Source organism: Symphalangus syndactylus, chromosome 7 (assembly GCF_028878055.3).
Source record: "Symphalangus syndactylus isolate Jambi chromosome 7, NHGRI_mSymSyn1-v2.1_pri, whole genome shotgun sequence".
Classification (NCBI taxonomy): domain Eukaryota; kingdom Metazoa; phylum Chordata; class Mammalia; order Primates; family Hylobatidae; genus Symphalangus; species Symphalangus syndactylus.
In genome coordinates, this window is record NC_072429.2 from 146894002 (window position 1) to 146966090 (window position 72089).

Genomic DNA, 72089 nt, shown 5'->3' on the forward strand with positions numbered 1-72089 from the left:
GTGGAAACTGCCAGTGGATATGCGGAACGCTAAGAGGGTAATAGTCGAAAAAGGAATATCTTCAACTAAATACTAAACAGAAGCATTCTGTGAAACTTCTTTCTGTTCTGTGCATTCAACTAAAAGAGTTGAACCTTACTTTTGATTGAGCCGTTCTGAAACACTCTTTCTGTAGAAAATGCAAGTGGTGATTCGGAGCGCTAAGAGGGTAATAGTGGAAAAAGGAGTATCTTCAAATATAAACTACACAGAAGCATTCTGTAAAACTTCTTTCTGTTCCTTGCATTCAACTAACAATATTGAACCTTACTTTTGATTGACCAGTTCTGAAACTCTCTTTCTGTAGATACTGCAATTGGAAATTCTGAGCGCTAAGAGTCCTATATTGGAAAAAGGAATATGTTCAAATAAAAACTACACAGAAGAATTCTGTGAAACTTCTTTCTGATTTGTGCATTCAACTAACAGAGTTAAACCATACTTTTGATTGAGCAGTTCTGAACACTCTTTCTGTAGAAAATGCAAGTGGACATTCGGAGCTCTAAGAGGGTAATAGTGGAAAAAGTAATATCGTCAAATAAGAACTACAGACAGGCATTCTGTGAAACTACTTTCTGTTCTGTGCATTCAACTAACAGAGTTGAACCTTACTTTTGATTGAGCCGTCCTGAAACACTCATTCTGTAGAAACTGCAATTGGACATTCTGAGAGCTAAGTGGCCTATATTGGGAAAAAGAATATCTCCAAATAAAAACTACTCAGAAGAATTCTGTGAAACTTATTTCTGATCTGTGCATTCAGCTAACAGAGTTAAACCACACTTTTGATTGAGCAGTTATTAAACACTGTTTCTGTAGGAAATGCAAGTGGACATTAGGAGCGCTAAGATTGTAATAGTGGAAAAAGGAATATCCCCAAATAAAAACTACACAGAAGCATTCTCTGAAACTCCTTTCTGTTCTCTGCATTAAACTAACAGAGTTGAGCCTTACTTTTGAAGGTGCTGTTCTGAAACACTCTTTGTGTAGAAACTGCCAGTGGATATGCGGAACGCTAAGAGGGTAATAGTCGAAAAAGGAATATCTTCAACTAAATACTAAACAGAAGCATTCTGTGAAACTTCTTTCTGTTCTGTGCATTCAACTAAAAGAGTTGAACATTACTTTTGATTGAGCTGTTCTGAAACACTCTTTCTGTAGAAAAGGCAAGTGGTGATTCGGAGCGCTAAGAGGGTAATAGTGGAAAGAGGAGTATCTTCAAATATAAACTACACAGAAGCATTCTGTAAAACTTCTTTCTGTTCCTTGCATTCAACTAACAATATTGAACCTTACTTTTGATTGACCAGTTCTGAAACTCTCTTTCTGTAGATACTGCAATTGGAAATTCTGAGCGCTAAGAGTCCTATATTGGAAAAAGGAATATGTTCAAATAAAAACTACACAGAAGAATTCTGTGAAACTTCTTTCTGATCTGTGCATTCAACTAACAGAGTTAAACCATACTTTTGATTGAGCAGTTCTGAACACTCTTTCTGTAGAAAATGCAAGTGGACATTCGGAGCTCTAAGAGGGTAAGAGTGGAAAAAGTAATATCGTCAAATAAGAACTACAGACAGGCATTCTGTGAAACTACTTTCTGTTCTGTGCATTCAAATAACAGAGTTGAACCTTACTTATGATAGAGCCATTCTGAAACACTCTTTCTGTAGAAAATTCAATTGGACAATCTGAGCGATAAGAGGCCTATATTGGGAAAAAGAATATCTTCAAATAAAAACTACACAGAAGCATTCTGTGAAACTTTTTCTGATCTGTGCATTCAGCTAACAGAGTTAAATCATACATTTGATTGATCAGTTCTGAACACTCTTTCTGTAGAAAATGCAACTGGACATTTGGAGCACTAAGAGGGTAGTAGTGCAAAAAGGAATATATTCCAATATAAACTACACAGAAGCATTCTGTGAAACTTCTTTCTGTTCTGTGCATTCAACTAACATAGTTGAACCTTACTTTTGATTGAGCCTTTCTGAAACACTCTTTCTGTAGAAACTGCAATTGGACATTCTGAGCGCTAAGAGGCCTATATTGGTAAAAAGAATATCTTCATATAAACACTACACAGCAGCATTCTGTGAAACTTCTTTCTGATCTGTGCATTCAGCTAACAGAGTTAAACCATACTTTTGATTGAGCAGTTCTGAAACACTCTTTCTGTAGAAAATGCAACTGGACATTCAGAGCGCTAAGTGGGTAATAGTGGAAAATGGAATATCTTCAAATATAAACTACACAGAAGAATTCTGTGAAACTTATTTCTGATCTGTGCATTCACCTAACAGAGTTAAACCATACTTTTGATAGAGCAGTTCTGAACACACTTTCTGTAGAAAATTCAAGTGGACATTCTGAGCTCTAAGAGGGTAACAGTGGAAAAAGGAATATTTTCAAATATAAACTACACAGAAGCAATCTGTGAAACTACATTCTGTTCTGTGCATTCAACTAACAGAGTTGAACCTTAATTTTGATTGAGCAGTTCTGAAACACTCTTTCTGTAGAAACTGTAATTGGATTTCTGAACGCTAAGAGGCCTATATTGAGAAAAATAATATCTTCAAATAAAAACTACAGAGATGCATTCTCTGAAACTTCTTTCTGTTCTGTGCATTCAGCTAACTGAATTAAACGATACATTTGATTTAGCAGTTCTGAAACACCCTTTCTGTAGAAAATGCAAGTGGTCATTCGGTGCGCTAAGATGGTAATTGTGGAAAAAGGAATATCTTCAAATAAAAACTACAAAGAGGCATTCTCTGAAACTTGTTTCTGTTCTCTGCTTTCAACTAACAGGGTTGAGCCTTATTTTTGAAGGAGCAGTCCTGAAACACTCTTTCTGTAGAAACTGCAAGTGGACATTCGGAGCGCTAAGAGGGTAATAGTGGAAAAAGGAATATCTTCAAATAAATACTACACAGAAGCATTCTGTGAAACTACTCTCTGTTCTGTGCATTCAACTAAATGAGTTGAACCCTACTTTTGATTGAGCCATTCTGAAACACTCTTTCTGTAGAAACTGCAATTGGATATTCGGAGCGATAAGAGGCCTATATTGGAAAAAGGACTATCTTCAAATAAAAACTACACAGAAGCATTCCGTGAAACTTCGTACTGATCTGTGCATTCAGCTAACAGAATTAAACCATACTTTTGATTGAGCAGTTCGGAAACACTCATTCTGTAGAAAATGCAAGTGGACATTCGGAGCGCTTAGAAGGTAATAGTGGAAAAAGGAACATCTTCAAATATAAACTACACAGAAGCATTCTATGAAACTTCTTTCTGTTCCGTTCACTCAACTAACAGAGTTGAACCTTACATTTGATTAAGCAGTTCAGAAACACTCTTTCTGTAGATACTGCAATTGGACATTCTGAGCGCTAAGACTCCTATATTGGAGAAAGGAATATCTTCCAATAAAAAGTACACAGAAGCATTCTGTGAAAATTCTTCCTGATCTGTGCATTCAAATAACAGAGTAAAACCATACTTTTGATTGAGCCGTTCAGAACACTCTTTCTGTAGAAAATGCAAGTGGACATTCGGAGCACTAAGAGGGTAATCCTGGAAAAAGGAATATATTCAAATATAAACTACACAGAAGCATTCTGTGAAACTTCTTGCTGTTCTGTGCATTCAAGTAACAGAGTTGAACCTTACTTTTGATTGAGCCTTTCTGAAACTCTCTTTCTGTAGAAAATGCAAGTGGACATTCGGAGCGCTAAGATGGTAATAGTGGAAAAAGGAATACATTCAAATATAAACTACACAGAAGCATTCTGTGAAACTTCTTTCTGTTCTGTGCATTCAACTAACAGGGTTGAACCTTACTTTTGATTGAGCCTTTCTGAAACACTCTTTCTGTAGAAACTGCAATTGGACATTCTGAGCGCTAAGACTCCTATATTGGAGAAAGGAATATCTTCAAATAAAAAGTACACAGAAGCATTCTGTGAAAATTCTTTCTGATCTGTGCATTCAGCTAACAGAGTTAAACCATACTTTGCTTTGAGCAGTTCTGAACACTCTTTCTGTAGAAAATGCAAGTGGACATTCGGAGCGCTAAGAAGGTAATACTGAAAAAGGGAATATATTCAAATATAAACTACACAGAGGCATTCTGTGAAACTCCTTTCTGTTCTCTGCATTCAACTAACAGAGTTGAGCCCTACTTTTGAAGGAGCAGTTCTGAAACACTCTTTGTTTAGAAACTGAAATTGGACATTCGGAGAGCTAAGAGGATAATAGTCGAAAAAGGAATATCTTCAAAAAAATACTACACGGAAGGATTCTGTGAAACTTATTTCTGATATGTGCATTCAAATAACAGAGTAAAACCATACTTTTGATTGTGCCATTCAGAACACTCTTTCTGTAGAAAATGCAAGTGGACATTCGGAGCACTAAGAGGGTAATACTGGAAAAAGGAATATATTCAAATATAAACTACACAGAAGCATTCTGTGAAACTTCTTGCTGTTCTGTGCATTCAAGTAACAGAGTTGAACCTTACTTTTGATTGAGCCTTTCTGAAACTCTCTTTCTGTAGAAAATGCAAGTGGACATTCGGAGCGCTAAGATGGTAATAGTGGAAAAAAGAATACATTCAAATATAAACTACACAGAAGCATTCTGTGAAACTTCTTTCTGTTCTGTGCATTCAACTAACAGAGTTGAACCTTACTTTTGATTGAGCCTTCTGAAACACTCATTCTGTAGAAACGGCAATTGGACATTCTGAGCGCTAAGTGGCCTATATTGGGAAAAAGAATATCTCCAAATAAAAACTACTCAGAAGCATTCTGTGAAACTTATTTCTGATCTGTGCATTCAGCTAACAGAGTTAAACCATACTTTTGATTGAGAAGTTATGAGACACTCTTTCTGTAGAAAACGCAAGTGGACATTCGGAGCGCTAAAATTGTATTAGTGGAAAAAGGAATATCCCCAAATTAAAACTACACAGAAGCATTCTCTGAAACTCCTTTCTGTTCTCTGCATTCAACTAACTGATTAGAGCCTTACTTTGAAGGAGCTGTTCTGAAACAATCTTTGTGTAGAAACTGCCAGTGGACATTCGGAATGCTAAGAGGGTAATAGTCGAAAAAGGAATATCTATAACTAAATACTACACAGAAGCATTCTGTGAAACTTCTTTCTGTTCTGTGCATTCAACTAAAAGAGTTCAACCTTACTTTTGATGGAGCCGTTCTGAAACACTCTTTCTGTAGAAAATGCAAGTGGTGATTCGGAGCGCTAAGAGGGTAATAGTGGAAAAAGGAATATCTTCAAATATAAACTACACAGAAGAATTCTCTGAAACTTCTTTCTGTTCCGTGCATTCAACTAACAGTATTGAACCTTACTTTTGATTGAGCAGTTCTGAAACTCTCTTTCTGTAGATACTGCAATTGGACATTCTGAGCGCTAAGAGACCTATATTGGAAAAAGGAATATCTTCAAATAAAAACTACACAGAAGAATTCTGTGAAACTTCTTTCTGATCTGTGCATTCAACTAACAGAGTTAAACCATACTTTTGATGGAGCAGTTCTGAACACACTTTCTGTAGAAAATGCAAGTGGACATTCCGAGCTCTAAGAGGGTAATAGTGGAAAAAGTAATACCGTCAAATATGAACTACAGAGAAGCATTCTGTGAAACTACTTTCTGTTCTGTGCATTGAAATAGCAGAGTTGAACCTTACTTTTGAAAGAGCCATTCTGAAACACTCTTTCTGTAGAAACTGCAATTGGACAATCTGAGCACTAAGAGGCCTATATTGGGAAAAAGTATATCTTCAAATAAAAACTACACAGAAGCATTCTGTGCAACTTCTTTCTAATCTGTGCATTCAGCTAAGAGAGTTAAATCATACATTTGAATGAGCAGTTCTGAACACTCTTTCTGTAGAAAATGCAACTGGACATTTGGAGCGCTAAGAGGGTAGTAGTGGAAAAAGTAATATATTCAAATATAAACTACACAGAAGCATTCTGTGAAACTACTTTCTGTTCTGTGCATTCAACTAACAGAGTTGAACCTTACTTTTGATTGAGCCTTTCTGAAACACTCTTTCTGTAGAAACTGCAATTGGACATTCTGAGCGCTAAGACTCCTATATTGGAGAAAGGAATATCTTCAAATAAAAAGTACACAGAAGCATTCTGTGAAAATTCTTTCTGATCTGTGCATTCAGCTAACAGAGTTAAACCATACTTTGGATTGAGCAGTTCTGAACACTCTTTCTGTAGAAAATGCAAGTGGACATTCGGAGCGCTAAGAGGGTAATACTGAAAAAGGGAATATATTCAAATATAAAGTACACAGGGGCATTCTGTGAAACTCCTTTCTGTTCTCTGCATTCAACTAACAGAGTTGAGCCCTACTTTTGAAGGAGCAGTTCTGAAACACTCTTTGTTTAGAAACTGAAATTGGACATTCGGAGAGCTAAGAGGATAATAGTCGAAAAAGGAATATCTTCAACAAAATACTACACGGAAGGATTCTGTGAAACTTATTTCTGATATGTGCATTCAAATAACAGAGTAAAACCATACTTTTGATTGAGCCGTTCAGAACACTCTTTCTGTAGAAAATGCAACTGGACATTCAGAGCGCTAAGTGGGTAATAGTGGAAAATGGAATATCTTCAAATATAAACTACGCAGAAAAATTCTGTGAAACTTATTTCTGATCTGTGCATTGACCTAAAGAGTTAAAACATACTTTTGATAGAGCAGTTCTGAACACACTTTCTGTAGAAAATGCAAGTGGACATTCTGAGCTCTAAAAAGGGTAACAGTGGAAAAAGGAATATCTTCAAATACAAACTACACAGAAGCAATCTGTGAAACTACATTCTGTTCTGTGCATTCAACTAACAGAGTTGAACCTTACTTTTGATTGAGCCGTTCTGAAACACTCTTTCTGTAGAAACTGCAATTGGACATTCTGAGTGCTAAGAGGCCTATATTGGGAAAAATAATATCTTCAAATAAAAACTACACAGAAGCATTGTGTGAAACTTATCTCTGATATGTGCATTCAGCTAAAAGAGTTAAACCATACTTTTGATTGCGCAGTTCCGAACACTCTTTCTGTAGAAAATGCAAGTGGACATTCGGAGCGCTAAGAGGGTAATAGTGGAAAAAGGAATATATTCAAATATAAACTACACAGTAGCATTCTGTGAAACTACTTTCTGTTCTGTGCATTCAGCTAACAGAGTTGAACCTTACTTTTGATTGAGCCGTTCTGAAACACTCTTTCTGTAGAAACTGCAATTGGACATTCTAAGCGCTAAGAGGCCTACATTGGGAAAAAGAATATCTTCAAATAAAAACTACACAGATGCATTCTGTGAAACTTATTTCTGATCTGTAAATTCAGTTAACAGAGCTAAACCATATTTTTGATTGAGCAGATATGAAACACTCTTTTTGTAGAAAATGCAAGTGGACATTCGGAGCGCTAAGATTGTAATAGAGGAAAAAGGAATATCTCCAATTAAAAACTACACAGAAGCATTCTCTGAAACCCATTTCTGTTCTCCGCATTCAACTAACAGAGTTGAGCCTTACTTTTGAAGGAGCAGTTCTGAAACACTCTTTGTGTAGAAACTGCCAGTGGATATTCGGAGCGCTAAGTGGGTAATAGTCCAAAAAGGAGTATCTTCAACTAAATACTACACAGAAGCATTCTGTGAAACTTCTGTCTGTTCTGTGCATTCAACTAACAGAGTTGAACCTTACATTTGATTGAGCCGTTCTGAAACAATCTTTCTGTAGAAACTGCAATTGGACATTCTGAGCCCTAAGAGGCCTATATTGGGAAAAATAATATCTTCAAATAAAAACTACACAGAAGCATTGTTTGAAACTTATTTCTGATATGTGCATTCAGCTAACAGAGTTAAACCATACTTTTGATTGCGCAGTTCAGAACACTCTTTCTGTAGAAAATGCAAGTGGACATTCGGAGCGCTAAGAGGGTAATAGTGAAAAAAGGAGTATATTCAAATATAAACTACACAGAAGCATTTAGTGAAAATTCTTTCTGTTTTGTGCATTCAACTACCAGGGTTGAACCTTACTTTTGATTGAGCCGTTCTGAAACACTCTTTCTGTAGAAACTGCAATTGGACATTCTGAGCGATAAGAGGCCTATATTGGGAAAAGAATATCTACAAATAAAAACTACACAGAAGCATTCTGTGAAACTTCTTTCTGTTCTGCTCATTCAACTAATAGAGTTGAACCTTAGTTTTGATTGAGCCGTTCTGAAACACTCTTTCTGTAGAAAATGTAAGTGGGATTCAGAGCGCTAAGAGGATAATAGTGGAAAAAGGAATGTCTTCAAATATAAACTACACAGAATCATTTTGTGAAACTTCTTTCTGATCTGTGCATTCAGCTAACAGAGTTAAACCATACTTTTGATTGAGCAGATCTGAACACTCTTTCTGTAGAAAATGCAACTGGACATTAGGAGTGCTAAGAGGGTAGTCGTGGAAAAAGGAATATATTCAAATATAAACTACACAGAAGCATTCTGTGAAACTTCTTTCTGATCTGAGCATTCAGCTAACAGAGTTAAACCATACTTTTGATTGAGCAGTTTTGAAACACTCTGTCTGTAGAAAATGCAACTGGACATTCGTAGCGCTAAGTGGGTAATAGTGGAAAAAAGAATATGTTCAAATATAAACTACACAGAAGCATTGTATGAAACTTCTTTCTGTTCTGTGCATTCAAATAACAGAGTTGAACCTTACTTTTGATTGAGCCGTTCTGAAACACTCTTTCTGTAGAAACTGCAATTGGACATTCTGAGCGCTAAGAGGCCTATATTGGGAAAAATAATATCTTCAAATAAAAACTACACAGAAGCATTGTGTGAAACTTATTTCTGATATGTGCATTCAGCTAACAGAGTTAATCCATACTTTTGATTGCACAGTTCCGAACACTCTTTCTGTAGAAAATGCAAGTGGACATTCGGAGCGCTAAGAGGGTAATAGTGGAAAAAGGAATATATTGAAATATAAACTACACAGTAGCATTCTGTGAAACTGCTTTCTGTGCTGTGCATTCAACTAACAGAGTTGAACCTTACTTTTGATTGAGCCGTTCTGAAACACTCTTTCTGTAGAAACTGCAATTGGACATTCTAAGCGCTAAGAGGCCTACATTGGGAAAAAGAATATCTTCAAATAAAAACTACACAGATTCATTCTGTGAAACTTATTTCTGATCTGTAAATTCAGTTAACAGAGCTAAATCATATTTTTGATTGAGCAGTTAAGAAACACACTTTTTGTAGAAAATGCAAGTGGACATTCATAGCGCTAAGATTGTAATATAGGAAAAAGTAATATCTCCAATTAAAAACTACACAGAAGCATTCTCTGAAACCACTTTCTGTTCTACGCATTCAACTAACAGAGTTCAGCCTTACTTTTGAAAGAGCAGTTCTGAAACACTCTTTGTGTAGAAACTGCCAGTGGATATTCGGAGCGCTAAGTGGGTAATAGTCCAAAAAGTAGTATCTTCCACTAAATACTACACAGAAGCATTCTGTGAAACTTCTGTCTGTTCTGTGCATTCAGCTAAGAGAGCTGAAACTTACATTTGATTGAGCCATTCTGAAACACTCTTTCTGTAGAAACTGCAATAGGACATTCTGAGCGCTAAGGGGCCTATATTGGGAAAAATAATATCTTCAAATAAAAACTACACAGAAGCATTGTTTGAAACTTATTTCTGATATGTGCATTCAGCTAACAGAGTTAAACCATACTTTTGATTGCGCAGTTCAGAACACTCTTTCTGTAGAAAATGCAAGTGGACTTTCGGAGAGCTAAGAGGGTAATAGTGGAAAAAGGAATATATTCAAATATAAACTACACAGAAGCATTCTGTGAAACTTCTTTCTGTTCTGGGCATACAACTACCAGTGTTGAACCGTAGTTTTGATTGAGCCGTTCTGAAACACTCTTTCTGTAGAAAATGCAAGTGGGATTCAGAGCGCTAAGAGGGTAATAGTGGAAAAAGGAATGTCTTCAAATATAAACTACACAGAATCATACTGTGAAACATATTTCTGATCTGTGCATTCAGCTAACAGAGTTAAACCATACTTTTGATTGAGCAGATCTGAACATTCTTTCTGTAGAAAATGCAACTGGACATTTGGAGCGCTAAGAGGGTAGTCGTGGAAAAAGGAATATATTCAAATATAAACTACACAGAAGCATTCTGTGAAACTTCTTTCTGATCTGAGCATTCAGCTAACAGAGTTAAACCATACTTTTGATTGAGCAGTTTTGAAACACTCTGTCTGTAGAAAATGCAACTGGACATTCGTAGCGCTAAGTGGGTAATAGTGGAAACAAGAATATGTTCAAATATAAACTACACAGAAGCATTCTGTGAAACTACTTTCTGTTCTGTGCATTCAACTAACAGAGTTGAACCTTACTTTTGATTGAGCCTTTCTGAAACACTCTTTCTGTAGAAACTGCAATTGGACATTCTGAGCGCTAAGACTCCTATATTGGAGAAAGGAATATCTTCAAATAAAAAGTACACAGAAGCATTCTGTGAAAATTCTTTCTGATCTGTGCATTCAGCTAACAGAGTTAAACCATACTTTGGATTGAGCAGTTCTGAACACTCTTTCTGTAGAAAATGCAAGTGGACATTCGGAGCGCTAAGAGGGTAATACTGAAAAAGGGAATATATTCAAATATAAAGTACACAGGGGCATTCTGTGAAACTCCTTTCTGTTCTCTGCATTCAACTAACAGAGTTGAGCCCTACTTTTGAAGGAGCAGTTCTGAAACACTCTTTGTTTAGAAACTGAAATTGGACATTCGGAGAGCTAAGAGGATAATAGTCGAAAAAGGAATATCTTCAACAAAATACTACACGGAAGGATTCTGTGAAACTTATTTCTGATATGTGCATTCAAATAACAGAGTAAAACCATACTTTTGATTGAGCCGTTCAGAACACTCTTTCTGTAGAAAATGCAACTGGACATTCAGAGCGCTAAGTGGGTAATAGTGGAAAATGGAATATCTTCAAATATAAACTACGCAGAAAAATTCTGTGAAACTTATTTCTGATCTGTGCATTGACCTAAAGAGTTAAAACATACTTTTGATAGAGCAGTTCTGAACACACTTTCTGTAGAAAATGCAAGTGGACATTCTGAGCTCTAAAAAGGGTAACAGTGGAAAAAGGAATATCTTCAAATACAAACTACACAGAAGCAATCTGTGAAACTACATTCTGTTCTGTGCATTCAACTAACAGAGTTGAACCTTACTTTTGATTGAGCCGTTCTGAAACACTCTTTCTGTAGAAACTGCAATTGGACATTCTGAGTGCTAAGAGGCCTATATTGGGAAAAATAATATCTTCAAATAAAAACTACACAGAAGCATTGTGTGAAACTTATCTCTGATATGTGCATTCAGCTAAAAGAGTTAAACCATACTTTTGATTGCGCAGTTCCGAACACTCTTTCTGTAGAAAATGCAAGTGGACATTCGGAGCGCTAAGAGGGTAATAGTGGAAAAAGGAATATATTCAAATATAAACTACACAGTAGCATTCTGTGAAACTTCTTTCTGTTCTGTGCATTCAGCTAACAGAGTTGAACCTTACTTTTGATTGAGCCGTTCTGAAACACTCTTTCTGTAGAAACTGCAATTGGACATTCTAAGCGCTAAGAGGCCTACATTGGGAAAAAGAATATCTTCAAATAAATACTACACAGATGCATTCTGTGAAACTTATTTCTGATCTGTAAATTCAGTTAACAGAGCTAAACCATATTTTTGATTGAGCAGATATGAAACACTCTTTTTGTAGAAAATGCAAGTGGACATTCGGAGCGCTAAGATTGTAATAGAGGAAAAAGGAATATCTCCAATTAAAAACTACACAGAAGCATTCTCTGAAACCCATTTCTGTTCTCCGCATTCAACTAACAGAGTTGAGCCTTACTTTTGAAGGAGCAGTTCTGAAACACTCTTTGTGTAGACACTGCCAGTGGATATTCGGAGCGCTAAGTGGGTAATAGTCCAAAAAGGAGTATCTTCAACTAAATACTACACAGAAGCATTCTGTGAAACTTCTGTCTGTTCTGTGCATTCAACTAACAGAGTTGAACCTTACATTTGATTGAGCCGTTCTGAAACAATCTTTCTGTAGAAACTGCAATTGGACATTCTGAGCCCTAAGAGGCCTATATTGGGAAAAATAATATCTTCAAATAAAAACTACACAGAAGCATTGTTTGAAACTTATTTCTGATATGTGCATTCAGCTAACAGAGTTAAACCATACTTTTGATTGCGCAGTTCAGAACACTCTTTCTGTAGAAAATGCAAGTGGACATTCGGAGCGCTAAGAGGGTAATAGTGAAAAAAGGAGTATATTCAAATATAAACTACACAGAAGCATTTAGTGAAAATTCTTTCTGTTTTGTGCATTCAACTACCAGGGTTGAACCTTACTTTTGATTGAGCCGTTCTGAAACACTCTTTCTGTAGAAACCGCAATTGGACATTCTGAGCGATAAGAGGCCTATATTGGGAAAAGAATATCTACAAATAAAAACTACACAGAAGCATTCTGTGAAACTTCTTTCTGTTCTGCTCATTCAACTAATAGAGTTGAACCTTAGTTTTGATTGAGCCGTTCTGAAACACTCTTTCTGTAGAAAATGTAAGTGGGATTCAGAGCGCTAAGAGGATAATAGTGGAAAAAGGAATGTCTTCAAATATAAACTACACAGAATCATTTTGTGAAACTTCTTTCTGATCTGTGCATTCAGCTAACAGAGTTAAACCATACTTTTGATTGAGCAGATCTGAACACTCTTTCTGTAGAAAATGCAACTGGACATTAGGAGTGCTAAGAGGGTAGTCGTGGAAAAAGGAATATATTCAAATATAAACTACACAGAAGCATTCTGTGAAACTTCTTTCTGATCTGAGCATTCAGCTAACAGAGTTAAACCATACTTTTGATTGAGCAGTTTTGAAACACTCTGTCTGTAGAAAATGCAACTGGACATTCGTAGCGCTAAGTGGGTAATAGTGGAAAAAAGAATATGTTCAAATATAAACTACACAGAAGCATTGTATGAAACTTCTTTCTGTTCTGTGCATTCAAATAACAGAGTTGAACCTTACTTTTTATTGAGCCGTTCTGAAACACTCTTTCTGTAGAAACTGCAATTGGACATTCTGAGCGCTAAGAGGCCTATATTGGGAAAAATAATATCTTCAAATAAAAACTACACAGAAGCATTGTGTGAAACTTATTTCTGATATGTGCATTCAGCTAACAGAGTTAATCCATACTTTTGATTGCGCAGTTCCGAACACTCTTTCTGTAGAAAATGCAAGTGGACATTCGGAGCGCTAAGAGGGTAATAGTGGAAAAAGGAATATATTGAAATATAAACTACACAGTAGCATTCTGTGAAACTGCTTTCTGTGCTGTGCATTCAACTAACAGAGTTGAACCTTACTTTTGATTGAGCCGTTCTGAAACACTCTTTCTGTAGAAACTGCAATTGGACATTCTAAGCGCTAAGAGGCCTACATTGGGAAAAAGAATATCTTCAAATAAAAACTACACAGATTCATTCTGTGAAACTTATTTCTGATCTGTAAATTCAGTTAACAGAGCTAAATCATATTTTTGATTGAGCAGTTAAGAAACACACTTTCTGTAGAAAATGCAAGTGGACATTCATAGCGCTAAGATTGTAATATAGGAAAAATAATATCTCCAATTAAAAACTACACAGAAGCATTCTCTGAAACCACTTTCTGTTCTACGCATTCAACTAACAGAGTTCAGCCTTACTTTTGAAAGAGCAGTTCTGAAACACTCTTTGTGTAGAAACTGCCAGTGGATATTCGGAGCTCTAAGTGGGTAATAGTCCAAAAAGTAGTATCTTCAACTAAATACTACACAGAAGCATTCTGTGAAACTTCTGTCTGTTCTGTGCATTCAGCTAAGAGAGCTGAAACTTACATTTGATTGAGCCATTCTGAAACACTCTTTCTGTAGAAACTGCAATAGGACATTCTGAGCGCTAAGGGGCCTATATTGGGAAAAATAATATCTTCAAATAAAAACTACACAGAAGCATTGTTTGAAACTTATTTCTGATATGTGCATTCAGCTAAAAGAGTTAAACCATACTTTTGATTGCGCAGTTCAGAACACTCTTTCTGTAGAAAATGCAAGTGGACTTTCGGAGAGCTAAGAGGGTAATAGTGGAAAAAGGAATATATTCAAATATAAACTACACAGAAGCATTCTGTGAAACTACTTTCTGTTCTGGGCATTCAACTACCAGTGTTGAACCTTAGTTATGATTGAGCCGTTCTGAAACACTCTTTCTGTAGAAAATGCAAGTGGGATTCAGAGCGCTAAGAGGGTAATAGTGGAAAAAGGAATGTCTTCAAATATAAACTACACAGAATCATACTGTGAAACATATTTCTGATCTGTGCATTCAGCTAACAGAGTTAAACCATACTTTTGATTGAGCAGATCTGAACATTCTTTCTGTAGAAAATGCAACGGGACATTTGGAGCGCTAAGAGGGTAGTCGTGGAAAAAGGAATATATTCAAATATAAACTACACAGAAGCATTCTGTGAAACTTCTTTCTGATCTGAGCATTCAGCTAACAGAGTTAAACCATACTTTTGATTGAGCAGTTTTGAAACACTCTGTCTGTAGAAAATGCAACTGGACATTCGTAGCGCTAAGTGGGTAATAGTGGAAACAAGAATATGTTCAAATATAAACTACACAGAAGCATTGTATGAAACTTCTTTCTGTTCTGTGCATTCAACTAACAGAGTTGAACCTTACTTTTGATTGAGCCGTTCTGAAACACTCTTTCTGTAGGAACTGCAATTGGACATTCTGAGCGCTAAGAGGCCTATATTGGGAAAAATAATATCTTCAAATAAAAACTACACAGAAGCATTGTGTGAAACTTCTTTCTGTTCTGTTCATACAACTAAAAGTGTTGAACCTTAGTTTTGATTGAGCCGTTCTGAAACACTCTTTCTGTAGAAAATGCAAGTGGGATTCTGAGCGCTAAGAGGGTAATAGTGGAAAAAGGAATGTCTTCAAATATAAACTACACAGAATCATTCTGTGAAACTTCTTTCTGATCTGTGCATTCAGCTAACAGAGTTAAACCATACGTTTGATTGAGCAGATCTGAACAGTCTTTCTGTAGAAAATGCAACTGGACATTTGGAGCCCTAAGAGTGTAGTCGTGGAAAAAGTAATATATTCAAATATAAACTACACAGAAGCATTCTGTGAAACTTCTTTCTGATCTGAGCATTCAGCTAACAGAGTTAAACCATACTTTTGATTAAGCAGTTGTGAAACACTCTGTCTGTAGGAAATGCAACTGGACCTTCGTAGCGCTAAGTGGGTAATAGTGGAAAAAAGAATATGTTCAAATATAAACTACACAGAAGCATTGTGTGAAACTTCTTTCTGTTCTGTGCATTCAACTAACAGAGTTGAAACTTACTTTTGATTGAGCCGTTCTGAAACACTCTTTCTGTAGAAACTGCAATTGGACATTCTGACCGCTAAGAGGCCTATATGGAGAAAAACAATATCTTCAAATAAAAACTACACAGAAGCATTGTGTGAAACTTATTTCTGATATGTGCATTCAGCTAACAGAGTTAAACCATACTTTTGATTGCGCAGTTCCGAACACTCTTTCTGTAGAAAATGCAAGTGGACATTCGGAGCGCTAAGAGGGTAATAGTGGAAAAAGGAATATATTCAAATATAAACTACACAGTAGAATTCTCTGAAACTTCTTTCTGTTCTGTGCATTCAACTAACAGAGTTGAACCTTACTTTTGATTGAGCCGTTCTGAAACACTCTTTCTGTAGAAACTGCAATTGGACATTCTAAGCGCTAAGAGGCCTACATTGCGAAAAAGAATATCTTCAAATAAAAACTACACAGATTCATTCTGTGAAACTTATTTCTGATCTGTAAATTCAGTTAACAGAGCTAAACCATATTTTTGATTGAGCAGTTATGAAACACTCTTTTTGTAGAAAATGCAAGTGGACATTCGTAGTGCTAAGATTGTAATAGAGGAAATAGGAATATCTCCAATTAAAAACTACACAGAATCATTCTCTGAAACCCCTTTCTGTTCTCCGCATTCAACTAACAGAGTTGAGCCTTACTTTTGAAGGAGCAGTTCTGAAACACTCTTTGTGTAGAAACTGCCAGTGGATATTCGGAGCGCGAAGTGGGAAATAGTCCAAAAAGGAGTATCTTCAACTAAATACTACACAGAAGCATTCTGTGAAACTTCTTTCTGTTCTGTGCATTCAACTAAGAGAGTTGAAACTTACCTTTGATTGAGCCTTTCTGAAACACTCTTTCTGTAGAAACTGCAATTGGACATTCTGAGCGCTAAGAGACCTATATTGGGAAAAATAATATCTTCAAATAAAAACTACACAGAAGCATTGTTTGAAACTTATTTCTGATATGTGCATTCAGCTAACAGAGATAAACCATACTTTTGATTGCGCAGTTCAGAACACTATTTCTGTAGAAAATGCAAGTGGACATTCGGAGCGCTAAGAGGGTAATAGTGGAAAAAGGAATATATTCAAATGTAAACTACACAGAAGCATTCTGTGAATCCTCTTTCTGTTCTGTTCATTCAACTAAAAGAGTTGAACATTAGTTTTGATTGAGCCGCTCAGAAACACTCTTTCTGTAGAAAATGCAAGTGGAGATTCGGAGCGCTAAGAGGGTAATAGTGGAAAAAGGAATGTCTTCAAATATAAACTACACAGAATCATACTGTGAAACATATTTCTGATCTGTGCATTCAGCTAACAGAATTAAACCATACTTTTGATTGAGCATATCTGAACACTCTTTCTGTAGAAAATGCAACTGGACATTTGGAGCGCTAAGAGTGTAATAGTGGAAACAGGAATATGTTCAAATATAAACTACACAGAAACATTGTATGAAACTTCTTTCTGTTCTGTGCATTCAAATAACAGAGTTGAACCTTACTTTTGATTGAGCCGTTCTGAAACACTCTTTCTGTAGAAACTGCAATTGGACATTCTGAGCGCTAAGAGGCCTATATTGGGAAAAATAATATCTTCAAATAAAAACTACACAGAAGCATTGTGTGAAACATATTTCTGATATGTGCATTCAGCAAACAGAGTTAAACCATACTTTTGATTGCGCAGTTCCGAACACTCTTTCTGTAGAAAATGCAAGTGGACATTCGGAGCGCTAAGAGGGTAATATTGGAAAAAGTAATATATTCAAATATACACTACACAGTAGCATTCTGTGAAACTTCTTTCTGTTCTGTGCATTCAACTACCAGGGTTGAACCTTACTTTTGATTGAGCCGTTCTGAAACACTCTTTCTGTATAAACTGCAACTGGACATTCTGAGCGCTAAGAGGCCTATATTGGGAAAAGAATATCTACAAATAAAAACTACACAGAAGCATTCTGTGAAACTTCTTTCTGTTCTGTTCATTCAACTAATAGAGTTGAACCTTAGTTTTGATTGAGCCGTTCTGAAACACTCTTTCTGTAGAAAATGCAAGTTGGATTCAGAGCGCTAAGAGGATAATAGTGGAAAAAGGAATGTCTTCAAATATAAACTACACAGAATCATTCTGTGAAACTTCTTTCTGATCTGTGCATTCAGCTAACAGAGTTAAACCATACTTTTGATTGAGCAGATCAGAACACTCTTTCTGTAGAAAATGCAACTGGACATTTGGAGCGCTAAGAGGGTAGTCGTGGAAAAAGGAATATATTCAAATATAAACTACACAGAAGCATTCTGTGAAACTTCTTTCTGATCTGAGCATTCAGCTAACAGAGTTAAACCATACTTTTGATTGAGCAGTTTTGAATCACTCTGTCTGTAGAAAATGCAACTGGACATTCGTAGCGCTAAGTGGGTAATAGTGGAAAAAAGAATATGTTCAAATATAAACTACACAGAAGCATTGTATGAAACTTCTTGCTGTTCTGTGCATTCAACTAACAGAGTTGAACCTTACTTTTGATTGAGCTGTTCTGAAACACTCTTTCTGTAGAAACTGCAATTGGACATTCTAAGCGCTAAGAGGCCTACATTGGGAAAAAGAATATCTTCAAATAAAAACTACACAGATGCATTCTGTGAAACTTATTTCTGATCTATAAATTCAGTTAACAGAGCTAAATCATATTTTTGATTGAGCAGTTAAGAAACACACTTTTTCTAGAAAATGCAAGTGGACATTCGTAGCGCTAAGATTGTAATAGAGGAAAAAGGAATATCTCCAATTAAAAACTACACAGAAGCATTCTCTGAAACCACTTTCTGTTCTCCGAATTCAACTAACAGGGTTGAGCCTTACTTTTGAAAGAGCGGTTCTGAAACACTCTTTGTGTAGAAACTGCCAGTGGATATTCGGAGCGCTAAGTGGGTAATAGTCCAAAAAGGAGTATCTTCAACTAAATACTACACAGAAGCGTTCTGTGAAACTTCTGTCTGTTCTGTGCATTCAGCTAAGAGAGTTGAACCTTACATTTGATTGAGCCGTTCTGAAACACTCTTTCTGTAGAAACTGCAATTGGACATTCTGAGCGCTAAGAGGCCTATATTGGGAAAAATAATATCTTCAAATAAAAACTACACAGAAGCATTGTTTGAAACTTATTTCTGATATGTGCATTCAGCTAACAGAGTTAATCCATACTTTTGATTGCGCAGTTCAGAACACTCTTTCTGTAGAAAATGCAAGTGGACTTTCGGAGCGCTAAGAGGGTAATAGTGGAAAAAGGAATATATTCCAATATAAACTACACAGAAGCATTCTGTGAAACTTCTTTCTGTTCTGGGCATTCAACTACCAGGGTTGAACCTTACTTTTGATTGAGCCGTTCTGAAACACTCTTTCTGTAGAAACTGCAATTGGACATTCTGAGCGCTAAGAGGGTAATAGTGGAAAAAGTAATGTCTTCAAATATAAACTACACAGAATCATACTGTGAAACATCTTTCTGATCTGTGCATTCAGCTAACAGAGTTAAACCATACTTTTGATTGAGCAGATCTGAACATTCTTTCTGTAGAAAATGCAACTGGACATTTGGAGCGCTAAGAGAGTAGTAGTGGAAAAAGGAATATATTCAAATATAAACTACACAGAAGCATTCTTTGAAACTTGTTTCCGTTCTGTGCATTCAATTACCAGGGTTGAACCTTACTTTTGATTGAGCCGTTCTGAAACACTCTTTCTGTAGAAACTGCAATTGGACATTCTGAGCGCTAAGAGGCCTATATTGGGAAAAGAATATCTATAAATAAAAACTACACAGAAGCATTCTGTGAAACTTCTTTCTGTTCTGTTCGTTCAACTAATAGAGTTGAACCTTAGTTTTGATTGAGCCGTTCTGAAACACTCTTTCTGTAGAAAATGCAAGTGGGATTCAGAGCGTTTAGAGGGTAATAGTGGAAAAAGGAATGTCTTCAAATATAAACTACACAGAATCATGCTGTGAAACTTCTTTCTCTTCTGTGCATTCAACTACCAGGGTTGAACCTTACTTTTGATTGAGCCGTTCTGAAACACTCTTTCTGTAGAACCTTCAATTGGACATTCTGAGCGCTAAGAGGCCTATATTGGGAAAAAGAATATCTACAAATAAAAACTACACAGAAGCATTCTGTGAAACTTCTTTCTTTTCTGTTCATTCAACTAAAAGATTTGAACCTTAGTTTTGATTGAGCAGTTCTGAAACACTCTTTCTGTAGAAAATGCAATTGGAGATTCGGAGCGCTAAGAGGATAATAGTGGAAAAACGAATGTCTTCAAATATAAACTACACAGAATCATTCTCTGAAACTTCTTCCTGTTCTGTGCATTCAGCTAACAGAGTTAAACCATACTTTTGATTGAGCAGATCTGAACACTCTTTCTGAAGAAAATGCAACTGGACATTTGGAGCGCTAAGAGAGTAGTAGTGGAAAAAGGAATATATTCAAATATAAACTACACAGAAGCATTCTGTGAAACTTCTTTCTGATCTGAGCATTCAGCTAACAGAGTTAAACCATACTTTTGATTGAGCAGTTTTGAAACACTCTGTCTGTAGAAAATGCAACTGGACATTCGTAGCGCTAAGTGGGTAATAGTGGAAAAAAGAATATGTTCAAATATAAACTACACAGAAGCATTGTATGAAACTTCTTTCTGTTCTGTGCATTCAACTAACAGAGTTGAACCTTACTTTTGATTGAGCCGTTCTGAAACAGTCTTTCTGTAGAAACTGCAATTGGACGTTCTGAGCGCTAAGAGGCCTATATTGGGAAAAATAATATCTTCAAATAAAAACTACACTGAAGCATTGTGTGAAACTTATTTCTGATATGTGCATTCAGCTAACAGAGTTAAACCATACTTTTGATTGCGCAGTTCCGAACACTCTTTCCGTAGAAAATGCAAGTGGACATTCCGAGTGCTAAGAGGGTAATAGTGGAAAAAGGAATATATTCAAATATAAAATACACAGTAGCATTCTGTGAAACATCTTTCTGATATGTTCATTCAACTAACAGAGTTGAACCTTACTTTTGATTGAGCCGTTCTGAAACACTCTTTCTGTGGAAACTGCAATTGGATATTCTAAGTGCTAAGAGGCCCACATTGGGAAAAAGAATATCTTCAAATAAAAGCTACACAGATGCATTCTGTGAAACTTATTTCTGATCTGTAAGTTCAGTTAACAGAGGTAAACCATATTTTTGATTGAGCAGTTATGAAACTCTCTTTTTGTAGAAAATGCAAGTGGACATTCGGAGCGCTAAGATTGTAATAGAGGAAAAAGGAATATCTCCAATTAAAAACTACAGAGAAGCATTCTCTGAAACACCTTTCTGTTCTCCGCATTCAACTAACAGAGTTGAGCCTTACTTTTGAAGGAGCAGTTCTGAAACACTCTTCGTGTAGAAACTGCCAGTGGATATTCAGAGCACTAAGTGGGCCATAGTCCAAAAAGGAGTATCTTCAACTAAATACTACACAGAAGCATTCTGTGAAACTTCTTTCTGTTCTGTGCATTCAACTACCAGGGTTGAACCTTACTTTTGATTGAGCCGTTCTGAAACACTCTTTCTGTAGAAAATGCAATTGGACATTCTGAGCGCTAAGAGGCCTATATTGGGAAAAAGTATATCTACAAATAAAAACTACACAGAAGCATTCTGTGAAACTTCTTTCTGATCTGAGCATTCAGCTAACAGAGTTAAACCATACTTTTGATTGAGCAGTTTTGAAACACTCTGTCTGTAGAAAATGCAACTGGACATTCGTAGCGCTAAGTGGGTAATAGTGGAAAAAAGAATATGTTCAAATATAAACTACACAGAAGCATTGTATGAAACTTCTTTCTGTTCTGTGCATTCAACTAACAGAGTTGAACCTTACTATTGATTGAGCCATTCTGAAACAGTCTTTCTGTAGAAACTGCAATTGGACATTCTGAGCGCTAAGAGGACTATATTGGGAAAAATAATATCTTCAAATAAAAACTACACTGAAGCATTTTGTGAAACTTATTTCTGATATGTGCATTCAGCTAACAGAGTTAAACCATACTTTTGATTGCGCAGTTCCGAACACTCTTTCCGTAGAAAATGCAAGTGGACATTCGGAGCGCTAAGAGGGTAATAGTGGAAAAAGGAATATATTCAAATATAAAATACACAGTAGCATTCTGTGAAACATCTTTCTGATATGTTCATTCAACTAACAGAGTTGAACCTTACTTTTGATTGAGCCGTTCTGAAACACTCTTTCTGTGGAAACTGCAATTGGATATTCTAAGCGCTAAGAGGCCCACATTGGGAAAAAGAATATCTTCAAATAAAAGCTACACAGATGCATTCTGTGAAACTTATTTCTGATCTGTAAGTTCAGTTAACAGAGCTAAACCATATTTTTGATTGAGCAGTTATGAAACTCTCTTTTTGTAGAAAATGCAAGTGGACATTCGGAGCGCTAAGATTGTAATAGAGGAAAAAGGAATATCTCCAATTAAAAACTACAGAGAAGCATTCTCTAAAACACCTTTCTGTTCTCCGCATTCAACTAACAGAGTTGAGCCTTACTTTTGAAGGAGCAGTTCTGAAACACTCTTCGTGTAGAGACTGCCAGTGGATATTCAGAGCACTAAGTGGGCAATAGTCCAAAAAGGAGTATCTTCAACTAAATACTACACAGAAGCATTCTGTGAAACTTCTTTCTGTTCTGTGCATTCAACTACCAGGGTTGAACCTTACTTTTGATTGAGCCGTTCTGAAACACTCTTTCTGTAGAAACTGCAATTGGACATTCTGAGCGCTAAGAGGCCTATACTGGGAAAAAGAATATCTACAAATAAATACTACACAGAAGCATTCTGTGAAACTTGTTTCTGTTCTGTTCATTCAACTAAAAGAGTTGAACCTTAGTTTTGATTGAGCCGTTCTGAAACACTCTTTCTGTAGAAAATGCAAGTGGAGATTCAGAGCGCTAAGAGGGTAATAGTGGAAAAAGGAATGTCTCCAAATATAAACTACACAGAATCATTCTGTGAAACTTCTTTCTGATCTGTGCATTCAGCTAACAGAGTTAAACCATACTTTTGATTGAGCAGATCTGAACACTCTTTCTGTAGAAAATGCAACTGGACATTTGGAGCGCTCCGAGGGTAGTTGTGGAAAAAGGAATATATTCAAATACAAACTACACAGAAGCACTCTGTGAAACTTCTTTCTGATCTGAGCATTCAGCTAACAGAGTTAAACCATACATTTCATTGAGCAGTTTTGAAACACTCTGTCTGTAGAAAATGCAACTGGACATTCGTAGCGCTAAGTGGGTAATAGTGGAAAAAAGAATATGTTCAAATATAAACTACACAGAAGCATTGTATGAAACATCTTTCTGTTCTGTGCATTCAACTAACAGAGTTGAACCTTACTTTTGATTGAGCCGTTCTGAAACGCTCTTTCTGTAGAAACTGCAATTGGACATTCTGAGCGCTAAGAGGCCTACATTGGGAAAAATAATATCTTCAAATAAAAACTACACAGAAGCATTGTGTGAAACTTATTTCTGATATGTGCATTCAGCTAACAGAGTTAAACCATACTTTTGATTGCGCAGTTCCGAACACTCTTTCTGTAGAAAATGCAAGTGGACATTCGGAGCGCTAAGAAGGTAATAGTGGAAAAAGGAATATATTCAAAAATAAACTACACAGTAGCATTCTGTGAAAATACTTTCTGTTCTGTGCATTCAACTAACAGAGTTGAACCTTACTTTTGATTGAGCCGTTCTGAAACACTCTTTCTGTAGAAACTGCAATTGGACATTCTAAGCGCTAAGAGGCCTACATTGGGAAAAAGAATATCTTCAAATAAAAACTACACAGATGCATTCTGTGAAACTTATTTCTGATCTGTAATTTCAGTTAACAGAGCTAAACCATATTTTTGATTGAGCAGTTATGAAACACGCTTTTTGTAGAAAATGCAAGTGGACATTCGGTGCGCTAAGATTGTAACAGAGGAAAAAGGAATATCTCCAATTAAAAACTACACAGAAGCATTCTCTGAAACCCCTTTCTGTTCTCCGCATTCAACTAACAGAGTTGAGCCTTACTTTTGAAGGTGCAGTTCTGAAACACTCTTTGTGTAGAAACTGCCAGGGGATATTCGGATTGCTATGTGGATAATAGTCCAAAAAGGAGTATCTTCAACTAAATACTACACAGAAGCATTCTGTGAAACTTCTTTCTGTTCTGTGCATTCAACTAACAGGGTTGAAACTTACTTTTGATTGAGCCATTCTGAAACAGTCTTTGTGAAGAAACTGCAATTGGACATTCTGAGCGCTAAGAGGCCTATATTGGGAAAAAGAATATCTACAAATAAAAACTACACAGAAGCATTCTGTGAAACTCCTTTCTGTTCTGTTCATTCAACTAAAAGAGTTGAACCTTAGATTTGACTGAGCCGTTCTGAAACACTCTTTCTGTAGAAAATGCAAGTGGAGATTCGGAGCGCTAAGAGGGTAATAGTGGATAAAGGAATGTCTTCAAATATCAACTACACAGAATCATTCTGTGAAACTTCTTTCTGATCTGTGCATTCAACTAACAGAGTTAAACCATACTTTTGATTGAGCAGATCTGAACACTCTTTCTGTAGAAAATGCAACTGGACATTTGGAGCGCTAAGAGGATAGTAGTGGAAAAAGGAATATATTCAAATACAAACTACACAGAAGCATTCTGTGAAACTTCTTTCTGATCTGAGCATTCAGCTAACAGAGTTAAACGATACTTTTGATAGAGCAGATTTGAAACACTCTGTCTGTAGAAAATGCAACTGGACATTCGTAGCGCTAAGTGGGTAATAGTGGAAAAAAATATGTTCAAATATAAACTACACAGAAGCATTGTATGAAACTTCTTTCTGTTCTGTGCATTCAACTAACAGAGTTGAACCTTACTTTTGATTGAGCCTTTCTGAAACACTCCTTCTGTAGAAACTGCAATTGGACATTCTGAGCGCTAAGAGGCCTATATTGGGAAAAATAATATCTTCAAATAAAAACTACACAGAAGCATTGTGTGAAACTTATTTCTGATATGTGCATTCAGCTAACAGAGTTAAACCATACTTTTGATTGCGCAGTTGCGAACACTCTTTCCGTAGAAAAGGCAAGTGGACATTCGGAGCGCTAAGAGGGTAATAGTGGAAAAAAGAATATATTCAAATATAAAATACACAGAAGCATTCTGTGAAACTTCTTTCTGTTCTGTGCATTCAACTACCAGTGTTGAACCCTACTTTTGATTGAGCCGTTCTGAAACACTCTTTCTGGAGAAACTGCAATTGGACATTCTGAGCACTAAGAGGCCTATATTGGAAAAAGAATATCTACAAATAAAAACTACACAGAAGCATTCTGTGAAACAACTTTCTGTTCTGTGCATTCAACTAAGAGAGTTGAACCTTACATTTGATTGAGCCGTTCTGAAATACTCTTTCTGTAGAAACTGCAATTGGACATTCTGAGCGCTAAGAGGCCTATATTGGGAAAAATAATATCTTCAAATAAAAAGTACACAGAAGCATTGTGTGAAACTTATTTCTGATATGTGTATTCAGCTAACAGATTTAAACCATACTTTTGATTGCGCAGTTCCGAACTCTCTTTCTGTAGAAAATGCAAGTGGACATTCGGAGCGCTAAGAGGGTAATAGTGGAAAAAGGAATATATTCAAATATAAACTACACAGTAGCATTCTGTGAAACTTCTTTCTGTTCTGTGCATTCAACTAACAGTGTTGAACCTTACTTTTGATTGAGCCGTTCTGAAACACTCTTTCTGTAGAAAATGCAATTGGACATTCTAAGCGATAAGAGGCCTACATTGTGAAAAAGAATATCTCCAAATAAAAGCTACACAGATGCATTCTGTGAAACTTATTTCTGATCTGTAAATTCAGTAAACAGAGCTAAACCATATTTTTGATTGAGCAGTTATGAAACCCTTTTTGTAGAAAATGCAAGTGGACATTCGGAGCGCTAAGTTTGTAATAGAGGAAAAAGTAATATCTCCAATTAAAAACTACACAGAAGCATTCTCTGAAACAACTTTCTGTTCTCAGCATTCAACTAACAGTGTTGAGCCTTACTTTTGAAGGAGCAGTTCTGAAACTCTCTTTGTGTAGAAACTGCCAGTGGATATTCGGAGCGCTAAGTGGGTAATAGTCCAAAAAGGAGTATCTTCAACTAAATACTACACAGAAGCATTCTGTGAAACTTCTTTCTGTTCTGTGCATTCAACTAAGAGAGTTGTACCTTACATTTGATTGAGCCGTTCTGAAACACTCTATCTCTAGGAACTGCAATTGGACATTCTGAGCGTTAAGAGGCATATATTGGGAAAAATAATATCTTCAAATAAAAACTACATAGAATCATTGTTTGAAACTTATTTCTGATATGTGCATTCAGCTAACAGAGTTAAACCATACTTTTGATTGCGCAGTTCAGAACACTCTTTCTGTAGAAAATGCAAGTGGACATTCGGAGCGCTAGGAGGGTAATAGTGGAAAAAGGAATATATTCAAATATAAACTACACAGAAGCATTCTGTGAAACTTCTTTCTGTTCTGTGCATTCAACTACGAGGGTTGAACCTTACTTTTGATTGAGCCGTTCTGAAACACTCTTTCTGTAGAAACTGCAATTGGACATTCTGAGCACTAAGAGGCCTATATTGGGAAAAAGAATGTCTACAAATAAAAACTACACAGAAGCATTCTGTGAAACTTCTTTCTGTTCTGTTCATTCAACTAAAGGAGTTGAACCTTAGTTTTCATTGAGCCGTTCTGAAACACTCTTTCTGTAGAAAATGCAAGTGGAGATTCGGAGCGCTAAGAGGTTAATAGTGGAAAAAGGAATGTCTTCAAATATAAACTACACAGAATCATTCTGTGAAATTTCTTTCTGATCTGTGCATTCAGCTAACAGAGTTAAACCATACTTTTGATTGAGCAGATCTGAACACTCTTTCTGTAGATAATGCAACTGGACATTTGGAGCGCTAAGAGGGTAGTAGTGGAAAAAGGAATATATTCAAATATAAACTACACAGAAGCATTCTGTGAAACTTCTTTCTGATCTGAGCATTCAGCTAACAGAGTTAAACCATACTTTTGATTGAGGAGTTTTGAAACACACTGTCTGTAGAAAATGCAACTGGACATTCGTAGCGCTAAGTGGGTAATAGTGGAAAAAAGAATATGTTCAAATATAAACTACACAGAAGCATTGTATGAAACTTCTTTCTGTTCTGTGCATTCAACTAACAGAGTTGAACCTTACTTTTGATTGAGCCGTTCTGAAACCGTCTTTCTGTAGAAACTGCAATTGGACATTCTGAGCGCTAAGAGGCCTATATTGGGAAAAATAATATCTTCAAATAAAAACTACACAGAAGAATTGTGTGAAACTTATTTCTGATATGTGCATTCAGCTTACAGAGTTAAACCATACTTTTGATTGCGCAGTTCCGAACACTCTTTCCGTAGAAAAGGCAAGTGGACATTCGGAGCGCTAAGAGGTTAATAGTGGAAAAAGGAATATATTCAAATATAAACTACACGGTAGGATTCTGTGAAACTTCTTTCTGTTCTGTGCATTCATCTAACAGAGTTGAACCTTACTTTTGATTGAGCCGTTCTGAAACACTCTTTCTGTAGAAACTGCAATTGGACATGCTAAGCGCTAAGAGGCCTACATTGGGAAAAAGAATATCTTCAAATAAAAACAACACAGATGCATTCTGTGAAACTTATTTGTGATCTGTAAATTCAGTTAACAGAGCTAAACCATATTTTTGATTGAGCAGTTATGAAACTCTCTTTTTGTAGAAAATGCAAGTGGACATTCGGAGCGCTAAGATTGTAATAGAGGAAAAAGATATCTCCAATTAAAAACTACAGAGAAGCATTCTCTGAAACACCTTTCTGTTCTCCGCATTCAAATAACAGAGTTGAGCCTTACTTTTGAAGGAGCAGTTCTGAAACACTCTTTGTGTAGAAACTGCCAGTGGATATTCGGAGCGCTAAGTAGGTAATAGTCCAAAAAGGAGTATCTTCAACTAAATGCTACACAGAATCATTCTGTGAAACTTCTTTCTGTTCTGTGCATTCAACTAAGAGAGTTGAACCTTACATTTGATTGAGCCGTTCTGAAACACTCTTTCTGTAGAAACTGCAATTGGACATTCTGAGCGCTAAGAGGCCTATATTGGGAAAAATAATATCTTCAAATAAAAACTACACGGAAGCATTTTTTGAAACATATTTCTGATATGTGCATTCAGCTAACAGAGTTAAACCATACTTTTGATTGCGCAGTTCAGAACACTCTTTCTGTAGAAAATGCAAGTGGACATTCGGAGCGCTAAGAGGGTAATAGTGGAAAAAGGAATATATTCAAATATAAACTACACAGAAGCATTCTGTGAAACTTCTTTCTGTTCTGTGCATTCAACTACCAGGGTTGAACCTTACTTTTGATTGAGCCGTTCTGAAACACTCTTTCTGTAGAAACTGCAATTGGACATTCTGAGCGCTAAGAGGCCTATATTGGGAAAAAGAATATCTACAAATAAAAACTACACAGAAGCATTCTGTGAAACTCCTTTCTGTTCAGTTCATTCAACTAAAAGAGTTGAACCTTAGTTTTGATTGAGCCGTTCTGAAACACTCTTTCTGTAGAAAATGCAAGTGGATATTCGGAGCGCTAAGTGGGTAATAGTGGAAAAAGGAATGTCTTCAAATATAAACTACACAGAATCATTCTATGAAACTTCTTTCTGATCTGTGCATTCAGCTAACAGATTTAAACCATACTTTTGATTGATCAGATCTGAACACTCTTTCTGTAGAAAATGCAACTGGACAATTGGAGCGCTAAGAGCGTAGTAGTGGAAAAAGGAATATATTCAAATATAAACTACACAGAAGCATTCTGTGAAACTTCTTTCTGATCTTAGCATTCAGCTAACAGTGTTAAACCATACTTTTGATTGAGCAGTTTTGAAACACTCTGTCTGTAGAAAATGCAACTGGACATTCGTAGCGCTAAGTGGGTAATAGTGGAAAAAAGAATATGTTCAAATATAAACTACACAGAAGCATTGTATGAAACTTCTTTCTGTTCTCTGCATTCAACAAACAGAGTTGAACCTTACTTTTGATTGAGCCGTTCTGAAACACTCTTTCTGTAGAAAATGCAATTGGACATTCTGAGCGCTAAGAGGCCTATATTGGGAAAAAGAATGTCTACAAATAAAAACTACACAGAAGTATTCTGTGAAACTACTTTCTGTTCTGTTCATTCAACTAAAAGATTTGAACCTTAGTTTTGATTGAGCCATTCTGAAACACTCTTTCTGTAGAAAATGCAAGTGGAGATTTGGAGCGCTAAGAGGGTAATAGTGGAAAAAGGAATGTCTTCAAATATAAACTACACAGAATCATTCTGTATAACTTTTTTCTGATCTGTGCATTCAGCTAACAGAGTTAAAACATAATTTTTATTGAGCAGATGTGAACACTCTTTCTGTAGAAAATGCAACTGGACATTTGGAGCGCTAAGAGGGTAGTAGTGGAAAAAAGAATATGTTCAAATATAAACTACACAGAAGCATTGTATGAAACTTCTTTCTCTTCTGTGCATTCAACTAAGAGTGTTGAACCTTACGTTTGATTGACCCGTTCTGAAACACTCTTTCTGTAAAAACAGCAATTGGACATTCTGGGCGTTAAGAGGCCTATATTGGGAAAAATAATATCTTCAAATAAAAACTACACAGAAGCATTGTTTGAAACTTATTTCTGATATGTGCATTCAGCTAACAGAGTTAAACCATACTTTTGATTGCGAAGTTCAGAACACTCTTTCTGTAGAAAATGCAAGTGGACATTCGGAGCGCTAAGATGGTAATAGTGGAAAAAGGAATATATTCAAATATAAACTACACAGAAGCATTCTGTGAAACTTCTTTCTGTTCTGTGCATTCAACTACCACGGTTGAACCTTACTTTTGATTGAGCCGTTCTGAAACACTCTTTCTGTAGGAACTGCAATTGGACATTCTGAGCTCTAAGAGGACAATATTGGGAAAAAGAATATCTACAAATGAAAACTACACAGAAGCATTCTGTGAAACTTCTTTCTGTTCTGTTCATTCAACTAAAAGAGTTGAACCTTAGTTTTGATTGATCCGTTCTGAAACACTCTTTCTGTAGTAAATGCAAGTGGAGATTCGGAGCGCTAAGAGGGTAATAGTGGAAAAAGGAATGTCTTCAAATATAAACAACACAGAATCATTCGGTGAAACTTCTTTCTGATCTGTGCATTCAGCTAACAGAGTTAAACCATACTTTTGATTGAGCAGATCTGAACATTCTTTCTGTAGAAAATGCAACTGGACCCTTTGAGCGCTAAGAGCGTAGTAGTGGAAAAAGGAATATATTCAAATATAAACTACACAGAAGCATTCTGTGAAACATCTTTCTGATCTGAGCATTCAGCTAACAGAGTTAAACCATACTTTTGATTGAGCAGTTTTGAAACAGTCTGTCTGTAGAAAATGCAACAGGACATTCGTAGCGCTAAGTGGGTAATAGTGGAAAAAAGAATATGTTCAAATATAAACTACACAGAAGCATTGTATGAAACTTCTTTCTGTTCTGTGCATTCAACTAACAGAGTTGAACCTTACTTTTGATTGAGCCGTTCTGAAATACTCTTTCTGTAGAAACTGCAATTGGACATTCTGAGCGCTAGGAGGCCTATATTGGGAAAAAGAATGTCTACAAATAAAAACTACACAGAAGAATTGTGTGAAACTTCTTTCTGTTCTGTTTGTTCAACTAAAAGAGTTGAACCTTAGTTTTGATTGAGCCGTTCTGAAACACTCTTTCTGTAGAAAATGCAAGTGGAGATTCGGAGCGCTAAGAGGGTAATAGTGGAAAAAGGAATGTCTCCAAATATAAACTACACAGAATCATTCTGTGAAACTTCTTTCTGATCTGTGCATTCAGCTAACAGAGTTAAACCATACTTTTGATTGAGCAGATCTGAACACTCTTTCTGTAGAAAATGCAACTGGACATTTGGAGCGCTAAGAGAGTAGTAGTGGAAAAAGGAATATATTCAAATATAAACTACACAGAAGCATTCTGTGAAACTTCTTTCTGATCTGAGCATTCAGCTAACAGAGTTAAACCATATTTTTGATTGAGCAGTTTTGAAACACTCTGTCTGTAGAAAATGCAACTGGACATTCGTAGCGCTAAGTGGGTAATAGTGGAAAAAAGAATATGTTCAAATATAAACTACACAGAAGCATTGTATGAAACTTCTTTCTGTTCTGTGCATTCAACTAACAGAGTTGAACCTTACTTTTGATTGAGCCTTTCTGAAACACTCTTTCTGTAGAAACTGCAATTGGACATTCTGAGCGCTAGGAGGACTTTATTGGGAAAAAGAATGTCTACAAATAAAAACTACACAGAAGAATTGTGTGAAACTACTTTCTGTTCTGTTTGTTCAACTAAAAGAGTTGAACCTTAGTTTTGATTGAGCCGTTCTGAAACACTCTTTCTGTAGAAAATGCAAGTGGAGATTCGGAGCGCTAAGAGGGTAATAGTGGAAAAAGGAATGTCTCCAAATATAAACTACACAGAATTATTGTGTGAAACTTCTTTCTGATCTGTGCATTCAGCTAACAGAGTTAAACCATACTTTTGATTGAGCAGATCTGAACACTCTTTCTGTAGAAAATGCAACTGGACATTTGGAGCGCTAAGAGAGTAGTAGTGGAAAAAGGAATATATTCAAATATAAACTACACAGAAGCATTCTGTGAAACTTCTTTCTGATCTGAGCATTCAGCTAACAGAGTTAAACCATACTTTTGATTGAGCAGTTTAGAAACACTCTGTCTGTAGAAAATGCAACTGGACATTCGTAGCGCTAAGTGGGTAATAGTGGAAAAAAGAATACGTTCAAATATAAACTACACAGAAGCATTGTATGAAACTTCTTTCTGTTCTGTGCATTCAACTAACAGAGTTGAACCTTACTTTTGATTCAGCCTTTCTGAAACACTCTTTCTGTAGAAACTGCAATTGGACATTCTGAGCGCTAAGAGGCCTGTATTGGGAAAAATAATATCTTCAAATAAAAACTACACAGAAGCATTGTGTGAAACTTATTTCTGATATGTTCATTAAGCTAACAGAGTTAAACCATACTTTTGATTGCGCAGTTCTGAACACTCTTTCTGTAGAAAATGCAAGTGGACATTCGGAGCGCTAAGAGGGTAATAGTGGAAAAAGGTATATATTCAAATATAAACTACACAGTAGCATTCTGTGAAAATTCTTTCTGTTCTGTGCATTCAACTAACAGAGTTGAACCTTACTTTTGATTGAGCCGTTCTGAAACACTCTTTCTGTAGAAACTGCAATTGGACATGCTAAGCGCTAAGAGGCCTACATTGGGAAAAAGAATATCTTCAAATAAAAACTACACAGATGCATTCTGTGAAACTTGTTTCTGATCTGTAAATTCAGTTAACAGAGATAAAACATATTTTTGATTGAGCAGTTATGAAAGATTCTTTTTGTAGAAAATGCGAGTGGAGATTCGGAGCGCTAAGAGGGTAATAGTGGAAAAAGGAATGTCTTCAAATATAAACTACACAGAATCATTCGGTGAAACTTCTTTCTGATCTGTGCATTCAGCTAACAGAGTTAAACCATACTTTTGATTGAGCAGATCAGAACACTCTTTCTGTAGAAAATGCAACTGGACATTTGGAGCGCTAAGAGAGTAGTAGTGGAAAAAGGAATATATGCAAATATAAACTACACAGAAGCATTCTGTGAAACTTCTTTCTGATCTGAGCATTCAGCTAACACAGTTAAACCATACTTTTGATTGAGCAGTTTTGAAACAGTCTGTCTGTAGAAAATGCAACTGGACATTCGTAGCACTAAGTGGGTAATAGTGGAAAAAAGAATATGTTCAAATATAAACTACACAGAAGCATTGTATGAAACTTCTTTCTGTTCTGTGCATTCAACTAACAGAGTTGAACCTTACTTTTGATTGAGCCTTTCTGAAACACTCTTTCTGTAGAAACTGCAATTGGACATTCTGAGCGCTAGGAGGACTTTATTGGGAAAAAGAATGTCTACAAATAAAAACTACACAGAAGAATTGTGTGAAACTACTTTCTGTTCTGTTTGTTCAACTAAAAGAGTTGAACCTTAGTTTTGATTGAGCCGTTCTGAAACACTCTTTCTGTAGAAAATGCAAGTGGAGATTCGGAGCGCTAAGAGGGTAATAGTGGAAAAAGGAATGTCTCCAAATATAAACTACACAGAATTATTGTGTGAAACTTCTTTCTGATCTGTGCATTCAGCTAACAGAGTTAAACCATACTTTTGATTGAGCAGATCTGAACACTCTTTCTGTAGAAAATGCAACTGGACATTTGGAGCGCTAAGAGAGTAGTAGTGGAAAAAGGAATATATTCAAATATAAACTACACAGAAGCATTCTGTGAAACTTCTTTCTGATCTGAGCATTCAGCTAACAGAGTTAAACCATACTTTTGATTGAGCAGTTTAGAAACACTCTGTCTGTAGAAAATGCAACTGGACATTCATAGCGCTAAGTGGGTAATAGTGGAAAAAAGAATACGTTCAAATATAAACTACACAGAAGCATTGTATGAAACTTCTTTCTGTTCTGTGCATTCAACTAACAGAGTTGAACCTTACTTTTGATTCAGCCTTTCTGAAACACTCTTTCTGTAGAAACTGCAATTGGACATTCTGAGCGCTAAGAGGCCTGTATTGGGAAAAATAATATCTTCAAATAAAAACTACACAGAAGCATTGTGTGAAACTTATTTCTGATATGTTCATTAAGCTAACAGAGTTAAACCATACTTTTGATTGCGCAGTTCTGAACACTCTTTCTGTAGAAAATGCAAGTCGACATTCGGAGCGCTAAGAGGGTAATAGTGGAAAAAGGTATATATTCAAATATAAACTACACAGTAGCATTCTGTGAAAATTCTTTCTGTTCTGTGCATTCAACTAACAGAGTTGAACCTTACTTTTGATTGAGCCGTTCTGAAACACTCTTTCTGTAGAAACTGCAATTGGACATGCTAAGCGCTAAGAGGCCTACATTGGGAAAAAGAATATCTTCAAATAAAAACTACACAGATGCATTCTGTGAAACTTATTTCTGATCTGTAAATTCAGTTAACAGAGATAAAACATATTTTTGATTGAGCAGTTATGAAAGATTCTTTTTGTAGAAAATGCGAGTGGAGATTCGGAGCGCTAAGAGGGTAATAGTGGAAAAAGGAATGTCTTCAAATATAAACTACACAGAATCATTCGGTGAAACTTCTTTCTGATCTGTGCATTCAGCTAACAGAGTTAAACCATACTTTTGATTGAGCAGATCAGAACACTCTTTCTGTAGAAAATGCAACTGGACATTTGGAGCGCTAAGAGAGTAGTAGTGGAAAAAGGAATATATGCAAATATAAACTACACAGAAGCATTCTGTGAAACTTCTTTCTGATCTGAGCATTCAGCTAACACAGTTAAACCATACTTTTGATTGAGCAGTTTTGAAACAGTCTGTCTGTAGAAAATGCAACTGGACATTCGTAGCGCTAAGTGGGTAATAGTGGAAAAAAGAATATGTTCAAATATAAACTACACAGAAGCATTGTATGAAACTTCTTTCTGTTCTGTGCATTCAACTAACAGAGTTGAACCTTACTTTTGATTGAGCCGTTCTGAAATACTCTTTCTGTAGAAACTGCAATTGGACATTCTGAGCGCTAGGAGGCCTATATTGGGAAAAAGAATGTCTACAAATAAAAACTACACAGAAGAATTGTGTGAAACTTATTTCTGTTCTGTTTGTTCAACTAAAAGAGTTGAACCTTAGTTTTGATTGAGCCGTTCTGAAACACTCTTTCTGTAGAAAATGCAAGTGGAGATTCGGAGCGCTAAGAGGGTAATAGTGGAAAAAGGAATGTCTTCAAATATAAACTACACAGAATCATTCTGTGAAACTTCTTTCTGATCTGTGCATTCAGCTAACAGAGTTAAACCATACTTTTGATTGAGCAGATCTGAACACTCTTTCTGTAGAAAATGCAACTGGACATTTGGAGCGCTAAGAGAGTACTAGTGGAAAAAGGAATATATTCAAATATAAACTACACAGAAGCATTCTGTGAAACTTCTTTCTGATCTGAGCATTCAGCTAACAGAGTTAAACCATACTTTTTATTGAGCAGTTTTGAAACACTCTGTCTGTAGAAAATGCAACTGGACATTCGTAGCGCTAAGTGGGTAATAGTGGAAAAAAGAATATGTTCAAATATAAACTACAGAGAAGCATTGTATGAAACTTCTTTCTGTTCTGTGTATTAAACTAACAGAGTTGAACCTTACTTTTGATTGAGCCTTTCTGAAACACTCTTTCTGTAGAAACTGCAATTGGACATTCTGAGCGCTAGGAGGCCTATATTGGGAAAAAGAATGTCTACAAATAAAAACTACACAGAAGAATTGTGTGAAAGTACTTTCTGTTCTGTTTGTTCAACTAAAAGAGTTGAACCTTAGTTTTGATTGAGCCGTTCTGAAACACTCTTTCTGTAGAAAATGCAAGTGGAGATTCGGAGCGCTAAGAGGGTAATAGTGGAAAAAGGAATGTCTCCAAATATAAACTACACAGAATTATTGTGTGAAACTTCTTTCTGATCTGTGCATTCAGCTAACAGAGTTAAACCATACTTTTGATTGAGCAGATCTGAACACTCTTTCTGTAGAAAATGCAACTGGACATTTGGAGCGCTAAGAGAGTAGTAGTGGAAAAAGGAATATATTCAAATATAAACTACACAGAAGCATTCTGTGAAACTTCTTTCTGATCTGAGCATTCAGCTAACAGAGTTAAACCATACTTTTGATTGAGCAGTTTAGAAACACTCTGTCTGTAGAAAATGCAACTGGACATTCGTAGCGCTAAGTGGGTAATAGTGGAAAAAAGAATACGTTCAAATATAAACTACACAGAAGCATTGTATGAAACTTCTTTCTGTTCTGTGCATTCAACTAACAGAGTTGAACCTTACTTTTGATTCAGCCTTTCTGAAACACTCTTTCTGTAGAAACTGCAATTGGACATTCTGAGCACTAAGAGGCCAGTATTGGGAAAAATAATATCTTCAAATAAAAACTACACAGAAGCATTGTGTGAAACTTATTTCTGATATGTTCATTAAGCTAACAGAGTTAAACCATACTTTTGATTGCGCAGTTCTGAACACTCTTTCTGTAGAAAATGCAAGTGGACATTCGGAGCGCTAAGAGGGTAATAGTGGAAAAAGGTATATATTCAAATATAAACTACACAGTAGCATTCTGTGAAAATTCTTTCTGTTCTGTGCATTCAACTAACAGAGTTGAACCTTACTTTTGATTGAGCCGTTCTGAAACACTCTTTCTGTAGAAACTGCAATTGGACATGCTAAGCGCTAAGAGGCCTACATTGGGAAAAAGAATATCTTCAAATAAAAACTACACAGATGCATTCTGTGAAACTTATTTCTGATCTGTAAATTCAGTTAACAGAGATAAAACATATTTTTGATTGAGCAGTTATGAAAGATTCTTTTTGTAGAAAATGCGAGTGGAGATTCGGAGCGCTAAGAGGGTAATAGTGGAAAAAGGAATGTCTTCAAATATAAACTACACAGAATCATTCGGTGAAACTTCTTTCTGATCTGTGCATTCAGCTAACAGAGTTAAACCATACTTTTGATTGAGCAGATCTGAACACTCTTTCTGTAGAAAATGCAACTGGACATTTGGAGCGCTAAGAGCGTAGTAGTGGAAAAAGGAATATATGCAAATATAAACTACACAGAAGCATTCTGTGAAACTTCTTTCTGATCTGAGCATTCAGCTAACAGAGTTAAACCATACTTTTGATTGAGCAGTTTTGAAACACTCTGTCTGTAGAAAATGCAACTGGACATTCGTAGCGCTAAGTGGGTAATAGTGGAAAAAAGAATATGTTCAAATATAAACTACACAGAAGCATTGTATGAAACTTTTTTCTGTTCTGTGCATTCAACTAACAGAGTTGAACCTTACTTTTGATTGAGCCGTTCTGAAACACTCTTTCTGTAGAAACTGCAATTGGACATTCTTAGCGCTAGGAGGCCTATATTGGGAAAAAGAATGTCTACAAATAAAAACTACACAGAAGAATTGTGTGAAACTTCTTTCTGTTCTGTTTGTTCAACTAAAAGAGTTGAACTTTAGTTTTGATTGAGCCGTTCTGAAACACTCTTTCTGTAGAAAATGCAAGTGGAGATTCGGAGCGCTAAGAGGGTAATAGTGGAAAAAGGAATGTCTCCAAATATAAACTACACAGAATCATTCTGTGAAACTTCTTTCTGATCTGTGCATTCAGCTAACAGATTTAAACCATACTTTTGATTGAGCAGATCTGAACACTCTTTCTGTAGAAAATGCAACTGGACATTTGGAGCGCTAAGAGAGTACTAGTGGAAAAAGGAATATATTCAAATATAAACTACACAGAAGCATTCTGTGAAACTTCTTTCTGATCTGAGCATTCAGCTAACAGAGTTAAACCATACTTTTGATTGAGCAGTTTTGAAACACTCTGTCTGTAGAAAATGCAACTGGACATTCGTAGCGCTAAGTGGGTAATAGTGGAAAAAAGAATATGTTCAAATATAAACTACACAGAAGCATTGTATGAAACTTTTTTCTGTTCTGTGCATTCAACTAACAGAGTTGAACCTTACTTTTGATTGAGCCGTTCTGAAACACTCTTTCTGTAGAAACTGCAATTGGACATGCTAAGCGCTAAGAGGCCTACATTGGGAAAAAGAATATCTTCAAATAAAAACTACACAGATGCATTCTGTGAAACTTATTTCTGATCTGTAAATTCAGTTAACAGAGATAAAACATATTTTTGATTGAGCAGTTATGAAACACTCTTTTTGTAGAAAATTCAAGTGGAGATTCGGAGCGCTAAGGGGGTAATAGTGGAAAAAGGAATGTCTTCAAATATAAACAACACAGAATCATTCGATGAAACTTCTTTCTGATCTGTGCATTCAGCTAACAGAGTTAAACCATACTTTTGATTGAGCAGATCTGAACACTCTTTCTGTAGAAAATGCAACTGGACATTTGGAGCGCTAAGAGAGTACTAGTGGAAAAAGGAATATATTCAAATATAAACTACACAGAAGCATTCTGTGAAACTTCTTTCTGATCTGAGCATTCAGCTAACAGAGTTAAACCATACTTTTGATTGAGCAGATCTGAACACTCTTTCTGTAGAAAATGCAACTGGACATTTGGAGCGCTAAGAGAGTACTAGTGGAAAAAGGAATATATTCAAATATAAACTACACAGAAGCATTCTGTGAAACTTCTTTCTGATCTGAGCATTCAGCTAACAGAGTTAAACCATACTTTTGATTGAGCAGTTTTGAAACACTCTGTCTGTAGAAAATGCAACTGGACATTCGTAGCGCTAAGTGGGTAATAGTGGAAAAAAGAATATGTTCAAATATAAACTACACAGAAGCATTGTATGAAACTTTTTTCTGTTCTGTGCATTCAACTAACAGAGTTGAACCTTACTTTTGATTGAGCCGTTCTGAAACTCTCTTTCTGTAGAAACTGCAATTGGACATGCTAAGCGCTAAGAGGCCTACACTGGGAAAAAGAATATCTTCAAATAAAAACTACACAGATGCATTCTGTGAAACTTATTTCTGATCTGTAAATTCAGTTAACAGAGATAAAACATATTTTTGATTGAGCAGTTATGAAACACTCTTTTTGTAGAAAATTCAAGTGGAGATTCGGAGCGCTAAGGGGGTAATAGTGGAAAAAGGAATGTCTTCAAATATAAACAACACAGAATCTTTCGATGAAACTTCTTTCTGATCTGTGCATTCAGCTCACAGAGTTAAACCATACTTTTGATTGAGCAGATCTGAACACTCTTTCTGTAGAAAATGCAACTGGACATTTGGAGCGCTAAGAGAGTACTAGTGGAAAAAGGAATATATTCAAATATAAACTACACAGAAGCATTCTGTGAAACTTCTTTCTGATCTGAGCATTCAGCTAACAGAGTTAAACCATACTTTTGATTGAGCAGTTTTGAAACACTCTGTCTGTAGAAAATGCAACTGGACATTCGTAGCGCTAACTGGGTAATAGTGGAAAAAAGAATATGTTCAAATATAAACTACACAGAAGCATTGTATGAAACTTCTTTCTGTTCTGTGCATTCAACTAACACAGTTGAACCTTACTTTTGATAGAGCCTTTCTGAAACACTCTTTCTGTAGAAACTGCAATTGGACATTCTGAGCGCTAGGAGGCCTATATTGGGAAAAAGAATGTCTACAAATAAAAACTACACAGAAGAATTGTGTGAAAGTACTTTCTGTTCTGTTTGTTCAACTAAAAGAGTTGAACCTTAGTTTTGATTGAGCCGTTCTGAAACACTCTTTCTGTAGAAAATGCAAGTGGAGATTCGGAGCGCTAAGAGGGTAATAGTGGAAAAAGGAATGTCTCCAAATATAAACTACACAGAATTATTGTGTGAAACTTCTTTCTGATCTGTGCATTCAGCTAACAGAGTTAAACCATACTTTTGATTGAGCAGATCTGAACACTCTTTCTGTAGAAAATGCAACTGGACATTTGGAGCGCTAAGAGAGTAGTAGTGGAAAAAGGAATATATTCAAATATAAACTACACAGAAGCATTCTGTGAAACTTCTTTCTGATCTGAGCATTCAGCTAACAGAGTTAAACCATACTTTTGATTGAGCAGTTTAGAAACACTCTGTCTGTAGAAAATGCAACTGGACATTCGTAGCGCTAAGTGGGTAATAGTGGAAAAAAGAATACGTTCAAATATAAACTACACAGAAGCATTGTATGAAACTTCTTTCTGTTCTGTGCATTCAACTAACAGAGTTGAACCTTACTTTTGATTCAGCCTTTCTGAAACACTCTTTCTGTAGAAACTGCAATTGGACATTCTGAGCACTAAGAGGCCAGTATTGGGAAAAATAATATCTTCAAATAAAAACTACACAGAAGCATTGTGTGAAACTTATTTCTGATATGTTCATTAAGCTAACAGAGTTAAACCATACTTTTGATTGCGCAGTTCTGAACACTCTTTCTGTAGAAAATGCAAGTGGACATTCGGAGCGCTAAGAGGGTAATAGTGGAAAAAGGTATATATTCAAATATAAACTACACAGTAGCATTCTGTGAAAATTCTTTCTGTTCTGTGCATTCAACTAACAGAGTTGAACCTTACTTTTGATTGAGCCGTTCTGAAACACTCTTTCTGTAGAAACTGCAATTGGACATGCTAAGCGCTAAGAGGCCTACATTGGGAAAAAGAATATCTTCAAATGAAAACTACACAGATGCATTCTGTGAAACTTATTTCTGATCTGTAAATTCAGTTAACAGAGATAAAACATATTTTTGATTGAGCAGTTATGAAAGATTCTTTTTGTAGAAAATGCGAGTGGAGATTCGGAGCGCTAAGAGGGTAATAGTGGAAAAAGGAATGTCTTCAAATATAAACTACACAGAATCATTCGGTGAAACTTCTTTCTGATCTGTGCATTCAGCTAACAGAGTTAAAACATACTTTTGATTGAGCAGATCTGAACACTCTTTCTGTAGAAAATGCAACTGGACATTTGGAGCGCTAAGAGCGTAGTAGTGGAAAAAGGAATATATGCAAATATAAACTACACAGAAGCATTCTGTGAAACTTCTTTCTGATCTGAGCATTCAGCTAACAGAGTTAAACCATACTTTTGATTGAGCAGTTTTGAAACACTCTGTCTGTAGAAAATGCAACTGGACATTCGTAGCGCTAAGTGGGTAATAGTGGAAAAAAGAATATGTTCAAATATAAACTACACAGAAGCATTGTATGAAACTTTTTTCTGTTCTGTGCATTCAACTAACAGAGTTGAACCTTACTTTTGATTGAGCCGTTCTGAAACACTCTTTCTGTAGAAACTGCAATTGGACATTCTTAGCGCTAGGAGGCCTATATTGGGAAAAAGAATGTCTACAAATAAAAACTACACAGAAGAATTGTGTGAAACTTCTTTCTGTTCTGTTTGTTCAACTAAAAGAGTTGAACTTTAGTTTTGATTGAGCCGTTCTGAAACACTCTTTCTGTAGAAAATGCAAGTGGAGATTCGGAGCGCTAAGAGGGTAATAGTGGAAAAAGGAATGTCTCCAAATATAAACTACACAGAATCATACTGTGAAACTTCTTTCTGATCTGTGCATTCAGCTAACAGATTTAAACCATACTTTTGATTGAGCAGATCTGAACACTCTTTCTGTAGAAAATGCAACTGGACATTTGGAGCGCTAAGAGAGTACTAGTGGAAAAAGGAATATATTCAAATATAAACTACACAGAAGCATTCTGTGAAACTTCTTTCTGATCTGAGCATTCAGCTAACAGAGTTAAACCATACTTTTGATTGAGCAGTTTTGAAACACTCTGTCTGTAGAAAATGCAACTGGACATTCGTAGCGCTAAGTGGGTAATAGTGGAAAAAAGAATATGTTCAAATATAAACTACACAGAAGCATTGTATGAAACTTTTTTCTGTTCTGTGCATTCAACTAACAGAGTTGAACCTTACTTTTGATTGAGCCGTTCTGAAACACTCTTTCTGTAGAAACTGCAATTGGACATGCTAAGCGCTAAGAGGCCTACATTGGGAAAAAGAATATCTTCAAATAAAAACTACACAGATGCATTCTGTGAAACTTATTTCTGATCTGTAAATTCAGTTAACAGAGATAAAACATATTTTTGATTGAGCAGTTATGAAACACTCTTTTTGTAGAAAATTCAAGTGGAGATTCGGAGCGCTAAGGGGGTAATAGTGGAAAAAGGAATGTCTTCAAATATAAACAACACAGAATCATTCGATGAAACTTCTTTCTGATCTGTGCATTCAGCTAACAGAGTTAAACCATACTTTTGATTGAGCAGATCTGAACACTCTTTCTGTAGAAAATGCAACTGGACATTTGGAGCGCTAAGAGCGTACTAGTGGAAAAAGGAATATATTCAAATATAAACTACACAGAAGCATTCTGTGAAACTTCTTTCTGATCTGAGCATTCAGCTAACAGAGTTAAACCATACTTTTGATTGAGCAGATCTGAACACTCTTTCTGTAGAAAATGCAACTGGACATTTGGAGCGCTAAGAGAGTACTAGTGGAAAAAGGAATATATTCAAATATAAACTACACAGAAGCATTCTGTGAAACTTCTTTCTGATCTGAGCATTCAGCTAACAGAGTTAAACCATACTTTTGATTGAGCAGTTTTGAAACACTCTGTCTGTAGAAAATGCAACTGGACATTCGTAGCGCTAAGTGGGTAATAGTGGAAAAAAGAATATGTTCAAATATAAACTACACAGAAGCATTGTATGAAACTTTTTTCTGTTCTGTGCATTCAACTAACAGAGTTGAACCTTACTTTTGATTGAGCCGTTCTGAAACTCTCTTTCTGTAGAAACTGCAATTGGACATGCTAAGCGCTAAGAGGCCTACATTGGGAAAAAGAATATCTTCAAATAAAAACTACACAGATGCATTCTGTGAAACTTATTTCTGATCTGTAAATTCAGTTAACAGAGATAAAACATATTTTTGATTGAGCAGTTATGAAACACTCTTTTTGTAGAAAATTCAAGTGGAGATTCGGAGCGCTAAGGGGGTAATAGTGGAAAAAGGAATGTCTTCAAATATAAACAACACAGAATCATTCGATGAAACTTCTTTCTGATCTGTGCATTCAGCTAACAGAGTTAAACCATACTTTTGATTGAGCAGATCTGAACACTCTTTCTGTAGAAAATGCAACTGGACATTTGGAGCGCTAAGAGAGTACTAGTGGAAAAAGGAATATATTCAAATATAAACTACACAGAAGCATTCTGTGAAACTTCTTTCTGATCTGAGCATTCAGCTAACAGAGTTAAACCATACTTTTGATTGAGCAGTTTTGAAACACTCTGTCTGTAGAAAATGCAACTGGACATTCGTAGCGCTAACTGGGTAATAGTGGAAAAAAGAATATGTTCAAATATAAACTACACAGAAGCATTGTATGAAACTTCTTTCTGTTCTGTGCATTCAACTAACACAGTTGAACCTTACTTTTGATTGAGCCTTTCTGAAACACTCTTTCTGTAGAAACTGCAATTGGACATTCTGAGCGCTAGGAGGCCTATATTGGGAAAAAGAATGTCTACAAATAAAAACTACACAGAAGAATTGTGTGAAACTTATTTCTGTTCTGTTTGTTCAACTAAAATAGTTGAACCTTAGTTTTGATTGAGCCGTTCTGAAACACTCTTTCTGTAGAAAATGCAAGTGGAGATTCGGAGCGCTAAGAGGGTAATAGTGGAAAAAGGAATGTCTCCAAATATAAACTACACAGAATTATTGTGTGAAACTTCTTTCTGATCTGTGCATTCAGCTAACAGAGTTAAACCATACTTTTGATTGAGCAGATCTGAACACTCTTTCTGTAGAAAATGCAACTGGACATTTGGAGCGCTAAGAGAGTAGTAGTGGAAAAAGGAATATATTCAAATATAAACTACACAGAAGCATTCTGTGAAGCTTCTTTCTGATCTGAGCATTCAGCTAACAGAGTTAAACCATACTTTTGATTGAGCAGTTTTGAAACACTCTGTCTGTAGTAAATGCAACTGGACATTCGTAGCGCTAAGTGGGTAATAGTGGAAAAAAGAATACGTTCAAATATAAACTACACAGAAGCATTGTATGAAACTTCTTTCTGTTCTGTGCATTCAACTAACAGAGTTGAACCTTACTTTTGATTGAGCCTTTCTGAAACACTCTTTCTGTAGAAACTGCAATTGGACATTCTGAGCACTAAGAGGACTGTATTGGGAAAAATAATATCTTCAAATAAAAACTACACAGAAGCATTGTGTGAAACTTATTTCTGATATGTTCATTAAGCTAACAGAGTTAAACCATACTTTTGATTGCGCAGTTCTGAACACTCTTTCTGTAGAAAATGCAAGTGGACATTCGGAGCGCTAAGAGGGTAATAGTGGAAAAAGGAATATATTCAAATATAAACTACACAGTAGCATTCTGTGAAAATTCTTTCTGTTCTGTGCATTCAACTAACAGAGTTGAACCTTACTTTTGATTGAGCCGTTCTGAAACACTCTTTCTGTAGAAACTGCAATTGGACATGCTAAGCGCTAAGAGGCCTACATTGGGAAAAAGAATATCTTCAAATAAAAACTACACAGATGCATTCTGTGAAACTTATTTCTGATCTGTAAATTCAGTTAACAGAGATAAAACATATTTTTGATTGAGCAGTTATGAAACACTCTTTTTGTAGAAAATGCAAGTGGAGATTCGGAGCGCTAAGAGGGTAATAGTGGAAAAAGGAATGTCTTCAAATATAAACAACACAGAATCATTCGGTGAAACTTCTTTCTGATCTGTGCATTCAGCTAACAGAGTTAAACCATACTTTTGATTGAGCAGATCTGAACATTCTTTCTGTAGAAAATGCAACTGGACATTTGGAGCGCTAAGAGCGTAGTAGTGGAAAAAGGAATATATTCAAATATAAACTACACAGAAGCATTCTGTGAAACTTCTTTCTGATCTGAGCTTTCAGCTAACAGAGTTAAACCATACTTTTGATTGAGCAGTTTTGAAACAGTCTGTCTGTAGAAAATGCAACTGGACATTCGTAGCGCTAAGTGGGTAATAGTGGAAAAAAGAATATGTTCAAATATAAACTACACAGAAGCATTGTATGAAACTACTTTCTGTTCTGTGCATTCAACTAACAGAGTTGAACCTTACTTTTGATTGAGCCGTTCTGAAATACTCTTTCTGTAGAAACTGCAATTGGACATTCTGAGCGCTAGGAGGCCTATATTGGGAAAAAGAATGTCTACAAATAAAAACTACACAGAAGAATTGTGTGAAACTTCTTTCTCTTCTGTTTGTTCAACTAAAAGAGTTGAACCTTAGTTTTGATTGAGCCGTTCTGAAACACTCTTTCTGTAGAAAATGCAAGTGGAGATTCGGAGCGCTAAGAGGGTAATAGTGGAAAAAGGAATGTCTCCAAATATAAACTACACAGAATCATTCGGTGAAACTTCTTTCTGATCTGTGCATTCAGCTAACAGAGTTAAACCATACTTTTGATTGAGCAGATCTGAACACTCTTTCTGTAGAAAATGCAACTGGACATTTGGAGCGCTAATAGAGTACTAGTGGAAAAAGGAATATATTCAAATATAAACTACACAGAAGCATTCTGTGAAACTTCTTTCTGATCTGAGCATTCAGCTAACAGAGTTAAACCATACTTTTGATTGAGCAGTTTTGAAACACTCTGTCTGTAGAAAATGCAACTGGACATTCGTAGCGCTAAGTGGGTAATAGTGGAAAAAAGAATATGTTCAAATATAAACTACACAGAAGCATTGTATGAAACTTCTTTCTGTTCTGTGCATTCAACTAACAGAGTTGAACCTTTCTTTTGATTGAGCCTTTCTGAAACACTCTTTCTGTAGAAACTGCAATTGGACATTCTGAGCGCTAGGAGGCCTATATTGGGAAAAGGAATGTCTACAAATAAAAACTACACAGAAGAATTGTGTGAAACTTATTTCTGATATGTTCATTAAGCTAACAGAGTTAAACCATACTTTTGATTGCGCAGTTCTGAACACTCTTTCTGTAGAAAATGCAAGTGGACATTCGGAGCGCTAAGAGGGTAATATTGGAAAAAGGAATATATTCAAATATAAACTACACAGTAGCATTCTGTGAAAATTCTTTCTGTTCTGTGCATTCAACTAACAGAGTTGAACCTTACTTTTGATTGAGCCGTTCTGAAACACTCTTTCTGTAGAAACTGCAATTGGACATGCTAAGCGCTAAGAGGCTTATATTGGGAAAAAGAATATCTTCAAATAAAAACTACACAGATGCATTCTGTGAAATTTATTTCTGATCTGTAAATTCAGTTAACAGATATAAAACATATTTTTGATTGAGCAGTTATGAAACACTCTTTTTGTAGAAAATGCAAGTGGAGATTCGGGGCACTAAGTGGGTAATAGTGGAAAAAGGAATGTCTTCAAATATGAACAACACAGAATCATTCGGTGAAACTTCTTTCTGATCTGTGCATTCAGCTAACAGAGTTAAACCATACTTTTGATTGAGCAGATCTGAACATTCTTTCTGTAGAAAATGCAACTGGACATTTGGAGCGCTAAGAGCGTAGTAGTGGAAAAAGGAATACATTCAAATATAAACTACACAGAAGCATTCTGTGAAACTTCTTTCTGATCTGAGCATTCAGCTAACAGAGTTAAACCATACTTTTGATTGAGCAGTTTTGAAACAGTCTGTCTGTAGAAAATGCAACTGGACATTCGTAGCGCTAAGTGGGTAATAGTGGAAAAAAGAATATGTTCAAATATAAACTACACAGAAGCATTGTATGAAACTTCTTTCTGTTCTGTGCATTCAACTAACAGAGTTGAACCTTACTTTTGATTGAGCCGTTCTGAAATACTCTTTCTGTAGAAACTGCAATTGGACATTCTGAGCGCTAGGAGGCCTATATTGGGAAAAAGAATGTCTACAAATAAAAACTACACAGAAGAATTGTGTGAAACTTCTTTCTCTTCTGTTTGTTCAACTAAAAGAGTTGAACCTTAGTTTTGATTGAGCCGTTCTGAATCACTCTTTCTGTAGAAAATGCAAGTGGAGATTTGGAGCGCTAAGAGGGTAATAGTGGAAAAAGGAATGTCTCCAAATATAAACTACATAGAATCATTCTGTGAAACTTCTTTCTGATCTGTGCATTCAGCTAACAGAGTTAAACCATACTTTTGATTGAGCAGATCTGAACACTCTTTCTGTAGAAAATGCAACTGGACATTTGGAGCACTAAGAGAGTACTAGTGGAAAAAGGAATATATTCAAATATAAACTACACAGAAGCATTCTGTGAAACTTCTTTCTGATCTGAGCATTCAGCTAACAGAGTTAAACCATACTTTTGATTGAGCAGTTTTGAAACACTCTGTCTGTAGAAAATGCAACTGGACATTCGTAGCGCTAAGTGGGTAATAGTGGAAAAAAGAATATGTTCAAATATAAACTACACAGAAGCATTGTATGAAACTTTTTTCTGTTCTGTGCATTCAACTAACAGAGTTGAACCTTACTTTTGATTGAGCCTTTCTGAAACACTCTTTCTGTAGAAACTGCAATTGGACATTCTGAGCGCTAGGAGGCCTATATTGGGAAAAAGAATGTCTACAAATAAAAACTACACAGAAGAATTGTGTGAAACTACTTTCTGTTCTGTTTGTTCAACTAAAAGAGTTGAACCTTAGTTTTGATTGAGCCGTTCTGAAACACTCTTTCTGTAGAAAATGCAAGTGGAGATTCGGAGCGCTAAGAGGGTAATAGTGGAAAAAGGAATGTCTTCAAATATAAACTACACAGAATCATTCGGTGAAACTTCTTTCTGATCTGTGCATTCAGCTAACAGAGTTAAACCATACTTTTGATTGAGCAGATCTGAACACTCTTTCTGTAGAAAATGCAACTGGACATTTGGAGCGCTAAGAGCGTAGTAGTGGAAAAAGGAATATATTCAAATATAAACTACACAGAAGCATTCTGTGAAACTTCTTTCTGATCTGAGCATTCAGCTAACAGAGTTAAACCATACTTTTGATTGAGCAGTTTTGAAACACTCTGTCTGTAGAAAATGCAATTGGACAATCGTAGCGCTAAGTGGGTAATAGTGGAAAAAAGAATATGTTCAAATATAAACTACACAGAAGCATTGTATGAAACTCCTTTCTGTTCTGTGCATTCAACTAACAGATTTGAACCTTACTTTTGATTGAGCCTTTCTGAAACACTCTTTCTGTAGAAACTGCAATTGGACATTCTGAGCGCTAAGAGGCCTCTATTGGGAAAAATAATATCTTCAAATAAAAACTACACAGAAGCATTGTGTGAAACTTATTTCTGATATGTTCATTAAGCTAACAGAGTTAAACCATACTTTTGATTGCGCAGTTCTGAACACTCTTTCTGTAGAAAATGCAAGTGGACATTCGGAGCGCTAAGAGGGTAATAGTGGAAAAAGGAATATATTCAAATATAAACTACACAGTAGCATTCTGTGAAAATTCTTTCTGTTCTGTGCATTCAACTAACAGAGTTGAACCTTACTTTTGATTGAGCCGTTCTGAAACACTCTTTCTGTAGAAACTGCAATTGGATATGCTAAGCGCTAAGAGGCCTATATTGGGAAAAAGAATATCTTCAAATAAAAACTACACAGATGCATTCTGTGAAACATATTTCTGATCTGTAAATTCAGTTAACAGAGATAAAACATATTTTTGATTGAGCAGTTATGAAACACTCTTTTTGTAGAAAATGCAAGTGGAGATTCGGGGCGCTAAGTGGGTAATAGTGGAAAAAGGAATGTCTTCAAATATAAACAACACAGAATCATTCGGTGAAACTTCTTTCTGATCTGTGCATTCAGCTAACAGAGTTAAACCATACTTTTGATTGAGCAGATCTGAACATTCTTTCTGTAGAAAATGCAACTGGACATTTGGAGCGCTAAGAGCGTAGTAGTGGAAAAAGGAATATATTCAAATATAAACTACACAGAAGCATTCTGTGAAACTTCTTTCTGATCTGAGCATTCAGCTAACGGAGTTAAACCATACTTTTGATTGAGCAGTTTTGAAACAGTCTGTCTGTAGAAAATGCAACTGGACATTCGTAGCGCTAAGTGGGTAATAGTGGAAAAAAGAATATGTTCAAATATAAACTACACAGAAGCATTGTATGAAACTTCTTTCTGTTCTGTGCATTCAACTAACAGAGTTGAACCTTACTTTTGATTGAGCCGTTCTGAAATACTCCTTCTGTAGAAACTGCAATTGGACATTCTGAGCGCTAGGAGGCCTATATTGGGAAAAAGAATGTCTACAAATAAAAACTACACAGAAGAATTGTGTGAAACTTCTTTCTCTTCTGTTTCTTCAACTAAAAGAGTTGAACCTTAGTTTTGATTGAGCCGTTCTGAATCACTCTTTCTGTAGAAAATGCAAGTGGAGATTTGGAGCGCTAAGAGGGTAATAGTGGAAAAAGGAATGTCTCCAAATATAAACTACACAGAATCATTCTGTGAAACTTCTTTCTGATCTGTGCATTCAGCTAACAGAGTTAAACCATACTTTTGATTGAGCAGATCTGAACACTCTTTCTGTAGAAAATGCAACTGGACATTTGGAGCACTAAGAGAGTACTAGTGGAAAAAGGAATATATTCAAATATAAACTACACAGAAGCATTCTGTGAAACTTCTTTCTGATCTGAGCATTCAGCTAACAGAGTTAAACCATACTTTTGATTGAGCAGTTTTGAAACACTCTGTCTGTAGAAAATGCAACTGGACATTCGTAGCGCTAAGTGGGTAATAGTGGAAAAAAGAATATGTTCAAATATAAACTACACAGAAGCATTGTATGAAACTTTTTTCTGTTCTGTGGATTCAACTAACAGAGTTGAACCTTACTTTTGATTGAGCCTTTCTGAAACACTCTTTCTGTAGAAACTGCAATTGGACATTCTGAGCGCTAGGAGGCCTATATTGGGAAAAAGAATGTCTACAAATAAAAACTACACAGAAGAATTGTGTGAAACTACTTTCTGTTCTGTTTGTTCAACTAAAAGAGTTGAACCTTAGTTTTGATTGAGCCGTTCTGAAACACTCTTTCTGTAGAAAATGCAAGTGGAGATTCGGAGCGCTAAGAGGGTAATAGTGGAAAAAGGAATGTCTTCAAATATAAACTACACAGAATCATTCGGTGAAACTTCTTTCTGATCTGTGCATTCAGCTAACAGAGTTAAACCATACTTTTGATTGAGCAGATCTGAACACTCTTTCTGTAGAAAATGCAACAGGACATTTGGAGCGCTAAGAGCGTAGTAGTGGAAAAAGGAATATATTCAAATATAAACTACACAGAAGCATTCTGTGAAACTTCTTTCTGATGTGAGCATTCAGCTAACAGAGTTAAACCATACTTTTGATTGAGCAGATCTGAACATTCTTTCTGTAGAAAATGCAACTGGACATTTGGAGCGCTAAGAGCGTAGTAGTGGAAAAAGGAATACATTCAAATATAAACTACACAGAAGCATTCTGTGAAACTTCTTTCTGATCTGAGCATTCAGCTAACAGAGTTAAACCATACTTTTGATTGAGCAGTTTTGAAACAGTCTGTCTGTAGAAAATGCAACTGGACATTCGTAGCGCTAAGTGGGTAATAGTGGAAAAAAGAATATGTTCAAATATAAACTACACAGAAGCATTGTATGAAACTTCTTTCTGTTCTGTGCATTCAACTAACAGAGTTGAACCTTACTTTTGATTGAGCCGTTCTGAAATACTCTTTCTGTAGAAACTGCAATTGGACATTCTGAGCGCTAGGAGGCCTATATTGGGAAAAAGAATGTCTACAAATAAAAACTACACAGAAGAATTGTGTGAAACTTCTTTCTCTTCTGTTTGTTCAACTAAAAGAGTTGAACCTTAGTTTTGATTGAGCCGTTCTGAATCACTCTTTCTGTAGAAAATGCAAGTGGAGATTTGGAGCGCTAAGAGGGTAATAGTGGAAAAAGGAATGTCTCCAAATATAAACTACATAGAATCATTCTGTGAAACTTCTTTCTGATCTGTGCATTCAGCTAACAGAGTTAAACCATACTTTTGATTGAGCAGATCTGAACACTCTTTCTGTAGAAAATGCAACTGGACATTTGGAGCACTAAGAGAGTACTAGTGGAAAAAGGAATATATTCAAATATAAACTACACAGAAGCATTCTGTGAAACTTCTTTCTGATCTGAGCATTCAGCTAACAGAGTTAAACCATACTTTTGATTGAGCAGTTTTGAAACACTCTGTCTGTAGAAAATGCAACTGGACATTCGTAGCGCTAAGTGGGTAATAGTGGAAAAAAGAATATGTTCAAATATAAACTACACAGAAGCATTGTATGAAACTTTTTTCTGTTCTGTGCATTCAACTAACAGAGTTGAACCTTACTTTTGATTGAGCCTTTCTGAAACACTCTTTCTGTAGAAACTGCAATTGGACATTCTGAGCGCTAGGAGGCCTATATTGGGAAAAAGAATGTCTACAAATAAAAACTACACAGAAGAATTGTGTGAAACTACTTTCTGTTCTGTTTGTTCAACTAAAAGAGTTGAACCTTAGTTTTGATTGAGCCGTTCTGAAACACTCTTTCTGTAGAAAATGCAAGTGGAGATTCGGAGCGCTAAGAGGGTAATAGTGGAAAAAGGAATGTCTTCAAATATAAACTACACAGAATCATTCGGTGAAACTTCTTTCTGATCTGTGCATTCAGCTAACAGAGTTAAACCATACTTTTGATTGAGCAGATCTGAACACTCTTTCTGTAGAAAATGCAACTGGACATTTGGAGCGCTAAGAGCGTAGTAGTGGAAAAAGGAATATATTCAAATATAAACTACACAGAAGCATTCTGTGAAACTTCTTTCTGATCTGAGCATTCAGCTAACAGAGTTAAACCATACTTTTGATTGAGCAGTTTTGAAACACTCTGTCTGTAGAAAATGCAATTGGACAATCGTAGCGCTAAGTGGGTAATAGTGGAAAAAAGAATATGTTCAAATATAAACTACACAGAAGCATTGTATGAAACTCCTTTCTGTTCTGTGCATTCAACTAACAGATTTGAACCTTACTTTTGATTGAGCCTTTCTGAAACACTCTTTCTGTAGAAACTGCAATTGGACATTCTGAGCGCTAAGAGGCCTCTATTGGGAAAAATAATATCTTCAAATAAAAACTACACAGAAGCATTGTGTGAAACTTATTTCTGATATGTTCATTAAGCTAACAGAGTTAAACCATACTTTTGATTGCGCAGTTCTGAACACTCTTTCTGTAGAAAATGCAAGTGGACATTCGGAGCGCTAAGAGGGTAATAGTGGAAAAAGGAATATATTCAAATATAAACTACACAGTAGCATTCTGTGAAAATTCTTTCTGTTCTGTGCATTCAACTAACAGAGTTGAACCTTACTTTTGATTGAGCCGTTCTGAAACACTCTTTCTGTAGAAACTGCAATTGGATATGCTAAGCGCTAAGAGGCCTATATTGGGAAAAAGAATATCTTCAAATAAAAACTACACAGATGCATTCTGTGAAACATATTTCTGATCTGTAAATTCAGTTAACAGAGATAAAACATATTTTTGATTGAGCAGTTATGAAACACTCTTTTTGTAGAAAATGCAAGTGGAGATTCGGGGCGCTAAGTGGGTAATAGTGGAAAAAGGAATGTCTTCAAATATAAACAACACAGAATCATTCGGTGAAACTTCTTTCTGATCTGTGCATTCAGCTAACAGAGTTAAACCATACTTTTGATTGAGCAGATCTGAACATTCTTTCTGTAGAAAATGCAACTGGACATTTGGAGCGCTAAGAGCGTAGTAGTGGAAAAAGGAATATATTCAAATATAAACTACACAGAAGCATTCTGTGAAACTTCTTTCTGATCTGAGCATTCAGCTAACGGAGTTAAACCATACTTTTGATTGAGCAGTTTTGAAACAGTCTGTCTGTAGAAAATGCAGCTGGACATTCGTAGCGCTAAGTGGGTAATAGTGGAAAAAAGAATATGTTCAAATATAAACTACACAGAAGCATTGTATGAAACTTCTTTCTGTTCTGTGCATTCAACTAACAGAGTTGAACCTTACTTTTGATTGAGCCGTTCTGAAATACTCTTTCTGTAGAAACTGCAATTGGACATTCTGAGCGCTAGGAGGCCTATATTGGGAAAAAGAATGTCTACAAATAAAAACTACACAGAAGAATTGTGTGAAACTTCTTTCTCTTCTGTTTCTTCAACTAAAAGAGTTGAACCTTAGTTTTGATTGAGCCGTTCTGAATCACTCTTTCTGTAGAAAATGCAAGTGGAGATTTGGAGCGCTAAGAGGGTAATAGTGGAAAAAGGAATGTCTCCAAATATAAACTACACAGAATCATTCTGTGAAACTTCTTTCTGATCTGTGCATTCAGCTAACAGAGTTAAACCATACTTTTGATTGAGCAGATCTGAACACTCTTTCTGTAGAAAATGCAACTGGACATTTGGAGCACTAAGAGAGTACTAGTGGAAAAAGGAATATATTCAAATATAAACTACACAGAAGCATTCTGTGAAACTTCTTTCTGATCTGAGCATTCAGCTAACAGAGTTAAACCATACTTTTGATTGAGCAGTTTTGAAACACTCTGTCTGTAGAAAATGCAACTGGACATTCGTAGCGCTAAGTGGGTAATAGTGGAAAAAAGAATATGTTCAAATATAAACTACACAGAAGCATTGTATGAAACTTTTTTCTGTTCTGTGCATTCAACTAACAGAGTTGAACCTTACTTTTGATTGAGCCTTTCTGAAACACTCTTTCTGTAGAAACTGCAATTGGACATTCTGAGCGCTAGGAGGCCTATATTGGGAAAAAGAATGTCTACAAATAAAAACTACACAGAAGAATTGTGTGAAACTACTTTCTGTTCTGTTTGTTCAACTAAAAGAGTTGAACCTTAGTTTTGATTGAGCCGTTCTGAAACACTCTTTCTGTAGAAAATGCAAGTGGAGATTCGGAGCGCTAAGAGGGTAATAGTGGAAAAAGGAATGTCTTCAAATATAAACTACACAGAATCATTCGGTGAAACTTCTTTCTGATCTGTGCATTCAGCTAACAGAGTTAAACCATACTTTTGATTTAGCAGATCTGAACACTCTTTCTGTAGAAAATGCAACTGGACATTTGGAGCGCTAAGAGCGTAGTAGTGGAAAAAGGAATATATTCAAATATAAACTACACAGAAGCATTCTGTGAAACTTCTTTCTGATCTGAGCATTCAGCTAACAGAGTTAAACCATACTTTTGATTGAGCAGTTTTGAAACACTCTGTCTGTAGAAAATGCAATTGGACAATCGTAGCGCTAAGTGGGTAATAGTGGAAAAAAGAATATGTTCAAATATAAACTACACAGAAGCATTGTATGAAACTCCTTTCTGTTCTGTGCATTCAACTAACAGATTTGAACCTTACTTTTGATTGAGCCTTTCTGAAACACTCTTTCTGTAGAAACTGCAATTGGACATTCTGAGCGCTAAGAGGCCTCTATTGGGAAAAATAATATCTTCAAATAAAAACTACACAGAAGCATTGTGTGAAACTTATTTCTGATATGTTCATTAAGCTAACAGAGTTAAACCATACTTTTGATTGCGCAGTTCTGAACACTCTTTCTGTAGAAAATGCAAGTGGACATTCGGAGCGCTAAGAGGGTAATAGTGGAAAAAGGAATATATTCAAATATAAACTACACAGTAGCATTCTGTGAAAATTCTTTCTGTTCTGTGCATTCAACTAACAGAGTTGAACCTTACTTTTGATTGAGCCGTTCTGAAACACTCTTTCTGTAGAAACTGCAATTGGATATGCTAAGCGCTAAGAGGCCTATATTGGGAAAAAGAATATCTTCAAATAAAAACTACACAGATGCATTCTGTGAAACATATTTCTGATCTGTAAATTCAGTTAACAGAGATAAAACATATTTTTGATTGAGCAGTTATGAAACACTCTTTTTGTAGAAAATGCAAGTGGAGATTCGGGGCGCTAAGTGGGTAATAGTGGAAAAAGGAATGTCTTCAAATATAAACAACACAGAATCATTCGGTGAAACTTCTTTCTGATCTGTGCATTCAGCTAACAGAGTTAAACCATACTTTTGATTGAGCAGATCTGAACATTCTTGCTGTAGAAAATGCAACTGGACATTTGGAGCGCTAAGAGCGTAGTAGTGGAAAAAGGAATATATTCAAATATAAACTACACAGAAGCATTCTGTGAAACTTCTTTCTGATCTGAGCATTCAGCTAACAGAGTTAAACCATACTTTTGATTGAGCAGTTTTGAAACAGTCTGTCTGTAGAAAATGCAACTGGACATTCGTAGCGCTAAGTGGGTAATAGTGGAAAAAAGAATATGTTCAAATATAAACTACACAGAAGCATTGTATGAAACTTCTTTCTGTTCTGTGCATTCAACTAACAGAGTTGAACCTTACTTTTGATTGAGCCGTTCTGAAATACTCTTTCTGTAGAAACTGCAATTGGACATTCTGAGCGCTAGGAGGCCTATATTGGGAAAAAGAATGTCTACAAATAAAAACTACACAGAAGAATTGTGTGAAACTTCTTTCTGTTCTGTTTGTTCAACTAAAAGAGTTGAACCTTAGTTTTGATTGAGCCGTTCTGAAACACTCTTTCTGTAGAAAATGCAAGTGGAGATTCGGAGCGCTAAGAGGGTAATAGTGGAAAAAGGAATGTCTCCAAATATAAACTACACAGAATCATTCTGTGAAACTTCTTTCTGATCTGTGCATTCCGCTAACAGAGTTAAACCATACTTTTGATTGAGCAGATCTGAACACTCTTTCTGTAGAAAATGCAACTGGACATTTGGAGCGCTAAGAGAGTACTAGTGGAAAAAGGAATATATTCAAATATAAACTACACAGAAGCATTCTGTGAAACTTCTTTCTGATCTGAGCATTCAGCTAACAGAGTTAAACCATACTTTTGATTGAGCAGTTTTGAAACACTCTGTCTGTAGAAAATGCAACTGGACATTCGTAGCGCTAAGTGGGTAATAGTGGAAAAAAGAATACGTTCAAATATAAACTACACAGAAGCATTGTATGAAACTTCTTTCTGTTCTGTGCATTCAACTAACAGAGTTGAACCTTACTTTTGATTTAGCCTTTCTGAAACACTCTTTCTGTAGAAACTGCAATTGGACATTCTGAGCGCTAAGAGGCCTATATTGGGAAAAATAATATCTTCAAATAAAAACTACACAGAAGCATTGTGTGAAACTTATTTCTGATATGTTCATTAAGCTAACAGAGTTAAACCATACTTTTGATTGCGCAGTTCTGAACACTCTTTCTGTAGAAAATGCAAGTGGACATTCGGAGCGCTAAGAGGGTAATAGTGGAAAAAGGAATATATTCAAATATAAACTACACAGTAGCATTCTGTGAAAATTCTTTCTGTTCTTTGCATTCAACTAACAGAGTTGAACCTTACTTTTGATTGAGCCTTTCTGAAACACTCTTTCTGTAGAAACTGCAATTGGACATTCTGAGCGCTAGGAGGCCAATATTGGGAAAAAGAATGTCTACAAATAAAAACTAAACAGAAGAATTGTGTGAAACTACTTTCTGTTCTGTTTGTTCACCTAAAAGAGTTGAACCTTAGTTTTGATTGAGCCGTTCTGAAACACTCTTTCTGTAGAAAATGCAAGTGGAGATTCGGAGCGCTAAGAGGGTAATAGTGGAAAAAGGAATGTCTCCAAATATAAACTACACAGAAGCATTCTGTGAAACTTCTTTCTGATATGAGCATTCAGCTAACAGAGTTAAACCATACTTTTGATTGAGCAGTTTTGAAACAGTCTGTCTGTAGAAAATGCAACTGGACATTCGTAGCGCTAAGTGGGTAATAGTGGAAAAAAGAATATGTTCAAATATAAACTACACAGAAGCATTGTATGAAACTTCTTTCTGTTCTGTGCATTCAACTAACAGAGTTGAACTTTACTTTTGATTGAGCCGTTCTGAAATACTCTGTCTGCAGAAACTGCAATTGGACATTCTGAGCGCTAGGAGGACTATATTGGGAAAAAGAATGTCTACAAATAAAAACTACACAGAAGAATTGTGTGAAACTTCTTTCTCTTCTGTTTGTTCAACTAAAAGAGTTGAACCTTAGTTTTGATTGAGCCGTTCTGAAACACTCTTTCTGTAGAAAATGCAAGTGGAGATTCGGAGCGCTAAGAGGGTAATAGTGGAAAAAGGAATGTCTCCAAATATAAACTACACAGAATCATTCTGTGAAACTTCTTTCTGATCTGTGCATTCAGCTAACAGAGTTAAACCATAGTTTTGATTGAGCAGATCTGAACACTCTTTCTGTAGAAAATGCAACTGGACATTTGGAGCGCTAAGAGAGTACTAGTGGCAAAAGGAATATATTCAAATATAAACTACACAGAAGCATTCTGTGAAACTTCTTTCTGATCTGAGCATTCAGCTAACAGAGTTAAACCATACTTTTGATTGAGCAGTTTTGAAACAATCTGTCTGTAGAAAATGCAACTGGACATTCGTAGCGCTAAGTGGGTAATAGTGGAAAAAAGAATATGTTCAAATATAAACTACACAGAAGCATTGTATGAAACTTCTTTCTGTTCTGTGCATTCAACTAACAGAGTTGAACCTTACTTTTGATTGAGCCTTTCTGAAACACTCTTTCTGTAGAAACTGCAATTGGACATTCTGAGCGCTAGGAGGCCTATATTGGGAAAAAGAATGTCTACAAATAAAAACTACACAGAAGAATTGTGTGAAAGTACTTTCTGTTCTGTTTGTTCAACTAAAAGAGTTGAACCTTAGTTTTGATTGAGCCGTTCTGAAACACTCTTTCTGTAGAAAATGCAAGTGGAGATTCGGAGCGCTAAGAGGGTAATAGTGGAAAAAGGAATGTCTTAAAATATAAACTACACAGAATCATTCGGTGAAACTTCTTTCTGATCTGTGCATTCAGCTAACAGAGTTAAACCATACTTTTGATTGAGCAGATCTGAACACTCTTTCTGTAGAAAATGCAACTGGACATTTGGAGCGCTAAGAGCGTAGTAGTGGAAAAAGGAATATATTCAAATATAAACTACACAGAAGCATTCTGTGAAACTTCTTTCTGATCTGAGCATTCAGCTAACAGAGTTAAACCATACTTTTGATTGAGCAGTTTTGAAACACTCTGTCTGTAGAAAATGCAATTGGACATTCGTAGCGCTAAGTGGGTAATAGTGGAAAAAAGAATATGTTCAAATATAAACTACACAGAAGCATTGTATGAAACTCCTTTCTGTTCTGTGCATTCAACTAACAGATTTGAACCTTACTTTTGATTGAGCCTTTCTGAAACACTCTTTCTGTAGAAACTGCAATTGGACATTCTGAGCGCTAAGAGGCCTCTATTGGGAAAAATAATATCTTCAAATAAAAACTACACAGAAGCATTGTGTGAAACTTATTTCTGATATGTTCATTAAGCTAACAGAGTTAAACCATACTTTTGATTGCGCAGTTCTGAACACTCTTTCTGTAGAAAATGCAAGTGGACATTCGGAGCGCTAAGAGGGTAATAGTGGAAAAAGGAATATATTCAAATATAAACTACACAGTAGCATTCTGTGAAAATTCTTTCTGTTCTGTGCATTCAACTAACAGAGTTGAACCTTACTTTTGATTGAGCCGTTCTGAAACACTCTTTCTGTAGAAACTGCAATTGGACATGCTAAGCGCTAAGAGGCCTACATTGGGAAAAAGAATATCTTCAAATAAAAACTACACAGATGCATTCTGTGAAACTTATTTCTGATCTGTAAATTCAGTTAACAGAGATAAAACATATTTTTGATTGAGCAGTTATGAAACACTCTTTTTGTAGAAATTTCAAGTGGAGATTCGGAGCGCTAAGGTGGTAATAGTGGAAAAAGGAATGTCTTCAAATATAAACAACAGAGAATCATTCTGTGAAACTTCTTTCTGATCTGTGCATTCAGCTAACAGAGTTAAACCATACTTTTCATTGAGCAGATCTGAACATTCTTTCTGTAGAAAATGCAACTGGACATTTGGAGCGCTAAGAGCGTAGTAGTGGAAAAAGGAATATATTCAAATATAAACTACACAGAAGCATTCTGTGAAACTTCTTTCTGATATGAGCATTCAGCTAACAGAGTTAAACCATACTTTTGATTGAGCAGTTTTGAAACAGTCTGTCTGTAGAAAATGCAACTGGACATTCGTAGCGCTAAGTGGGTAATAGTGGAAAAAAGAATATGTTCAAATATAAACTACACAGAAGCATTGTATGAAACTTCTTTCTGTTCTGTGCATTCAACTAACAGAGTTGAACTTTACTTTTGATTGAGCCGTTCTGAAATACTCTGTCTGCAGAAACTGCAATTGGACATTCTGAGCGCTAGGAGGCCTATATTGGGAAAAAGAATGTCTACAAATAAAAACTACACAGAAGAATTGTGTGAAACTTCTTTCTCTTCTGTTTGTTCAACTAAAAGAGTTGAACCTTAGTTTTGATTGAGCCGTTCTGAAACACTCTTTCTGTAGAAAATGCAAGTGGAGATTCGGAGCGCTAAGAGGGTAATAGTGGAAAAAGGAATGTCTCCAAATATAAACTACACAGAATCATTCTGTGAAACTTCTTTCTGATCTGTGCATTCAGCTAACAGAGTTAAACCATAGTTTTGATTGAGCAGATCTGAACACTCTTTCTGTAGAAAATGCAACTGGACATTTGGAGCGCTAAGAGAGTACTAGTGGCAAAAGGAATATATTCAAATATAAACTACACAGAAGCATTCTGTGAAACTTCTTTCTGATCTGAGCATTCAGCTAACAGAGTTAAACCATACTTTTGATTGAGCAGTTTTGAAACAATCTGTCTGTAGAAAATGCAACTGGACATTCGTAGCGCTAAGTGGGTAATAGTGGAAAAAAGAATATGTTCAAATATAAACTACACAGAAGCATTGTATGAAACTTCTTTCTGTTCTGTGCATTCAACTAACAGAGTTGAACCTTACTTTTGATTGAGCCTTTCTGAAACACTCTTTCTGTAGAAACTGCAATTGGACATTCTGAGCGCTAGGAGGCCTATATTGGGAAAAAGAATGTCTACAAATAAAAACTACACAGAAGAATTGTGTGAAACTACTTTCTGTTCTGTTTGTTCAACTAAAAGAGTTGAACCTTAGTTTTGATTGAGCCGTTCTGAAACACTCTTTCTGTAGAAAATGCAAGTGGAGATTCGGAGCGCTAAGAGGGTAATAGTGGAAAAAGGAATGTCTCCAAATATAAACTACACAGAATCATTCTGTGAAACTTCTTTCTGATCTGTGCATTCAGCTAACAGAGTTAAACCATACTTTTGATTGAGCAGATCTGAACACTCTTTCTGTAGAAAATGCAACTGGACATTTGGAGCGCTAAGAGAGTAGTAGTGGAAAAAGGAATATATTCAAATATAAACTACACAGAAGCATTCTGTGAAACTTCTTTCTGATCTGAGCATTCAGCTAACAGAGTTAAACCATACTTTTGATTGAGCAGTTTTGAAACACTCTGTCTGTAGAAAATGCAACTGGACATTCGTAGCGCTATGTGGGTAATAGTGGAAAAAAGAATACGTTCAAATATAAACTACACAGAAGCATTCTATGAAACTTCTTTCTGTTCTGTGCATTCAACTAACAGAGTTGAACCTTACTTTTGATTGAGCCTTTCTGAAACACTCTTTCTGTAGAAACTGCAATTGGACATTCTGAGCGCTAAGAGGCCTCTATTGGGAAAAATAATATCTTCAAATAAAAGCTACACAGAAGCATTGTGTGAAACTTATTTCTGATATGTTCATTAAGCTAACAGAGTTAAACCATACTTTTGATTGCGCAGTTCTGAACACTCTTTCTGTAGAAAATGCAAGTGGACATTCGGAGCGCTAAGAGGGTAATAGTGGAAAAAGGAATATATTCAAATATAAACTACACAGTAGCATTCTGTGAAAATTCTTTCTGTTCTGTGCATTCAACTAACAGAGTTGAACCTTACTTTTGATTGAGCCGTTCTGAAACACTCTTTCTGTAGAAACTGCAATTGGACATGCTAAGCGCTAAGAGGCCTACATTGGGAAAAAGAATATCTTCAAATAAAAACTACACAGATGCATTCTGTGAAACTTATTTCTGATCTGTAAATTCAGTTAACAGAGATAAAGCATATTTTTGATTGAGCAGTTATGAAACACTCTTTTTGTAGAAAATGCAAGTGGAGATTCGGAGCGCTAAGTGGGTAATAGTGGAAAAAGGAATGTCTTCAAATATAAACTACACAGAATCATTCGGTGAGACTTCTTTCTGATCTGTGCATTCAGCTAACAGAGTTAAACCATACTTTTGATTGAGCAGATCTGAACACTCTTTCTGTAGAAAATGCAACTGGACATTTGGAGCGCTAAGAGCGTAGTAGTGGAAAAAGGAATATATTCAAATATAAACTACACAGAAGCATTCTGTGAAACTTCTTTCTGATCTGAGCATTCAGCTAACAGAGTTAAACCATACTTTTGATTGAGCAGTTTTGAAACAGTCTGTCTGTAGAAAATGCAACTGGACATTCGTAGCGCTAAGTGGGTAATAGTGGAAAAAAGAATATGTTCAAATATAAACTACAAAGAAGCATTGTATGAAACTTCTTTCTGTTCTGTGCATTCAACTAACAGAGTTGAACCTTACTTTTGATTGAGCCTTTCTGAAACACTCTTTCCGTAGAAACTGCAATTGGACATTCTGAGCGCTAAGAGGCCTCTATTGGGAAAAATAATATCTTCAAATAAAAACTACACAGAAGCATTGTGTGAAACTTATTTCTGATATGTTCATTAAGCTAACAGAGTTAAACCATACTTTTGATTGCGCAGTTCTGAACACTCTTTCTGTAGAAAATGCAAGTGGACATTCGGAGCGCTAAGAGGGTAATAGTGGAAAAAGGAATATATTCAAATATAAACTACACAGTAGCATTCTGTGAAAATTCTTTCTGTTCTGTGCATTCAACTAACAGAGTTGAACCTTACTTTTGATTGAGCCGTTCTGAAACACTCTTTCTGTAGAAACTGCAATTGGACATGCTAAGAGCTAAGAGGCCTACATTGGGAAAAAGAATATCTTCAAATAAAAACTACACAGATGCATTCTGTGAAACTTATTTCTGATCTGTAAATTCAGTTAACAGAGATAAAACATATTTTTGATTGAGCAGTTATGAAACACTCTTTTTGTAGAAAATGCAAGTGGAGATTCGGAGCGCTAAGAGGGTAATAGTGGAAAAAGGAATGTCTTCAAATATAAACAACACAGAATCATTCGGTGAAACTTCTTTCTGATCTGTGCATTCAGCTAACAGAGTTAAACCATACTTTTGATTGAGCAGATCTGAACATTCTTTCTGTAGAAAATGCAACTGGACATTTGGAGCGCTAAGAGCGTAGTAGTGGAAAAAGGAATATATTCAAATATAAACTACACAGAAGCATTCTGTGAAACTTCTTTCTGATCTGAGCATTCAGCTAACAGAGTTAAACCATACTTTTGATTGAGCAGTTTTGAAACAGTCTGTCTGTAGAAAATGCAACTGGACATTCGTAGCGCTAAGTGGGTAATAGTGGAAAAAAGAATATGTTCAAATATAAACTACACAGAAGCATTGTATGAAACTTCTTTCTGTTCTGTGCATTCAACTAACAGAGTTGAACCTTACTTTTGATTGAGCCGTTCTGAAATACTCTTTCTGTAGAAACTGCAATTGGACATTCTGAGCGCTAGGAGGCCTATATTGGGAAAAAGAATGTCTACAAATAAAAACTACACAGAAGAATTGTGTGAAACTTCTTTCTGTTCTGTTTGTTCAACTAAAAGTGTTGAACCTTAGTTTTGATTGAGCCGTTCTGAAACACTCTTTCTGTAGAAAATGCTAGTGGAGATTCGGAGCGCTAAGAGGGTAATAGTGGAAAAAGGAATGTCTCCAAATATAAACTACACAGAATCATTCTGTGAAACTTCTTTCTGATCTGTGCATTCAGCTAACAGAGTTAAACCATACTTTTGATTGAGCAGATCTGAACACTCTTTCTGTAGAAAATGCAACTGGACATTTGGAGCGCTAAGAGAGTACTAGTGGAAAAAGGAATATATTCAAATATAAACTACACAGAAGCATTCTGTGAAACTTCTTTCTGATCTGAGCATTCAGCTAACAGAGTTAAACCATACTTTTGATTGAGCAGTTTTGAAACACTCTGTCTGTAGAAAATGCAACTGGACATTCGTAGCGCTAAGTGGGTAATAGTGGAAAAAAGAATACGTTCAAATATAAACTACACAGAAGCATTGTATGAAACTTCTTTCTGTTCTGTGCATTCAACTAACAGAGTTGAACCTTACTTTTGATTGAGCCTTTCTGAAACACTCTTTCTGTAGAAACTGCAATTGGACATTCTGAGCGCTAAGAGGCCTATATTGGGAAAAATAATATCTTCAAATAAAAACTACACAGAAGCATTGTGTGAAACTTATTTCTGATATGTTCATTAAGCTAACAGAGTTAAACCATACTTTTGATTGCGCCGTTCTGAACACTCTTTCTGTAGAAAATGCAAGTGGACATTCGGAGCGCTAAGAGGGTAATAGTGGAAAAAGGAATATATTCAAATATAAACTACACAGTAGCATTCTGTGAAAATTCTTTCTGTTCTGTTCATTCAACTAACAGGTTTGAACCTTACTTTTGATTGAGCCGTTCTGAAACACTCTTTCTGTAGAAACTGCAATTGGACATTCTGAGCGCTAGGAGGCCTATATTGGGAAAAAGAATGTCTACAAATAAAAACTACACAGAAGAATTGTGTGAAAGTACTTTCTGTTCTGTTTGTTCAACTAAAAGAGTTGAACCTTAGTTTTGATTGAGCCGTTCTGAAACACTCTTTCTGTAGAAAATGCAAGTGGAGATTCGGAGCGCTAAGAGGGTAATAGTGGAAAAAGGAATGTCTTCAAATATAAACTACACAGAATCATTGGGTGAAACTTCTTTCTGATCTGTGCATTCAGCTAACAGAGTTAAACCATACTTTTGATTGAGCAGATCTGAACACTCTTTCTGTAGAAAATGCAACTGGACATTTGGAGCGCTAAGAGCGTAGTAGTGGAAAAAGGAATATATTCAAATATAAACTACACAGAAGCATTCTGTGAAACTTCTTTCTGGTCTGAGCATTCAGCTAACAGAGTTAAACCATACTTTTGATTGAGCAGTTTTGAAACACTCTGTCTGTAGAAAATGCAATTGGACATTCGTAGCGCTAAGTGGGTAATAGTGGAAAAAAGAATATGTTCAAATATAAACTACACAGAAGCATTGTATGAAACTCCTTTCTGTTCTGTGCATTCAACTAACAGATTTGAACCTTACTTTTGATTGAGCCTTTCTGAAACACTCTTTCTGTAGAAACTGCAATTGGACATTCTGAGCGCTAAGAGGCCTCTATTGGGAAAAATAATATCTTCAAATAAAAACTACACAGAAGCATTGTGTGAAACTTATTTCTGATATGTTCATTAAGCTAACAGAGTTAAACCATACTTTTGATTGCGCAGTTCTGAACACTCTTTCTGTAGAAAATGCAAGTGGACATTCGGAGCGCTAAGACGGTAATAGTGGAAAAAGGAATATATTCAAATATAAACTACACAGTAGCATTCTGTGAAAATTCTTTCTGTTCTGTGCATTCAACTAACAGAGTTGAACCTTACTTTTGATTGAGCCGTTCTGAAACACTCTTTCTGTAGAAACTGCAATTGGACATGCTAAGCGCTAAGAGGCCTACATTGGGAAAAAGAATATCTTCAAATAAAAACTACACAGATGCATTCTGTGAAACTTATTTCTGATCTGTAAATTCAGTTAACAGAGATAAAACATATTTTTGATTGAGCAGTTATGAAACACTCTTTTTGTAGAAAATTCAAGTGGAGATTCGGAGCGCTAAGGGGGTAATAGTGGAAAAAGGAATGTCTTCAAATATAAACAACACAGAATCATTCGGTGAAACTTCTTTCTGATCTGTGCATTCAGCTAACAGAGTTAAACCATACTTTTGATTGAGCAGATCTGAACATTCTTTCTGTAGAAAATGCAACTGGACATTTGGAGCGCTAAGAGCGTAGTAGTGGAAAAAGGAATATATTCAAATATAAACTACACAGAAGCATTCTGTGAAACTTCTTTCTGATATGAGCATTCAGCTAACAGAGTTAAACCATACTTTTGATTGAGCAGTTTTGAAACAGTCTGTCTGTAGAAAATGCAACTGGACATTCGTAGCGCTAAGTGGGTAATAGTGGAAAAAAGAATATGTTCAAATATAAACTACACAGAAGCATTGTATGAAACTTCTTTCTGTTCTGTGCATTCAACTAACAGAGTTGAACTTTACTTTTGATTGAGCCGTTCTGAAATACTCTGTCTGCAGAAACTGCAATTGGACATTCTGAGCGCTAGGAGGCCTATATTGGGAAAAAGAATGTCTACAAATAAAAACTACACAGAAGAATTGTGTGAAACTACTTTCTCTTCTGTTTGTTCAACTAAAAGAGTTGAACCTTAGTTTTGATTGAGCCGTTCTGAAACACTCTTTCTGTAGAAAATGCAAGTGGAGATTCGGAGCGCTAAGAGGGTAATAGTGGAAAAAGGAATGTCTCCAAATATAAACTACACAGAATCATTCTGTGAAACTTCTTTCTGATCTGTGCATTCAGCTAACAGAGTTAAACCATAGTTTTGATTGAGCAGATCTGAACACTCTTTCTGTAGAAAATGCAACTGGACATTTGGAGCGCTAAGAGAGTACTAGTGGAAAAAGGAATATATTCAAATATAAACTACACAGAAGCATTCTGTGAAACTTCTTTCTGATCTGAGCATTCAGCTAACAGAGTTAAACCATACTTTTGATTGAGCAGTTTTGAAACACTCTGTCTGTAGAAAATGCAACTGGACATTCGTAGCGCTAAGTGGGTAATAGTGGAAAAAAGAATATGTTCAAATATAAACTACACAGAAGCATTGTATGAAACTTCTTTCTGTTCTGTGCATTCAACTAACAGAGTTGAACCTTACTTTTGATTGAGCCTTTCTGAAACACTCTTTCTGTAGAAACTGCAATTGGACATTCTGAGCGCTAGGAGGACTATATTGGGAAAAAGAATGTCTACAAATAAAAACTACACAGAAGAATTGTGTGAAACTACTTTCTGTTCTGTTTGTTCAACTAAAAGAGTTGAACCTTAGTTTTGATTGAGCCGTTCTGAAACACTCTTTCTGTAGAAAATGCAAGTGGAGATTCGGAGCGCTAAGAGGGTAATAGTGGAAAAAGGAATGTCTCCAAATATAAACTACACAGAATCATTCTGTGAAACTTCTTTCTGATCTGTGCATTCAGCTAACAGAGTTAAACCATACTTTTGATTGAGCAGATCTGAACACTCTTTCTGTAGAAAATGCAACTGGACATTTGGAGCGCTAAGAGAGTAGTAGTGGAAAAAGGAATATATTCAAATATAAACTACACAGAAGCATTCTGTGAAACTTCTTTCTGATCTGAGCATTCAGCTAACAGAGTTAAACCATACTTTTGATTGAGCAGTTTTGAAACACTCTGTCTGTAGAAAATGCAACTGGACATTCGTAGCGCTATGTGGGTAATAGTGGAAAAAAGAATACGTTCAAATATAAACTACACAGAAGCATTCTATGAAACTTCTTTCTGTTCTGTGCATTCAACTAACAGAGTTGAACCTTACTTTTGATTGAGCCTTTCTGAAACACTCTTTCTGTAGAAACTGCAATTGGACATTCTGAGCGCTAAGAGGCCTCTATTGGGAAAAATAATATCTTCAAATAAAAGCTACACAGAAGCATTGTGTGAAACTTATTTCTGATATGTTCATTAAGCTAACAGAGTTAAACCATACTTTTGATTGCGCAGTTCTGAACACTCTTTCTGTAGAAAATGCAAGTGGACATTCGGAGCGCTAAGAGGGTAATAGTGGAAAAAGGAATATATTCAAATATAAACTACACAGTAGCATTCTGTGAAAATTCTTTCTGTTCTGTGCATTCAACTAACAGAGTTGAACCTTACTTTTGATTGAGCCGTTCTGAAACACTCTTTCTGTAGAAACTGCAATTGGACATGCTAAGCGCTAAGAGGCCTACATTGGGAAAAAGAATATCTTCAAATAAAAACTACACAGATGCATTCTGTGAAACTTATTTCTGATCTGTAAATTCAGTTAACAGAGATAAAGCATATTTTTATTGAGCAGTTATGAAACACTCTTTTTGTAGAAAATGCAAGTGGAGATTCGGAGCGCTAAGAGGGTAATAGTGGAAAAAGGAATGTCTTCAAATATAAACTACACAGAATCATTCGGTGAGACTTCTTTCTGATCTGTGCATTCAGCTAACAGAGTTAAACCATACTTTTGATTGAGCAGATCTGAACACTCTTTCTGTAGAAAATGCAACTGGACATTTGGAGCGCTGAGAGCGTAGTAGTGGAAAAAGGAATATATTCAAATATAAACTACACAGAAGCATTCTGTGAAACTTCTTTCTGATCTGAGCATTCAGCTAACAGAGTTAAACCATACTTTTGATTGAGCAGTTTTGAAACAGTCTGTCTGTAGAAAATGCAACTGGACATTCGTAGCGCTAAGTGGGTAATAGTGGAAAAAAGAATATGTTCAAATATAAACTACAAAGAAGCATTGTATGAAACTTCTTTCTGTTCTGTGCATTCAACTAACAGAGTTGAACCTTACTTTTGATTGAGCCTTTCTGAAACACTTTTTCCGTAGAAACTGCAATTGGACATTCTGAGCGCTAAGAGGCCTCTATTGGGAAAAATAATATCTTCAAATAAAAACTACACAGAAGCATTGTGTGAAACTTATTTCTGATATGTTCATTAAGCTAACAGAGTTAAACCATACTTTTGATTGCGCAGTTCTGAACACTCTTTCTGTAGAAAATGCAAGTGGACATTCGGAGCGCTAAGAGGGTAATAGTGGAAAAAGGAATATATTCAGATATAAACTACACAGTAGCATTCTGTGAAAATTCTTTCTGTTCTGTGCATTCAACTAACAGAGTTGAACCTTACTTTTGATTGAGCCGTTCTGAAACACTCTTTCTGTAGAAACTGCAATTGGACATGCTAAGAGCTAAGAGGCCTACATTGGGAAAAAGAATATCTTCAAATAAAAACTACACAGATGCATTCTGTGAAACTTATTTCTGATCTGTAAATTCAGTTAACAGAGATAAAACATATTTTTGATTGAGCAGTTATGAAACACTCTTTTTGTAGAAAATGCAAGTGGAGATTCGGAGCGCTAAGAGGGTAATAGTGGAAAAAGGAATGTCTTCAAATATAAACAACACAGAATCATTCGGTGAAACTTCTTTCTGATCTGTGCATTCAGCTAACAGAGTTAAACCATACTTTTGATTGAGCAGATCTGAACATTCTTTCTGTAGAAAATGCAACTGGACATTTGGAGCGCTAAGAGCGTAGTAGTGGAAAAAGGAATATATTCAAATATAAACTACACAGAAGCATTCTGTGAAACTTCTTTCTGATCTGAGCATTCAGCTAACAGAGTTAAACCATACTTTTGATTGAGCAGTTTTGAAACAGTCTGTCTGTAGAAAATGCAACTGGACATTCGTAGCGCTAAGTGGGTAATAGTGGAAAAAAGAATATGTTCAAATATAAACTACACAGAAGCATTGTATGAAACTTCTTTCTGTTCTGTGCATTCAACTAACAGAGTTGAACCTTACTTTTGATTGAGCCGTTCTGAAATACTCTTTCTGTAGAAACTGCAATTGGACATTCTGAGCGCTAGGAGGCCTATATTGGGAAAAAGAATGTCTAAAAATAAAAACTACACAGAAGAATTGTGTGAAACTTCTTTCTGTTCTGTTTGTTCAACTAAAAGAGTTGAACCTTAGTTTTGATTGAGCCGTTCTGAAACACTCTTTCTGTAGAAAATGCAAGTGGAGATTCGGAGCGCTAAGAGGGTAATAGTGGAAAAAAGAATGTCTCCAAATATAAACTACACAGAATCATTCTGTGAAACTTCTTTCTGATCTGTGCATTCCGCTAACAGAGTTAAACCATACTTTTGATTGAGCAGATCTGAACACTCTTTCTGTAGAAAATGCAACTGGACATTTGGAGCGCTAAGAGAGTACTAGTGGAAAAAGGAATATATTCAAATATAAACTACACAGAAGCATTCTGTGAAACTTCTTTCTGATCTGAGCATTCAGCTAACAGAGTTAAACCATACTTTTGATTGAGCAGTTTTGAAACACTCTGTCTGTAGAAAATGCAACTGGACATTCGTAGCGCTAAGTGGGTAATAGTGGAAAAAAGAATACGTTCAAATATAAACTACACAGAAGCATTGTATGAAACTACTTTCTGTTCTGTGCATTCAACTAACAGAGTTGAACCTTACTTTTGATTGAGCCTTTCTGAAACACTCTTTCTGTAGAAACTGCAATTGGACATTCTGAGCGCTAAGAGGCCTATATTGGGAAAAATAATATCTTCAAATAAAAACTACACAGAAGCATTGTGTGAAACTTATTTCTGATATGTTCATTAAGCTAACAGAGTTAAACCATACTTTTGATTGCGCAGTTCTGAACACTCTTTCTGTAGAAAATGCAAGTGGACATTCGGAGCGCTAAGAGGGTAATAGTGGAAAAAGGAATATATTCAAATATAAACTACACAGTAGCATTCTGTGAAAATTCTTTCTGTTCTTTGCATTCAACTAACAGAGTTGAACCTTACTTTTGATTGAGCCTTTCTGAAACACTCTTTCTGTAGAAACTGCAATTGGACATTCTGAGCGCTAGGAGGCCAATATTGGGAAAAAGAATGTCTACAAATAAAAACTAAACAGAAGAATTGTGTGAAACTACTTTCTGTTCTGTTTGTTCACCTAAAAGAGTTGAACCTTAGTTTTGATTGAGCCGTTCTGAAACACTCTTTCTGTAGAAAATGCAAGTGGAGATTCGGAGCGCTAAGAGGGTAATAGTGGAAAAAGGAATGTCTCCAAATATAAACTACACAGAATCATTCTGTGAAACTTCTTTCTGATCTGTGCATTCAGCTAACAGAGTTAAACCATACTTTTGATTGAGCAGATCTGAACACTCTTTCTGTAGAAAATGCAACTGGACATTTGGAGCACTAAGAGAGTACTAGTGGAAAAAGGAATATATTCAAATATAAACTACACAGAAGCATTCTGTGAAACTTCTTTCTGATCTGAGCATTCAGCTAACAGAGTTAAACCAAACTTTTGATTGAGCAGTTTTGAAACACTCTGTCTGTAGAAAATGCAACTGGACATTCGTAGCGCTAAGTGGGTAATAGTGGAAAAAAGAATATGTTCAAATATAAACTACACAGAAGCATTGTATGAAACTTTTTTCTGTTCTGTGCATTCAACTAACAGAGTTGAACCTTACTTTTGATTGAGCCTTTCTGAAACACTCTTTCTGTAGAAACTGCAATTGGACATTCTGAGAGCTAGGAGGCCTATATTGGGAAAAAGAATGTCTACAAATAAAAACTACACAGAAGAATTGTGTGAAAGTACTTTCTGTTCTGTTTGTTCAACTAAAAGAGTTGAACCTTAGTTTTGATTGAGCCGTTCTGAAACACTCTTTCTGTAGAAAATGCAAGTGGAGATTCGGAGCGCTAAGAGGGTAATAGTGGAAAAAGGAATGTCTTCAAATATAAACAACACAGAATCATTCGGTGAAACTTCTTTCTGATCTGTGCATTCAGCTAACAGAGTTAAACCATACTTTTGATTGAGCAGATCTGAACATTCTTTCTGTAGAAAATGCAACTGGACATTTGGAGCGCTAAGAGCGTAGTAGTGGAAAAAGGAATATATTCAAATATAAACTACACAGAAGCATTCTGTGAAACTTCTTTCTGATCTGAGCATTCAGCTAACAGAGTTAAACCATACTTTTGATTGAGCAGTTTTGAAACAGTCTGTCTGTAGAAAATGCAACTGGACATTCGTAGCGCTAAGTGGGTAATAGTGGAAAAAAGAATATGTTCAAATATAAACTACACAGAAGCATTGTATGAAACTTCTTTCTGTTCTGTGCATTCAACTAACAGAGTTGAACCTTACTTTTGATTGAGCCGTTCTGAAATACTCTTTCTGTAGAAACTGCAATTGGACATTCTGAGCGCTAGGAGGCCTATATTGGGAAAAAGAATGTCTACAAATAAAAACTACACAGAAGAATTGTGTGAAACTTCTTTCTGTTCTGTTTGTTCAACTAAAAGAGTTGAACCTTAGTTTTGATTGAGCCGTTCTGAAACACTCTTTCTGTAGAAAATGCAAGTGGAGATTCGGAGCGCTAAGAGGGTAATAGTGGAAAAAAGAATGTCTCCAAATATAAACTACACAGAATCATTCTGTGAAACTTCTTTCTGATCTGTGCATTCCGCTAACAGAGTTAAACCATACTTTTGATTGAGCAGATCTGAACACTCTTTCTGTAGAAAATGCAACTGGACATTTGGAGCGCTAAGAGAGTACTAGTGGAAAAAGGAATATATTCAAATATAAACTACACAGAAGCATTCTGTGAAACTTCTTTCTGATCTGAGCATTCAGCTAACAGAGTTAAACCATACTTTTGATTGAGCAGTTTTGAAACACTCTGTCTGTAGAAAATGCAACTGGACATTCGTAGCGCTAAGTGGGTAATAGTGGAAAAAAGAATACGTTCAAATATAAACTACACAGAAGCATTGTATGAAACTTCTTTCTGTTCTGTGCATTCAACTAACAGAGTTGAACCTTACTTTTGATTGAGCCTTTCTGAAACACTCTTTCTGTAGAAACTGCAATTGGACATTCTGAGCGCTAAGAGGCCTATATTGGGAAAAATAATATCTTCAAATAAAAACTACACAGAAGCATTGTGTGAAACTTATTTCTGATATGTTCATTAAGCTAACAGAGTTAAACCATACTTTTGATTGCGCAGTTCTGAACACTCTTTCTGTAGAAAATGCAAGTGGACATTCGGAGCGCTAAGAGGGTAATAGTGGAAAAAGGAATATATTCAAATATAAACT